Source organism: Benincasa hispida, chromosome 5, assembly GCF_027475165.1.
Source record: "Benincasa hispida cultivar pf3 chromosome 5, pf3_genome.v1.1, whole genome shotgun sequence".
Taxonomy (NCBI): Eukaryota; Viridiplantae; Streptophyta; class Magnoliopsida; order Cucurbitales; family Cucurbitaceae; genus Benincasa; species Benincasa hispida.
In genome coordinates this window covers 8563781-8635869 of record NC_143482.1, presented here as the reverse complement: position 1 = coordinate 8635869, position 72089 = coordinate 8563781, and the positions used below count along the sequence as shown (strand labels likewise).

At 37.7% G+C, this 72089-nt stretch overlaps 1 protein-coding gene and 1 non-coding gene across 9 annotated transcripts; both read left to right on the top strand.

The window, feature by feature from the left end:
• The first annotated feature begins 27996 nt into the window (after positions 1–27996).
• On the top strand, positions 27997–44548 carry LOC120077113 (putative DUF21 domain-containing protein At1g03270). 8 transcript variants are annotated; one of them, XM_039031004.2, is made up of 13 exons: positions 27997–28389; positions 28486–28562; positions 28802–28885; positions 28963–29076; positions 30307–30390; positions 30558–30629; positions 31221–31288; positions 42281–42368; positions 42588–42661; positions 42725–43097; positions 43312–43358; positions 43441–43521; positions 44136–44548. In XM_039031004.2, the coding sequence occupies exons 1-13, from the start codon at positions 28137–28139 to the stop codon at positions 44200–44202; spliced, it is 1482 nt and encodes a 493-aa protein (XP_038886932.1). In that variant the 5' UTR covers positions 27997–28136; the 3' UTR covers positions 44203–44548. The 8 variants fall into 8 exon arrangements, with proteins under 8 accessions (XP_038886932.1, XP_038886934.1, XP_038886929.1 ...); XM_039031006.2 differs by having other exon boundaries at positions 43441–43535; XM_039031001.2 differs by having other exon boundaries at positions 42725–43139.
• Positions 44549–55645: 11097 nt separating this feature from the next.
• LOC120078917 (small nucleolar RNA R71) lies at positions 55646–55752 on the top strand. Its single transcript, XR_005482191.1, has one exon. It is a non-coding gene; the product is annotated as a small nucleolar RNA R71 (small nucleolar RNA).
• Positions 55753–72089: the final 16337 nt, after the last annotated feature.

Below are 72089 nucleotides of genomic sequence, written 5' to 3'. Positions count from 1 at the left end.
TTACCAGGAACTTAAATTAGATTTATACTTGGATCTAGCTTAGGTAAAGCTTGTACCATCATCCAATGAGTGTGACACATCAACCATTCTTCTCACCTAGAGAAGTCATTCACCATTCATCTTCATTCACATCAATCTTATCTTCCATTTCCACTCATTATACACTCCTAGCACACATCATGAAACCACGAACACTCAATATATTCTAAGGATTCAAATTTTTCATAATCGAAAGAACAGAACCCTAGCACTATCTCAAACATCTTATGTTGACAAAATGTTGTCAAGATATAATATGAAAAATTCCAAAAAGGGTATGTTTCCTTTTAGACATGGAATTCATTTGTCGAAGGAATAGAGTCCTCAGACACATCAAGAAGTTGAGGAGATGAAAAGAATTCCATATGCATCTGTAGTTGGGAGTCTTATGTACGCTATGTCATGTACACATCCTGACATATGCTTTGCAGTTTGAGTCATCAGTAGGTTCCAATCTAACCCAGGACACAGTTATTGGACTACTGTAAAAAACATCCTCAAGTATCTTAAGAGAACGAGGAACTATATGCTTGTGTATGGACCTAAGGATTTGATCCTTATAGGATACACTAATTCTGATTTTCAGACTGGCGTGGATTCTAGGAAATCTACTTCAGGGTCAGTTTTCACTCTTAACAGAGGAGCTATAGTTTGGAGAAGCATTAAACAAAGTTATATAGATGACTCCACGATAGAAGCAAAATACGTAGCTACGTGTGAAACAGCTAAAGAAGTAGTGTGGCTACGCAAATTCTTAGCAAATTTGCAAGTGGTTCTAGATATGCACTTGCCCATCAAATAATAGTGTGCGATTGCCAACTCAAAGGAACCAAGGAGTCACAAACGTGAAAAACATATCGAAAGAAAGTACCATCTCATCAGGAAGATAGTACATCGAGGAGACGTGATAGTCATGAAGATAAGCTCAAAAGTGTTGGGTTTTATGTCCTAAAACTAGTGGTTTGTAAACATTAGAACTTATTCTGAGAATTAAATAAAGTTGTTGTTGAATATATTGTTTTTTAGAAATCCAATAAACCTAAGTCCCTTGACTATTATATGAGTACTTGAATTTTATGTGGAGACATACAAGTGGATCAGGTTCGAGTAAATAGTCAAAATGATCTATAGTATATGAATAAGGTTGGGTACCTTATTCTGGTAACACTATTGGATGCAGCCTACTCTGTAGTTGTTACAAAGTGTTGTAAAGTGCTACATACGAAGTGATCCTAATTCGTGCATGTTGAGACATGAGGAGTGGGAGTGTCCTATGCAAATGAGTTTTGTGCAAGATCGGACCATGAAACTTATCATTCTTACTTTATAACGTTGTTTACTATTTAAGACTGACGATTTCAAAGCGATGACCTAGGTTACTTAACCTTAATCCTGAGCTAACTATGAACTCTTGTTTGTTCGAGATTATCCTTTGATCTGAAAATGGTGAGAGTATACCAATTGCCTCTACTCAATAAGCTTACCATTTTGGGGATAAGACTGGATGAATAGCTGGGAACATAGGGTGCAAGAGGGAATTCACTCCTAACCAATTAGGGTTAGTAGAGAGGTTGTTTCCTTTAAGTGCTGATTCTAGGTGTTGAACAAGAGGTCTCACCCTCTCATTGGCCTGATAGGGATTCGATTTGCTGATTGTATCATAAATCAATTGTTCATTAGAGGATTAGTGGAACTTAAGGAACAAAAAGTAATTTTGGGGGTAAAACAGAGATTCGACCCAGCCGTTATTACGAGCAACCTGTAAAGGGTTATTACGAGCAATCATGGTTATATCGAGTGGACGTAATATATCTATAGTGAGGGGAGTTCAGCTATGGACTTTAGTGGAATCACCCATCAGTTAGCGAATAGGGATTAGATCGGTCTAATGAGTTTAGCCGATTAATCTCGGATCGTTGGAGCCCATGATCTGTAGGTCCACGAGGTCCCTCTACTAGCTCGTAAATGGGTACACTTTAGGGTAGCTTGAGAAATTAATTTGAAACATTTAAATTAAATAGAACAAGAGAATAAATATTTAAATATGATTTAAATATATAAAAATGATTATTGTGCAAAAATTAATTTAATATTTGATATTAAATTAATTATTTTTAAAATGAATTTATGAAATTAATTTAAGAAAATCAAATTTTAAATTAAAATGATTTAAAATTCATTTTTTGTTTTAAAAATAAAATGAAAATTCGTTTGCATGGGTTGCACATAATAAAAAAAGAGTTTTTTCCATTATCATCATCTTAATGCTCACACACAAACTATGATCTTCTCTACCTTGATTCTCCAAGCATGAGCTGCAAGCCATGCACTCCCTCTCTTTGCATGTTCATCTTGATATATAAAGAAGATTGGAGTTGTTGGAGAGGTGGATGGAGACAGAATTTTGAGAGAAAAATCGTGGTGAAGAAGAAGCTGTCTTCTTCAACTTGCTGTTGTGAGCTTCCGTTGTTTCTCCACATCTACAAGTTGTTCTTGAGTCCCACAACTCTGCCTAAAGCTCCAAGATCATAGTAGAGAAGGCTTTGAGGTGGTTCATGTTGACTTCAAGTGAAGACAGCAGCTGAACAGACATTTTCTTGAAGAGTTCATCAAAAGTATGTTCTGAAAACTCATTTTTATAAACAACATGCGTTAGTTTTTGCCAAAAATAGTGAATTAGAATGCTTATGGATCATTAATACTTCCGCTACATGTTGTTTAACTCTAACAAGAAGACAACCTCGTTGATCCTTTTATATTGGTAATCTCCCACTGAAGTGTTCTAAATGTTTGGGTATTTATTTACTTAGGATTAATACGACTAATTTTAAATAACCTAAGTCTATGTGATTTTTATCTAAGTACAACGTTTATATTTGGAAATTAACCTACGATATCTAAGCGTTTAAACCTCATACTGCTCATGCAAGCTCATAAAATCAGTTAACAATGCTTAATACTTCGGTCATAATCCTCAGGTAGGAGGTGTTACGTAAACCGTCAACTTAAGTACCCCCAGCCTTAGACATGTTTATGAACCGATTTGAGTTTGTAATCAAATTTTATAAGGTACAATCTATTTTAACCATTTAAAATAAGTTGTTAACCTAATTGAGTATATTGTTCATCTTTGTTATGGATTTTAAAGTCTAATTTCATTTTATAACAAACTTATAAAATAAACATGTTTTACCAAACCATAACATGCTTCAAAGGTATTCAAAATTAATATAACACTTATATCAATTTTAACAAACCCTAAACATGCATACTATATATTATAACTAAATATAACATACAATAATGCATGTAACATGTTTACCTATGGTGGGATTTTAAATCTAAAATGGCATATTATATGCACAAACATGTTTAATTAAAAAATAATACACGTCACATGCATAAAATAATAAAATAATAAAAATATGGTTAAACTTTGGCATTCTAAGTAATCAAAATTACTAAATTATTACAAAATTGTATGAAACAACTTCAATTTGAGGAAGAACCACTCGAATCGACCCAAACCGAACCCAAACGACTTGAACTGGACCACCAAGGCTTCTTAAGGGGTTGAACCGGACCGGTTTGAGGAAGAACCGGTCGGACCGGATCCTTTCAACCCGTAAACCGGACTGGCAGCGTGCGAACAATTCTGATATGGGATGAACAACATTATGACACTACACCCTAGCATTGCGGCACTGTTCATTAGCAAGCCTGTGGCGTTGCAACGCTCGATGAACAGCATCGCGACACTGCCTAGACAGAAACATCAGCTCCGTTTTGCTGCTCAACCTTAGTTACTTCAATCTTCAAATTACAACCTAATTTCAACTTTAATTACTCCAAATAAATTACAGACTCTAGAGCACACATATAAGCTCATCAATCAAGAGCCAATTACAAATTTAACAAAGGAATAAAAGAGAAATCTAATGTCAAAGTTGAATTTATACCATATTAGTCACAAATTCAAACACGCTTAGAAATTCACCCACCAAACTCAAATTAACGATAATTGAGTGCTTAAATCATGTTCTGATACTAATTGAAGGAGTTATATAACATGCAACGGAAGAATTCAGAATCAATAAACACTCTGACTACACTTAATTTGAGTTTGAAACATGCTACTCAATGGAAGTTCATAAGAGGGATTGAGCTACACTTTACCTTTGAAGAAAAACTCCATGAATTCAACAAGTAATCCAGAAATTCGAGCTTGAATCTTCAAGTAGACCACCACCAAGATCTTCTCTACTAAACTCAAGGAGGATTGTGTGGTGGACACACTCAAATTGAGATGAATTTGGATGAACTTAGGTGAGGGTTACAGGTTTTCAAGCCAACAACAATTCAGGTTTAAAATCACAGCATGGCTCCCTAAATCGCAACATTTAGCTTCTATATATAAGCCCAAAACTGCATGGATATAGTGTTTGCATAGAGGTCAGCTCCTGCTTCACCAATTTAATGAATTGAAAATAGATTTTGGTGATTGACCACTTAAATAAGATAGTGGATTTTTCCACAACTTGGGAAAAGTCCACTAAAACTCATTTAATAATTTTTTTAATCAAAATGTTAAAAAAATGATTTTCTATTTAAATAAATTATTTTATTTAAATGTTTTATTTTATAAAATTAATTCAAATTAATTAATTTAAATAAAACTAATTCTAATTTTAATTAAACCTTTTAATTAAATTATTAATTTAATATATTAATATTAAATTAATAAAACACCAATTCCACTAATGTGATTCAATTTCATATAGTTAATACTTAAATCATAATTTAAATATTAATAGATTCTCCAATTTCATTTAATTTTGATTAAATTTAACGTTTCTATTGTATCGTATACAATTAATTGAAACCCTAAATTGAATTTGAACCTTTCAAATTCATAACCCTAATTTCAAATTTCATCCAATAATACTCAATTTATTAACCCAATTTACGAGTCAGTAGAGGGACCTAATGGACCTATAGATCATGTGCTCAAACGATTTGTAAGTAATTGGTTAAACTCTTTAAACCGAATTGATTACTATTAGTTAACTATCAAGACGTACCACTATAGCTCGATAGTTGCACTCTCCTCACTGTAGATGTATTTTTGTCCATTTTTAACCATAATTGGCAAGTTGATCCTTCATAGGTCGTTCGTATTAACAGTTGGGTTAAAATTAATATTTTACCCCCGTGAATACATCTTGCTCCTTAAGCTCCCACTGATCCTCTATTGAACAACTGATTTATAATACTACTTACAAATCATGTTCCTCTCTATTAAAAGAGGGTGGGGCCCTTTGTTCAAGACCAGATATCAGCACTTAAGAGAACAACCTATCTGCTAACCCTAAGACGGGTAGGAGTGAATCCCATTTTTGCATAGTTATGTCCCCAGCTATCTATCCGGTCTTATCCTGAAAATGGGAGGCTTATTGAGTAGTGTTGTTAGACTACTCTCACCTATGTAGATCAAAGGATAATGTCGAAATAAATAGGAGTTCATAGTTATTTCAGGATTAAGATCGAGTTACCTTAGGTAATTTTAGTTTGAAATAGTCAGTTTTAATAGTAAACGGTCATTATAAAGAAAAGTGACTATTTCGAGGTCCATTCTTATGCAAACTCATTGCATAGGATGTCCCAACTCACATGTCTCTACATAAATGATTTATGGATTACATCATTTGTATCAGTATACAAAGTGGGTCGCATCCAATAGTGTTACCAGGATGAGATACCCAACTTCATCCATATACTTTATTGACCATTTAGGCTATATACTATAACTTGACCTGTTTATGTCACCATATAAAGTTAAAGTATTCATACTATAACCATGGATTTGTTTATTGGATTTTCATAATAAAATGCAATATCAACAACTTTGTTGAATAAAATACTCAATAATATTTTATTGATAAATAGAATATTTAACATGAAATTTACGAACTGCGAGTTTTAGGAAATTTCCAACACTTTCATCATCAGGGATCTCCACCCTAGAACTCCAACATAGCTCGGTAATCAAGCTAGGGTGCCCTAAGCTACTAGTGATGGAACAACGTCCACATTGACGAATCGAGGCCCTAATGACCCGTCCTGCGTTAACAAACATATCTGAAATAAAGAGTATAAAAGCTTGGCTCGGTCCTTTATGACGTCAGGCGTAGCACTGGTATTAATCTGGAACAAACAAAGGCATGCCATATTTGGCCAAAGACAAACATATCCGTTCCCCTAAATCTAACTGCAACACCTTGTGACCTAGCCCACTTAACTCTAGGTCCATATAGAGTCTCAATAACCTCCCGCTTGAGGAACTATTAGGAGCAGACTCTACTATACTCATCATTAAAGTCCGTCAACCCAAAGACTTCATTGATGGGAATGGACGAAAAGGGAACTCTAATGCTCCTAGCTAACGAAAAATTCCTATTCTCGTCAATGTTGACATAAAACTTTCTAACTATGAGTACCTCCTCGCCAAGATGGTTAACTAAGGTTTCCCATCCTTTCCGCTATATCTCAGCGGAGATATGAAGGTAAGAATTTGCCTCTAAGGCTAAAGCTTTCTTGGGGACTATGTTCCTAGAGGAAATAACATAATGATATCTATTTAGGGCCCTTTGTGAACAAAACCTAGGGTGCTTGAAAACTGGTTCAGGATCACACCCACCCCGACTAGTGTTAGCCCTATTTTTCCTACTTTCTCATCGAGTAAGGGCCATCGTGCAACAAATAAGGGCCATGCACGAGCAAGGAAGCGCTCGGTTGCACATAAAGATGGGCGCAAGGCACTAAATGTAGGGGCATTGGGTGTACAACTGATGGGCTATACGATGCCAAAGACCATGCAATGAGGCTGTGAGCTATGCGACGAGGTTGGCTTAAGAGTATAGGCGATGGCATGGTTGAGCGAGGGCATGCATATGCTATTAAGGCAAGGAGGTTGTAAGCGTTAACCTAGTTGTTGTGCGCTAGCCAAGAGCAAGCCATGCGATGATCAAGCTTTGCAAGGTTAGGAAACTAAGCAAGCTGATGCATAGCAAGGCAACGCCTTTGGCAAAAGGCATGTTGATGCATTGGTCTTGGGGCAAGGTGTTAAATAAGGACATGTAGCCAAGGTTGGGTGGTGGTGCAAGCAATGGTCTTGACGCATGCGACCATGAGAGTGTGCGTTGGCAAGTAGGTGAGTTGCAATGGAAGTGTTGAAGACAAGAACGTTGCATTGGTGGTTAAGGGGAAATGATCAGCTTAAACTAACATTTAAATGGCCAGCTGTTGTGATTAGGCTCAATGAATCCAAGTAAATATGGAGTGGCAGTCTAATAATGAAAGTTAGCATGTAGACTTTAGTATAAATAGAAGAGCTAACTTTAGAAGGATGGCTGGAGCAATCTACTCGTGCAAATGAAGTAATTTCAAAACCATCTAAACTTTGAATGAGTCTTTTTAGTGAAGGAACTCTTATCAAATAGTACCTCTGAGTGGAAGCAAGATCGTTCCAAATTCATTGTGACAAAAATACCACATTCACAAACAAACAACAAGTTATGCATCTAAGAATAAATTACGACATGCTTTGAACAAACTTAAATACAAAGGAACAAGAGACATAACTCTTGAATAACTTTTCTTCCTAGAACTCTCGCTCTCGTCAAGAATGGCAACTCACGCAGTCACAGTGATCGCCAAGTTTATCGTCCACCAAATCATGCTGTCGTCTACCACCGAACGGTCTTTAACACGAATAGGCAACAAAGAAGGACATAACCACTCGAAAACCTTGATATTCTTGGAGTGAGAATCCAGGAGGTGTGGGCTCTGTTAGATTTGGTAGAGGGGAGGAGGAAACAAAGATCGTTTACCACGGCCAAGCAAGTGGGAGAGATATGGTGTCAATCTCGTAGACGGGTGCTTGGTCGTTTAGCAAAAGGTTCACGATCGTTTAGTAAAAAGGGCCTGATTTTTTAGACAATCGTTTAGTAAAATCGCTCGGGCGCGCGATCGCTTAGAAAAGACTATACGATCGTTTGGGTAATCCATGCATGTACATGATTGTTTAGGACGACTTGAGCTATCGTGTAGGCTCTCATTTACTAGACGATGGGTAGTGTACTAAATCGTTAAGCAATTAACCAATCTCTTTGCAAAATGAAAACTATTTTCATTTTATCCTTCAGTTATAAAACTGAATGTAACCTCCCACTATCTCGTGCGATTATGGAGAAAAACAAATAATTATTTAATTTAAAAATAAATATAATCATATTATATTTATAACCTATAGTTTTAATATCACATCATATGCAACATATAAGTCATAGTTCTTATCTCCTCCACTAGATATAAATCATATTTATATCCTTTTCCTCCAATTAATGTATCTCATATATCATGTCAACCATATTATATATAATTGACTAGTTCAATCATATCATATAATCGAACTCCCTCTTGTCAATTTGAACACTTCAAACTAACCCAAAAACTAATTCTCAACTTGAATCCATTGAGTTACCAAGGGGGCCTTATGGACCTGTGACTCGAAGCTCCAACGGTACGTGAATAGCTGACTAAACTCTTTAGCCATGAGATCTACCTTTTGTTAACTGCCATACATTCGACTAAAGACCAACAGTTGCACTTTTTTCACCACAAATATATTTATGTGTCCATCGAATATAACCAATCAACAGTACGATAACTTTTCACAGATGCTCGTAAGTACAGCTGAGCCAATTTATCGTTTTGCCCTTGTAATTACATCTAACTCCTTAAGTACCATTGATCCCTCTAATAAACAATACAACATAGTTCTACTATGTTCGGACACCTTTCGAACCACGAGAAGGTGTGTGGCGACACATCGTTCAATCCCCGGAATTAGTCCCTAAGGGAGCAATCTAACTACTTACCCCTACTTCAGGGAATGAGTGAATTCCATCTTGTGTAGCTGAGTTCCCAGCTCCCAAATCAGACGAATCCTCAAAGTGGTAGGTTTGAGTTAGCAATCTGGCCATTCGCGCCCATGCAAATCAAAGGATCGCCCTCAAAGGCAGGAGTTCCCAACTCACTCATGATTGAGGTCATGCTACATATGGTCATCGTAATGAAGTGAAATCTCTGTCATGAACGGCGTTATGTAACGAGACTATAACACTTCGTGGTCCGGTCTTATACAAACTCCTTTGTATTGATGCTTGGATTTATGAAGTGGAAATATGGATGTTATGCGTTGAAGGAATTGCGTTGTGCACTCATGTTTCCCCAGCAGAATCCAAGTGTAAATTTCTCTGAGTTTCCTGGTAAGTCCAGGGTCGAACACAGGGACTTGTGAAAACAGATTGCGTTAGTAATTTTTATAAAGACTTTGCGGTAACCGGATAAATAAATACAGTGTTGGGTTTTTGTTTTCGTTGATGAAAAATAAATAAATGCGACGGAGTTTGAAAAGAGTTGGTAAACGGGAGATGCAATGAATATGCGGTGAACGGGTTGAGAAGGGTTTCGGCTAAAACTCCCTAGAATGCGTTCATGCTATGCGATCATGCAACATGCATACAACAGTAAACCACCTCTCGGTGCGAATACCACGGCTTCTAAGGCTAGAACGCATGCGATATATGCGACAAGTCTATAGGGTTTACACATAAACCTCTATTTCTATTTATGCGATGACAACAGGACATCCACACAAATATGCGACCACATAATATCATTCCCATCTCTATGATGCATGCAATGCAAGTTGACAAACAGAGCTTATCTCTAAGTCCCTATCTCTTGTTTATGCAGTTCTAATCTTGCTCTCTCGAGTCCAGATTCTAACCTAGCTCTCTCGAGACATTAGGTTCTTTCTTTAAACTCTCTCAAGTAACTCTAAAGGGTACTTGCACAACATAAAACAAGACAATCGCAAGCAAAGAACTTCCTAAGTCATGTTAGCTTAGTTCTTCTCAACCTATTCGACTAGTTTAGCTACTCATGCATATTAAGAGAGTGAACAGATGTAGAAATAGAACTTTCATTGTATAAGTATGAAGATAAAGTACAAAATAACAATGCAAGTATAGAATAAAGAGTCTGGTAGCAATCTCTTACTACCAGGCGTTTACATTGTTTCTACTCGTGCTTAAAATATAATCTCGCTCTCACGAGAGTCTGCTCGCTCTCACGAAAGTCGGCTCACTCTCCACTCTTACACCCCAAGGTTCTCTCTCGAGTTGCCCTAAGCGATCTCTGGTGCCACCACTCTTCTCTTGCTCCGCCTTAAAATGGAAAGGAAACTATGAACAAAAGCGTGAACTAAATGGTGAACTAATCAACTGGTTAACCTCTTCTCTGAAGAATGCCCTTGGTATTTATAGAGCATCCATGGTGAAAGGCGGCTTCTCTCTCCTGGTTGTACAGATGGGATAGTGTTAATTCCTGACTGATGCGCCGAATAATTATCACCGATAAAGCTGAATGTACTTTGTGATCGTTATCAGCTGTCAACTTAATTTGGATTCGACTGTTAGTCCCATCACTCTTAATTATCCTTTCACCCGAATGCACCCACCATGTTTCATTGACCAAGTTGCGGCGATCCTTCTTGGGCGAATGTTTACGACACGATCCACACAAAGCCTTGCGGTGAAGTTACGCTCGACCACTGATTTCCTATGATCATAATTCTTGCATTGCGTTAACGCATATTCTGCACAAAAATACAAAGATCAACTGTTCTAATGTGCTGAACGCATGCGACTGCAATATCACGAAATTGATGCTTAATGGACGCAAGTTAACATATTTCATCAACGCAATCCAACATTGGTTAAGAACTTAGCACTATGATAACGTGCATTTCTGCCCATTATCAAGGACACCCTCGCTCATAATGTCTCCATATGAATGATCAGAATTAGACCATCTGTAGCAAGTCACAACACTTGTAACTATTCAAAAAAGCGGGTCACATCCGTAGCGTTACCAGGATAATATTTCCCTCCTATATCCATATACTACAGACCATTTTAGTTATTACTTAAGACATGATCCACCTGTATGTCTTCACATACATGCTTAAGTTATAATGGAAACCAGAGATCTTAGTTTATTGGTTTGTAGTAAAGTAATTAAAACATCTAATGTTTCATAGACATAGTGAGGAAAATATCAAATATTATTACATCACAAGCGTTTGTTCAATACAGTGTTTACAAACTACAAGACCCAACGAGAGTTTGGGGCATCAACCCCAACATTTAAAAAGGGCTGCCAGAAGAAAAAACCAAGGGAATTGAGCTGGAGATTGAGGAATTTGTAGAGAGGTCGAGTTCTCGGGTAATTTTGGGCGAGTGTTGAAGATTTGAAGATACTGGCCAAACCATGAAGAATCTTGAGCTCAAATTTTAAGGTAAGCATCTCAAGACAAATTAAAGGAATTTTCATGAGAAAAGCTCTAGAAACTGAGTTATTTAAGATGCAAGTTGAATCTGGAATTCTTTGAACAAGCAGGTAACTGCTTGGGTTGATGAAGCTGACAGCTCAAGGGCTGACATACATGCAAGAGGTGAGGTTGTGCGTTGTGTTGTGTTATGAGCTGTATGAGCGGGCACTGAAGGCTTAGATGTGTAAGGGGCAGTCCAAGCATTGCAGTGTGGCTAAAAAGACACCTAGGACATGCAATGGGTGCATGGTATGGATTGAGGGTGTGTATGACTGTCGAATAAACAAGCTTAACACCTTATGAAAATTCTAAGTACAGGAGGCGTTGGAAGGGTTGACATCAATAGAAACAGCTTGTTAGTCTTGAGAAGATCAACCAAGACTGTGAGTGACTTGAAATGCTTATGAATGTTCTATGTATGCTTAGCAAACCATGTTTTAAATAAGAGACTAATCTTAGATTAGTTACCTTGCAATGAGTTATCAAGCAAATTCATACCAACGCATGCTAAGTAAAGATGTATTGAAGCATGGCTTAGGCAATACATGCTAGCTCCTTAGAAAGTAGTTAGTGTTACATTTCCTCATGACTATGAATGCCTGCTAGTGTAAACTATTAAGTATATTTCAGTTATGTGTTTTTAATGTTATGAGCATGCATTGGAAGAGGGATTTTTCATTAATGCTAGGTGTTATGACATCACGTTCTAGTAAGTCTTCCTATGAAAACACTTCTTATAATGTATGAACAACTAAATATTGAAGTACTAGGAGAAGGTATTTGAGCTAAGTTTTAGGTATAATCATTAATGATAGAATCCAGTATAGCTCTATGTGCACATAGGATAAGTACAAAGGTTAAGATAAAAGGGTGAGCAAAAGGGACTCTCCCTTAAACAAAGATTAGGCGTAAGGGTTGAGCAAAAGGGTTTCTCCCTTAAATGTTGAAAGGCTGAGCAAAAAGGTCTCTCATTTAAATATAAATTAGTTAAAGGTGATGGCAAAAGGCTCCACACCTTAGTCTAGATTATGATTGGGAGTTGAGCAAAAGGGTCTCTCTCTCAACTATTGATATGCTTAGATATAATATGTTAGAAGATTGTATGAAAGCCAAGTTGAAGAATGGAGCTGAACAAACGGATTCTCTCCTAATTGAGAATTAGAACAACTATGCCTTCCAGATGTCAAGGCTATGCCTTTAGAGATAATAAGTTTAAATTATACAATCATGATTTGTTTGAATAGTGTATAGTTCAGTTGTTAGTTTCCAGTTTATGCATGAGATTTATATTATGTATAACTAAGTCACTCACTGGGCTAGTAGCTCACTCAATTTTTTTTTTAATGTTTTCTTCCCCAGGTAGTGATCATTCCCCAGAAGACAACTCTGCTGCTGCACTGCCACTCAAGAACTCAAGTTAAAGAGGAACCTAGGTATTGGTCTTGTAAATACTAGTACACATGTGTTGTGTCATATAGGGACTAGTCATGCATTTTAGACTCATCAAGTGAACAAGGTACAGAAGTTGTAAATATGCACAATTTTATGAAACCCGGTAGTTGTGTGTTTGTTGAACTCTGGTTAAACTGCCCAACATAGTTATAAGTATGAATGCAATTTAGGGTTTTTAGATCAGATTAGGTCGGTTAGTAGGTAGTAAGTGCCAACAAGAAGTTAGTAACTACTGTCGTTGCATTCTCTTCTAGGTTAAAAGGGTAATCTAGGAAGGGGTGTGACAATTCGTATTCGATTCACTACTGTCCATGACATCGAAGAAGAAGCTGTAGTCTTGCCTTGAACCATTGACTTACACCTTACCATCGCTTCTTCATTATTGTGACTTCAAACGTTGGAAGTTGGACATAGAAACATCTCGTTGGAAAATATCCCGATCTATTGCTACGAATACATAACATGGTCACTAGAATGTGGAATATTTGTAGTAAAATTCTTAGAGCATTTAGTGACGGGTAGTTCCCCTTTTGTTATCACTTAGGAGAAGATGAGTGACTATAGGATGTAGTTAGCATGTCAGCTGTAGATGAACGCTCCATATTATTGATGTACATGTATATTATGTATATTATTGATGTAATTTTACTAACATGTTATTTGAATTGTCAGTGTAGAACTAACATGAATAGGTAAACATTTGCGTAACATGAATAGACAAACTCGATTAAATTCTAGAAAGGTTCATGGATAGACAACCACTTAATTAAATTTAGCGAGATTAGTGAGACATTTTCACAGAGAACGAGACATTTTCAGAGATTCATGAATAGACAAACTTGAGTAAAGTTGTGTAAGTGATAGCGAGATTAGCGAGAGCAAGATCCAGAGAGAGCGAGATATTTCCAGAGATTAGTGAATAGACAAACTTGAGTAAAATTGTGTAAGTGATAGCAGGATTAGCGAGAGTGAGATCCAGAGAGAGCGAGACATTTCCAAAGATTCGTGAATAGACAAACGTGAGTAAAGTTGTGTAAGTGATAGCGAGATTAGCGAGAGCGAGATCTAGAGAGAGCAAGACATTTCTAGAGATTCGTGAATAGAAAAACTTGAGTAAATTTGTGTAAGTGACAGCGAGATTAGCGAAAGTGAGATCTAGAGAGAGCGAGACATTTCCAAAGATTTGTGAACAGACAAACTTGAGTAAAGTTTTGTAAATGATAGCAAGATTAATGAGAGCAAGATCTAGAGAGAGCGAGACATTTCCAGAAAGATTCGTGAATGTATAAAGAGAAAAAGATATATATTTGAAATTGATAAGTCCGACTATGAACATTGAGGATTACAAGTGGCATATAAAAAATCATATTCGACCGACATTTGAATCATTTGGATTTAATTTAGATCGCTAGGACGTGAGCGGTTCACTGCAGTTTTGTCAATTATGCCCATAGTTCCCACACCTACCACATTTTATTTTTCTACAGTGTTCTCCTCTTGATGGTATTTTTTATACTCTTTGTCGTCTGACCTGTACCACTCTTTTAGGAGGTGTAATATGCTTTTCCACATATCCCGAAGTTCTTTTCCAATTAGATATGTGACCGAGTGGATTTACGAACTCTGAATAAGCAGCTATAAGGGAGTCAACGCTATAAAATGGACTGCATAGACTTCAGATGGGGATGTTTTGTTCTCATGCAGCCACAATTGCATGCGAACATGGGATACCGAGTGAGTCAAATTCCTTGCACGTACATTCGTTTGTATGGAGGTTCACAATACTGTCTAATCGATTATCCCACACATGGATTCTATGACAATCAATCGGCTCAACTCGATATCGTCTGCCCTCGTCACACTCACTTGCTAATCGATTTTTACAATAGTCCCACAGTGACGTTGTTCGAGATGCCCAATAATTTCTCCGTTCATAAAACCATGACTAGATGAGGCCTCAGACATATTCCAATAAGCACATTATGGGTAACTATCAATATTCTTTGGTCAATGAATTAAAACACTCTGCACTATTAGACGTCATGTTAACGTATCTTCATTTTGTTTAGTAAACACACACCCACCTTTCATGACCAATATCCTCCAAATATTTTGATACAACACCATTTCAAAAGGTACATAGTTGGTCCTAGTGTGATTGGAACTCTGACATGCGAAATGCCTTTGCTGCATCTTTGAACATCCCAACAATCGTACTGCCCTTAAAGTTGGAAAGAATATTATTTTCTATGAGTTATGTGCACAATCCATGAAATGTCGTAGGAAAAACTGCACGAATGGCATTGCCAATAGATATCGCTTGATCAGACAAAAACACCAAGTTAGGGGGTTATCCAATGGCACACTTCAAATTCAACATAAACCACTTCCAAGCTCGATCAATTTCATTGTCCACTAAGGCATATGCTAGTAGATATACTTGGTTGTTACCATCCATGGAAACGCCAACCAACATGGTCCATTTGTATCACAGACCGACAACTTGCAAAACCTCTAATACAAGGTCCTAATGCCATAAACATATACTTGAAATGCACATCATTTTCAAATTCGGTTTCAAACCTTGTACCTGGATTCTCCATTTTTAACCCTTCACCATATGCATGTAAAACAGTGTATGACTCTTATGGAGTACCCCTAGCGAGAGCATAAGTGGTTTCCCTTGCACGCCATGCCTTATCGTAACTTATGTTTATACCGTACTCTTTCCTCATATCCTCAACAATGTGACGAGATTTATAAACACGTCCTATGCTTGTAAACTTGTCTTCGATTAGTCTTATCTATGGTCATGATTTAAAATTCTAATAGAATATGTGTGCAACCGCATATACTTCGTGATCTTAAATATGTCATACCCTGAGATTTTCACTGCACGAAGGCTTCACTTACAATTATCCTTGATACATTTGACAGTAAACAAAGACTTAGTTGACTTTCTTACCTTATATTCAAAATTATTATTTATGAACAGAATAGACAATCTCATTTTTAAGTCACTCTTACTAAAAAAAAGTTGACAAACTTCAACATTTGTCTCAGATGAAGAGGTACCAGGCATAATCAATTCCCCTCTATGAAATGAAGATGTGGAACTCAATCCTGGTGATCTCTCATTAACAACTACTATAGGTCTACACATATCTGAAGAACCACAGTCCCTAGAAATCAATCCTGCTAATCTCTCATTATCAAGCACAAAATGACCATGCTCTTCTGAAGGACCATGATGACAGGCAGAAATGCATGTCATCTTAGGCCTTTTACTTAGAATTATGAGGACTGTTAAGCAGAATATGCGACAATTGTGCTAGGAATCCATGAGAAAAGTGAGCTTGCGTCGTTCAACATGATGAATCTCGGCTAACCCATTATTATGCGATATTATGCGTTCAATGTTCTATTTTTGTAACTAACGCAAGAAGTAGACGCAAACGTGGAAACCGGACCACCGCATAGACGACCACATGCAGAGAAACTCTCCATCGCAAAGGCAAACGCGTTTGATCAATGTATGGATGTTGCGGTAATCAGTCACATGCATCCATTGCATAGGAGTTGCACTCATCAAGTGATTGCAGTCATCGTGTAGAGTTGCGGTACTAAGCGAATGCGGTCACTGAATGATTGCGGCTATGCAATAACGCATACTAATAGGATTAACGCAAGGTTGGTGGAATGAACGCATCAACGCATCTACTTCGAGAAAATCAAAAGATGATGTTGACATTTCACCTACCACGCCGTTGGCAGCAGAGGTTCAAAAAAGACTAAATGTGCCAAATGTCAGAATCAGAGCAGTCCACTAATGTTGTCGGTAATCCAAGCTCTATATAAAGAAGCCGATGAGTAGAAATTCAAGTTATCCAAAGTTTTCGCCTGAGGTTCGCCTAGGGCGAATCCTTGTGATCCAGACAAAATGCGTGAGAAGACGCTTGAAAGTTTTTCACCTCCTTCATCCATTCCGAGTGATAACCGGAGCCTTCGACTGGAGCTAGATCTCGAGAGAGTCAGCTCCACCGCCTATCCATGGCACCACCGGCAGCCTTGACGCACATCCGCTGGAAGCAAGTCTTTGCTTCCAGCCGGTCATTTCATTTTCCTTTATTTTCTTATATTGTATTGTATACATTTTGTGATTAAGGAATTAATACATTTTGTATTCAATACATTTCTATGTTCCTTCGATTCCATCTCCATCTTCTTTACTTAGCATCTTTACTTTCATTGCAACACTTAGTGAGATTGCTTGGGTATCGCATACTTAGTCATGTGGATTAGGAATATGAAGCATGTAGCAACCCACCAAGAGGTGTGTGTTGCGTGAGTGTGTGAGTAACCTTATTTTCTTAATGTGAAGCTACGACAATGCCTGTCTATAGGCTAACACACTTCTTGTCTATGAGTAAAGTTAGCAACAACTAACTGCCCGGGAGGGTAAGTGGTTGGTTGCATTAAGCAATGTATGCATTATTCACTAGAGATAGGAATAATCTTAAGTCAATCAAGTTCATGTTGTTACCTTGTTCTATGAGCACACCATTCATCATTTAGGCATACTTGGGAGAGTAGTCCAAAACCCAAATCTAAGACTCGAGAGAGCGGATTGGAACGCATAGGCAAGAACGGGGAACTTAGAGATAAGCTCTGTTTGCTAACCTACATCACATGCACCCTAGGAATAGGTATGATATTATGTGGTTACCTTATTTGTGTGTGTGTCACTTTGTCATCGCATAAATAAGAATAGAGGCTTATGTGTAGGTTCCATAGATTTATCGCATATATCGCATGCGTTCTAGCATTAGAAGCCGTAGCATTCGCACCGAGAAGTGGTTTACTATCGTATGTGTGTTGCATGATCGCATGGCTTGCGTTGACTAAAGTTGCCCTTGCGATCACTCTTAAGTATTGCAATGAAAACATCTCTGCATTTTATCTATTTTTTTCCATTCATTTGTTTCATGTCAAGAGTTGTCGTGTCTCTACCTCTCATTCATATTCTCATTGTGTTGTCTGTTAGTTAGGAGTATGAGTAGTGTTAGTGTAGAAACCTTCCCATTCATTCTTTTATTCAAACCGTCGCATGCACATTATCGCATTCATTTTACTACAAGTACCTGAGTTCGACCTCGAATGACCCGAGAAACTTGCATTCGCATTATACTTGATGTGAGCGTAAGAAAACTTGTGACAGGACGCATGGTCATCGCATACATTCATTTAACTCATAGTCATTCCAACGCATGACCATCAACGCATACCTTAAAAACATGCATCGCATATTGCGTCCAAGGGATTTTAGTTGTCGAGTAAATGGACATCTTGGTCGCACAAGCTACAATATTCCCAAGATAAAAAGGTTGCCTGCGGAGACACAAAACTCAACAAACAATTAGCTGCCAAGTCCTCGGCAACAGTTCAAAAACTTGGTGACAGGAAATTAGATGTCAATTTACTCGAAAACTAAAATCCCTTGGACGCAATATGCGATGCATGTTCTTAAGGTATGCATTGATAGTCATGTGTCGATGGTCATGCATTGGAATGACTATGCGTTAATGAATGTATGCGATGACCATGCATCCTATCACAAGTTTTCTTGCGCTCACGTAAGTTTCTCGGGTGATCCGAGGTCGAACTCAGGGACTTGTAGCAAAATGAATGCGGTAATGTGCATGCGACGGTTTGAATAAAAGAATGGATGGGAAGGTTTCTACGTTAACACTACTCCTACTTCTAGCTAACAGACAACACAATGAGAATATGAATGAGAGGTAGAGACACGACAACTCTTGACATGAAACAAATAAATGGGAAAAAATAGATAAAATGCGGAGATGTTTTCATTGCAATACTTAAGAGTGATCGCAAGGGCAACCTTAGTCAACGTAAGCCATGCGATCATGCAACACACATACAATAGTAAACCACCTCTCGGTGCGAATGCTACGACTTCTAATGCTAGAACACATGAGATATATGCGATAAGTATATAGGACCTACACATAAGCCTCTATTCTTATTTATGCGATGACAAAGTGACACACACACAAATAAGGTGACCACATAATATCATACCTATTCCTAGGGTGCATGCGATGCAGGTTAGTAAATGGAGCTTATCTATAAGTTCCCCGTTCTTGCCTATGCATTCCAATTCGCTCTCTCGAGTCTTAGATTTGGGTTTTAGACTACTCTCCCAAGTATGCCTAAATGATGAATGATGCGCTCATAGAACAAGGTAACAACATGAACTTGGCTAACCTAAGATTATTCTTATCTCTAGTGAACAATGCATACATTGCTTAATGCGACTAACCACTTACCCTCCCGGGCAATTGGTTGTTGCTGACTTTACTCATAAACAAGCAGTGTGTTAGTCTATAGACAGTCGTTGTCGCAGCCTCACACTAAGCAAATAAGGTTACTCACACATTCACGCAATGCACACCTCTCGATGGGCTGCTACATGTTTCATATCCCTAATCCACATGACTAAGTATGCGATACCCAAGCAATCTCACTAAGTGTTGCAATGAAAGTAAAGATGCTAAGTAAAAAAGATAGAGATGGAATCGAAGAAACATAGAAATGTATTGAATACAAAATGTATTAATTCCTTAATCACAAAATGTATATAATACAATATAAGAAAAGAAAGGAAAATGAAATGACGGTTGGAAACAAAGACTTGATTCCAGCGGATGTGCATCAAGGCTGCTGGTGGTGCCATGGATGGGTGGTGGAGCTGACTCTCTTGAGATCTAGCTCCGGTCGAAGGCTCCGGTTGTCACTCAAAATGGATGAAAGAGATGAAGAACTCTCAAGCGTCTTCTCACGCATTTTGTCTAGATCACAAGGATCCGCCCTAGGCGAACCTCAGGCAAAAACCTTGGATAACTTGAATTTCTGCTCATTAGCTTCTTTATATAGAGCCTGGATTACCGACAACATTAATGGACTGCTCTGGTTCTAAAATTTGGCGCGTTTAGTTCTTTCTGAACCTCTGCTGTCAATGGCATGGTAAGTGAAATGTCAACATCATCTTTTGATTTTCTCGAAGTAGATGCATTGATGCGTTCATTCCACCAACCTTGCGTTGATCCCATTAGTATGCGTTATCGCGTAATCGCAATCATTTAGTGACCGCATTTGCTTAGTACCACAACTCTACACGATGATTGCAATCGTTTGACAAGCGCAACTTGATAACAGGCAGAAATGCACGTTATCATAATGCTAAGTTCTTAAACTATGTTGGATTGCGTTGATGAAATATGCACTTTGTGTCCATTAAGTATCGTTTTCATGATATTGCAGTCGCACGCGTTCAGCACATTAGAACAGTTGTTTTTTGTATTTTTGTGCAGAATATGTGTTAACGCAATGCAAATATTGCGATCATAGGAATTCATTGGTCGAGCGCAACTTCACCGTAAGGCTTTACGCTGATCGTGCTTGCAAAAATTCGCCCAAGAAGGATCGCCGCAACTTGGTCAGCGCAACATGGTGGGCGCATCCGTGTGAAAGGATAATTAAGAGCGATGGGACAGAAAGTTGATGATAGACGAATCCAAATTAAGTTGACAGCTGATAACGGTCACAAAGTACATTCGGCTTTATCGGTGATAATTATTCAACGCATCAGTCAACAATTAAAGCTGTCCCATCTCTACAACCAGAAGAGAGAAGCCATCTTTCACCATGGATGCTCTATAAATACCAAGGGCATTCTTCAGAGAAGGGGTTCACCATTTTTTTTACAATCTTTCGTTCCACAAGTTCACGCCTCTGTCCATAGTTTTCCTTTTCCTTTTCCTTTTAAGGCGGAGCAAGAGAAGAGTGGTGGTGCCGGAGATCGCTCAGGGCAACTTTAGAGAGAACCTTGAGGCGTAAGAGCAGAGAGCGGGCTGACTCTCGCGAGAGCAAGATTATCTTTAGAGCAAAAGTAGAAAATAGCGTAAACGCCTGGCAGCAAGAGATTGCTACCAGGTTCTTTATTCTATACTTGCATTGTTATTTTATACTTCATCTTCATATTTATACAATGGAAGTTCTATTTCTACATCTATTCACTCTCTTAATATGCATGAGTAGCTAAACTAGTCGAATGGGTTGAGAAGAACTAAGCTAACATGACCTAGGAAGTTCTTTGCTTGAGCTTGTCTTGTTTTATGTTGTGCAAAGTACCCTTTAGAGTTACTCGAGAGAGAGTCTAAAGAAAGAACCTAATGTCTCGAGAGAGCTAGGTTAGAATCTAGACTCGAGAGAGCAAGATTCGAACTGCATAAACAAGAGATAGAGACTTAGAGATAAGCTCTGTTTGTCAACCTGCATTGCATGCATCCTAGAGATAGGAATGATATTATGTGGTCGCATATTTGTGTGGATGTCATGTTGTCATCGCATAAATAGAAATAGAGGTTTATGTGTAGACCCTGTAGACTTGTCGCATATATCGTATGCATTCTAGCCTTAGAAGCCGTGGTTTCGCACCGAGAGGTGGTTTACTGTTGTATGCGTTTTACATGATCGCATAGCATGAACGCATTCTAGGGAGTGTTAGCTGAAACCCTTCTCAACCCGTTCACCGCATATTCATTGCATCTCCCGTTTACCAACTCTTTTCAAACTCCGCCGCATTTATTTATTTTTCATCAACGAAAACAAAAACCCAACACTGTATTTATCTATCCGGTTACCGCAAAGTCTTTATAAAAATTACCAACGCAATCTGTTTTCACAAGTCCCTGTGTTCGACCCTGGACTTACCAGGAAACTCAGAGGAATTTACACTTGGATTCCGCTGGGGAAACTTGAGTGCACAATGCAAATCCATCAATGCATATCATCCACATTTCCATTTCACAAATACAACCGTAAAGTTTTTGCCCTTGCGCACATCAATTTGAGCGCGATCTGTTGAAAGGAATGGTCGTCCCAATATGATGGGCGCACTTTCGTCCGCTTTATAATCCAAAATGAGGAAGTCTGCTGGCAGATGAATTTATCGATTGAAATTATGGCATTTTTCAACTCCCCTTCAGGTTAAATTTGAGATCTGTTCGCGAGCAGGAGAGTTTCCTTTGTGGCATAAGTGTGTTGGCATTCAATTGGTTGAAGACTGATAGCGACATTATGTTTATACATACCTCAAGATCGCATAGTGTTTGGCCACTGAAGGTCCCTCCAATAGAGCATGGGATCGTGAAGATTCCTGGGTCGCCCATTTTAGGTGGGATCATAGCATTTTACGCTACAGCCACTATTGCGATCTTTCCTTCCTCATTTTGTTCCTCTTTCAGTCTTTGCAGAATTACTAGTGGTTGGACTTCTTCTATCCAAGATCTAGAGGCTTAAGGGTGGACGTAACTTCAGGGTCTATTCTCTCGGGCTTCTCTAAATTATAGGTCAACGGGTTTTCGGTTGTCACCGCATTCAAGTTGGTCATAATGTGCTTTTCCCTTACTTCCGCAGTCATGTTGTCGCTTAGCAAGGAGACTGCTAAGCATTGTTTCTTCCCGTTACCCCCAACATTGTGAGGGAGCTCAATTGAGCTCGGCAACGCTTCTTTTGGTCTACTTTTCAGCTCACTCGCAATCTGGCTCATCTGTAATTCGAGATTGTGGATGGACGTGGCTTGACTTTGAAGCACGATTTCATTTTTCTCTATATATTGCTTCAATAGGCTCTCTAAAGAAGAGGATTGCGGTGGTTGTTGTGAGCTACTTGCTTGATTGCTCGGTTGACCGTTGTTGCGTAGGAAGAATCCTTGTGGCCCTTCTTTTTGCGCCACAGGTTGGAAATTTTGTTGTTGATTCTTCCAACTAAAATTGGGGTAGTTTCTCCACCCGGGGTTGTAGGTGTTTGAAAAGGGGTTATTCTTTACAAAGTATACAGATTGTGGATTTTGCGGGGAATCTTCCATCGCATGTCCATCACCGCAAGTCGCATACCTTGCGGTGTTTTGACTGATTGTGTTGATTTGCCCACCTTGCGGTGTTGGGCTGTTGATCGCCATTCCTTGGATCAAATTCATCATTGTGGTCATCTGATTTTGTAATGAAGCAATAGCACCATTGTTTACGTCAGAGTCTTTTAATCTCAATCTCTGGTCACTCTCTCTCCAATCTTCATGGTTCTTAGAGATGCGATCTAGGATATTCTTCGCCTCATCATATTTTTTGTCGAGCAGACTACCAGCGGCTGCCACATTGGTAGTGGTCTGTGAAGCGGGAATTAAACCATGATAGAAAATCTCCATTTGAAGGCAGTCTGGTAACCCATTATGCAGATAATCCTGGATCAACTTTTTAAACCTCGCCCAAGCATCGCTGAGCGATTCATCCATGTCTTGTTCAAAATTTGTAATCAGTTTCCTTCGTCTTGCGTTCTTGGTAGGTGGAAAATACTTCTTCATAAATTTCTCCACTACCTGCTCCCAAGAAGTGATCTTTCTCGGCTCGAGAGAATATGCCCATTTCCTAGCCTGATCACAGAGAGAAAATGGGAATAACGTTAGTCGAACTTCTTCAGCAGAGATGTTCGGGAACACAAAAGTATTGCAGATTTCAATAAAACTTCGGAGGTAGGCGTGCGGGTCCTCGTCACGCCTTCCTCCGAATTGACCTGCAGTCTGGATCATCTGCAGCATCACCGGTTTCATTTCGAATTTACTTCCGTCGAGGGCAGGCTTCATGATTCCCGGAGAGAAATCAAAGAGGTTTGGCGATGCATAGTCCCTAATGGGTCTATTGCGATCGTTTGCCAGCAAAATTGGATTCGCCATGGCATTATTATCATTTGGTGCTCCATTTTCAGGCTGCTTCGCCATCTCTTCTTTGTCTGATTGTGGTTGTTGTTGGCGGTCTCTCAATCTTCGTCTAAAAGTCTTCTTAATCTCCGGGTCGTAACTCGCCAGAGATTGAGAGTCTGCAAAGAAATCAAAAAAATTACCATTAGCAAACTATCTTGCCGAAGTCCCCGGCAACGCTAAAAACTTGACGGTTGTATTTGTGAAATGGAAATGTGGATGATATGCATTGATGGATTTTCATTGTGCACTCAAGTTTCCCCAACGGAATCCAAGTGTAAATTCCTCTGAGTTTCTTGGTAAGTCCAAGGTTGAACACAGAGACTTGTGAAAACAGATTGTGTTGGTAATTGCGGTAACTGGATAAATAAATACAGTGTTGGGCTTTTATTTTTGTTGATGAAAAATAAATAAATGCGACGGAGTTTGAAAAAAGTTGGTAAACAGAAGATGCAATGAATATGCGGTGAACAGGTTGAGAAGGGTTTCGGCTACACTCCCTATAATGCGTTCATGCTATGCGATCATGCAACATGCATACAACTGTAAACCACCTCTCAGTGCGAATACCACGACTTCTAAGGCTAGAACGCATGCGATATATGCGACAAGTCTACAGGGTCTACACATAAACCTCTATTTCTATTTATGCGATGACAACAGGACATCCACACAAATATGCGACCACATAATATCATTCCCATCTCTAGGATGCATGTGATGCAGGTTGACAAACAAAGCTTATCTCTAAGTCCCTATCTCTTGTTTATGCAGTTCTAATCTTGCTCTCTCGAGTCTAGATTCTAACCTAGCTCTCTCGAGACATTAGGTTCTTTCTTTAGACTCTCTCTCGAGTAACTCTAAAGGGTACTTTGCACAACATAAAACAAGACAATCGCAAGCAAAAAACTTCCTAGGTCATGTTAGCTTAGTTCTTCTCAACCCATCCGACTAGTTTAGCTACTCATGCATATTAAGAGAGTGAACAGATGTAGAAATAAAACTTCCATTTTATAAATATGAAGATGAAGTACAAAATAACAATGCAAGTATAGAATTAAGAGCCTAATAGCAATCTCTTGTTGCCAGGCGTTTAAACTATTTTCTTCTCGTGCTTTAAAGATACTCTCGCTCTCACGAGAGTCTCCCCGTTCTCTGCTCTTACGCCCCAAGGTTCTCTCTCGAGTTTCCCTGAGCGATCTCCGACACCACCACTCTTCTCTTGCTCCGCCTTAAAAGGAAAAAGGAAAACTATGGATAGAGACGTGAACTTATGGAACGAAATATTGTAAAAAAAATGGTGAACCCCTTCTCTGAAGAATGCCCTTGATATTTATAGAGCATCCATGGTGAAAGACGGCTTCTCTCTCCTGGTTGCACAGATGGGATAGCTTTAATTATTGACTGATGCGCCAAATAATTGTCACCGATAAAGCTGAATGTACTTTGTGACCGTTATCGGTTATCAACTTAATTTAAATTCGACTGTCATCAGCTTTCTGTCCCATCGCTCTTAATTACCCTTTCACCCGGATGCGCCTACCATGTTGCGCTGACCAAGTTACGACGATCCTTCTCGGGCGATTTTTGCGAGCACGATCAACGCAAAGCCTTACTGTGAGTTGCGCTCGACCAATGAATTCCTATGATCGCAATCTTTGCATTGCGTTAACGCATATTCTGCACAAAAATACAAAAATGAACTATTATAATGAGCTGAACGCATGCGACTGCAATATCATGAAAACGATGCTTAATGGACGCAAAGTACATATTTCATCAACGCAATCCAACATTGTTTAAGAATTTAGTACTATGATAACGTGCGTTTCTGCCCGTTATCACACCCCCAAATTTAAACAATGCTTGTCCTCAAGCATAAGCTAAAGATTCCTTTAGCAAGTCAACCACAAAGTTCTTTTCCTAGATTTCTCAAGAATACTTCATTCAAATCCTATATACCTGAATTTCCTTAAGTCTTATTCAAGTTTCTTCTTAAAATATTTCTAAGACCTAGGGACTCTAATCTTAACTTTCAAAAGGACTTTACTATATTCCGGAACATCGCATGATTTATTTCAAAAAGAAAATTTTCTAACAGGGTGTCAAATGATTTTATCCTTGCACAAAAATTTTCTTCATTGATATTTTTTTCTAACCTTGCGCTGGTCCAAGTGCCTTGACTTCATTTTGGCTCGCCTCCACGAGTGTCATGCGAACATCCAACTACGAGCAATGCACTCTTTCTCAGACTAAACTCATACCAATTTGGCAGTGGAATTGCGGTCATTTGTTTATGCGTTGATCCTGGTGACTTACTTTCGTTTTGGCTTGTCCCCACATATGTCATACGGACATCCAACTATGGGTAAGTGCCTTTCACAACTTAACTCTTATCAACATGGGTCTCCCATTGCGTTGACAGTGGAGTTGTTATTCTCAATATATATATATATATATATTTCTCTCATGCGATGGACGCATGCAACTGATTACCGCAACATCCATGCATTGATCGAACGCGTTCGCCTTTGCGATGGAAAGTTTCTCTGCATGCAGTCGTCTATGCGATGGTCTGGTTTCTGCGTTTGTGTCCACTTCCTGCGTTAGCTACAAAAATAGAACATTGAACGCATAATATCGCATAATAATGGGTTAGCCAAGATTCATCATGCTGAACGACGCAAGCTCACTTTTCTCATGGATTCCTAGTACAATTGCCGCATATTCTGCTTAACAGTCCTCATAATTCTAAGTAAAAGGCCTAAGATGACATGCATTTCTGCCTGTCATCAGATCACAATCCATAAATTCAATCCTACTGATCTTTCATTACCAACCACGAAAGGATCACACTCTTCTAAAGGACCATAATCCATTGAAGTAAGTCCTCATCACACTCTTCTAAAGGACCATAATCCATTGAAGTAAGTCCTCCGGATCTCTCATTACCAAGCACGGGTTCGTTACATTGAGTTTCTCTTTCCAAGTCCCATGCATGAAAGCTGTCATTGTTTATTGACAATATTGATGGTTGAGTGTTCATAGACAATGGAATATCACCCTCTTATCGATTAAGTTCATATGATACCTTGTATTGTCTGTCTACCCCTGTACGATCATAACTCATATTCACATTTCCATCATGGTTCGATTTTAGCGTTATATATAGCTGAACTCTACAAAGTTCTTCTCGGAAAAGAAAGAAGTGAACATCACCGTCGTTCCGTATGTACTGTGGAAGGGTTTCATAGTCAAGCTTATATTTAACTCTCGTAATAACATCAAACTCTGAGTAACTTACATTTGCAACCCTATAAATGTGAGCTTTAAGTTCTTTATACTTCAATGTAATAGGCACAATAATTCATGTTAGCTTGCCTTCAACATATAAATTTTGGTCTAATCCCAATCACCTCCGTATCGAATTAGTAGACACTCTTTTGTCATCCTACAAAGCAAGAGAACATTTTTTTATTAAGCAGATGAATATTGTCTAATACACTTGGATCTCTCTCATTGTCGCTCTCAATTGCTCTTGCTCTTTTGACTCTCATTGTCGCCTCTCACTGTCGCTCTCTCGCTTTCATGCTCTCGCTGTCGCTTTCTCGCTCTCGCTATCGCTCTATCTTGCTCTCTCGCTGCCGCTCTATCTCGCTCTCTTACTGCCGCTCTCTCTCTCCACCTTTCTCGTTGTCGCTCTTTCTCACACCATTTCGTTATGCTATTTACATACCTTTTTTGAGACCACGTTCCTACAAACACCAATGAAACCACGTTCAAGAAAAATCCGTTTCGTTCTGAAAACTCTGTTTGGTTCCGAAAAATTCCATTCAAATGAAGTTTAAATTTTAAAGAATTCACTGTTACATGTTTGCTGTGTGTTAACAATTTTAAGTCGTAGACAGATGATTTCGTGAAAATTTTCAAATTAATCGTACAGTGACAAACAATCACATTACGATGGAAGATAGACAGACAACGAGAATGAGATCTATGTAGTGAGAGCGAGACAATTATCAGGGGCAATTTGTGTAATCTCATACCGTGATGACGTCAGATCAATTGATAGTTTTTTTTTTTTAAAAATCAGATCATTTGATATTATAGGCTCAGATATTAGGTCATTGATCTAAATTTTCACGGAAGTTCCCAAAAGAGGTTTTAGAAAGTCCTTTTAAGAAGCGAGATTGACGAGTGAGACAAGTGGTGTATGAAAAAACAAAACGAGGAGCCACGCCAAATAAAATTGCCACAAAATCGTGCAGTGTCGACGCCCCGGCTTTACTAATAAAAATTACTCATACATACACTACCTTTCCCTTTCCGTCGGTCGCTCTTTTTCCGGCAATGCTGCTCCTTCATTCCTTAACATTACCCACAGCTACCTTCTTCTCCAGCAGCCATTACCAGGTTCCCCTGGTGGAGGCCGATGATATCCCTTTTCCCACTGCATGGTGGTTCCTTTACGCCGGCCTCTCCTGTCTCCTCGTTTTGTTCGCCGGTATTATGTCTGGCCTCACTCTCGGCCTCATGTCCCTCAACCTTGTTGAGCTCGAAATCTTGCAACGTACAGGTTCTTCCACCGAGAAAAAGCAAGCTGGTTTGCCATCTTCATCTTCTCCCCCATTATTATGCTCATATTCGTTTTTCACTCCTCAGTTTCTTCACTGTTTTCCCCCTTTTCCCCCATGCGCAGCTGCTATTATTCCTGTGCTGCAGAAACAGCACCAATTGCTTGTTACTCTCCTGCTTTGTAATGCTTGTGCCATGGAGGTATTCTTTTCTTTTCTGCACTTCTTTTCTGATTACAACTTTCTTTTTTCTTTAATTCCATCCATGCATACATTGGCGATTACAATGGCTTGGTTGTGGTTCTGCTCTTATTTGTTGAAAGCCTAGGAGTGTTCAGATTCATGACAAGAAGATAACTGTTGATGAAGTTAGGTTTAATGTATAATTAAGTATGAATGGTCATTCTTCATTTTCTGTCTTTTCTTTTAATTTTCTTGAAGGCTCTTCCTATCTACCTTGATAAAATCTTTCACCCCTTCGTCGCGGTTTTGCTATCTGTGACGTTCGTTCTTGTCTTTGGCGAGGTAAAGGATTTTCCAATTGACTATACTTTTCGTTCTACAATAAACAATATTGCGTCTAATTTTCATTTATTTAATAGATTATTCCGCAAGCAATATGCTCGAGATATGGACTTGCTGTTGGTGCAAATTTTATTTGGCTAGTGCGTATTTTGATGATCATCTGTTATCCAATTTCGTACCCGGTTGGAAAGGTAACATCTGAAGTAGGCAGAGAGCTGCTGCTAACGTTCCTTTATTTATCCTGTATATGAAATTTACTTTGGTGGATGGTTGCTAGTGGATGATACTCTACTTTGTTGTACTCTACTTTGATCATACCTTGATTCCAGAAAGGTCATAACGCAAACAAGAAAGTGTAGATTTTTCCTTTACCTGTTGTTATTTTTTCTTTAGTTCATTGTTTTCCCTCTAATTGAAAAGTCGTTCTTTATTTTTCTATACACATGAATGGTGATTGTATAAAAGTAATCATGATATCCAGAACTTGAGTAAGCCTTGAATCTGCTAGTTTGTCTCTTATTCTGCTGCATCAATTGAGCTGAGCCCATAAATTATATAGGCTTATGATTGAATTAAAATATAAAGCATCAACTTTAAGTCTATTCATATTTCTTCTTTGGCTCCTCATGTAGACTGCACTTTTTCTGTATGAAAAGTTTAACCTGGACCTTCTTCCATATTCTCAACCTTCTTCTGCAGTTATATCTCCTTAACAAAGTTTAACCTGTACAATTCTTTTTGTCAATGAAAAGCTAAATTACTTCTCGGTTAAAATTAACTTTTGGTTCAAAAACTTTCCAAGTGACATTTTACTCCCTGAACTTTGGTTTGTAATGATTTAGTCTTTGTAGTTACTTTCGATCTCATATAGCCCCTGACTTTGGTATTGAACAGTTTAATCTTTGTACTTTAAAATTAAAAATTTGTAACGATTTAGTGCCATTTGTGAAAATTAGTGTTAAGATTTAATCGTTTATTGCGTAGGTGGATCAATAAAGTAATTAGGGTCTCAATATGTTTATAAGTTACAAAGTCTAAATCATCAAATAATAAAAATTGTGATTTAATTTTGATAAAAAGATTTATGGTGGGATTAAATTGTTGTAAATTTGAAAATACAGGGACTAAATTGTTACACACCAACATTCAAGAACTAAACTGTTATAAAATTCATTGAACAAAGACTAAATTGTTGCAAACACTAATTACTTTTATGGAAGATGAGGGACTAAAAGTGCTTTCTAACCTTAATTTTTTATACTACCTACAATCGTTTTATTGTAACTGTAATTTCTGTTCCAGTTTCTATCTTAACTGTTTTGCAAAGGAGACGATTGCTATTTGAGATTGAAGATACACTGGGTTATTTCACTTTATTCCTGTGATCCCTCTTCTTGCTTACCTATATTTCTGGTTCTAAGGTCTTGGATGCAGTACTTGGTCACCATGATGCTCTGTTTAGGAGAGCTCAGTTGAAAGCCCTTGTTTCTATCCATGGACAAGAGGTAACAAGAAGTATAATATATTAGAATTTGAATTATTAATGAGATATATTCTGGTTTGGACAAAGAATGGAAACCATGCTATAACATTGTGGAAGGGTGCTAAACTGATTAAGAGGAAAGTGATAGGGATTTGTTATGAATTGTCCTTAAATTTCCTTTTCTTTTAGGCTGGGAAGGGAGGTGAACTCACACACGATGAGACGACCATCATCAGTGGGGCATTGGACTTGACAGAAAAGGTATCTACTCTAATAAGACAAGCCTTCTAATCTTTGTACATATCTTGATTTATCCATCATCTTTATTTTATCACGCACTTTGAATAAGGGAAACTCCTGCATTTTAATTTGTTACAAGATAATATATATTTTTTTCGATAGTGCATTTATAGAATCTTAATAAAGGGTTAATCTAATTTAACAAGTATACATTGTTTTTCTCTGGCAATTTGGGAATTTAAAGGATCTCTGTCCGCAGAATCTAATGGATATGACGTTATCACCCTCTGATTGTGTCCCTAGTCACTATGTATTTATTCACATGACCAAAATTTACCTTTATACTTTATATTAACCATTTTCTGTTCTGTTTTTTCATTTTTAAACTCACGTATTACCTCCCCCACCTGCCCAACAAATCAAGTCCTTTATTTGTATACACAAAAAGAATGACAATGCGGAAATTAAGGATGGAATTCTTTTTCTAATGAGACCTTGGACCATTAATCTCACTTATAGGCTTGACCCTTCAAGATTTTGAGGCAACTTTATGGTTTACTTTGTTGTGAAGAAAATTCACAGTTCAAATGACTGAACTTTCTGGAATTGCAGACTGCAGTGGCGGCTATGACACCTATAGAATCAACATTTTCTTTGGATGTGAATTCCAACTTGGACTGGTCAGTTTAGCCTCAAAATCATGATTAACTTATTTCTTGTCAAACCTTGTTTTTCCTGTGGATTTATATTAATAATGATGATGATGCAAATATCTTCTGGTAGGTTGGGTTAATCATTTTTACATCTTATTACATCTTGTACTGTTAATATTTAATATAGTCATCAGTAAATAATCTTTTTATCTAAGAAGCATGGACACTTTAGTTTGTCTAGCGTGTCTGTGTCGGATACTTGGACACTTGGACACTTGTTGTATATGTATTAGACACTTGTTACTGCAGCAAATGTGTTAGATATGCATAGAACATTTGTTGAGTAGACTAAAAAGATACATATATGATAGCAGTAGTAAATTTTGAGTGTGAAATACATAAAACTAATTTTTTAAACATATAAATGCATCAACCCATTTTCTTTGAATTTTATTCTGGCATAAAAATGATATATATTTTTTAAAAAATATATTTTAATAAAAGTGTCCTTGCCATGTCCATGTCCTAGATTTTTGAAAAATGAAAGAAAAAATGACGTGTCACTGGTATCTGTGACGTATCGTATCCGTGTCTCATATCCGTATCTGTGCTTCTTAGCTTTTTATTTTTTTTCTTTCTGAGTTGTAGTTGAAAATGAATATAGACCCATGTTCTTCTCGAGAGTTAGGAATAAAAATTTTTAGTTATTGACTTCTGGTAATAAACATACTTTCCTGGGAGCTAGGAATTAATCATATTCAATGAGATTTTCAAGTATGCTGGTTGTCGCTCTTTTTGCTTGTTTCTCTGTTTTTCCTGTACGAGGCAAAAGATATTAGTCGGACGTCAGTGGACTATGTGAAAACACATAAGACAAATTTTGCCTTTCACTTTATCTGCTTATCTTCTGGAGACAAACTTCACTAACCAAGGTGCCGTTAGAATCTTTGATAATCAATTTGGTTTCTATTTTTGGTTTTTGTTTTTGTTTTTCTAGAAACAGGTTGTTAGGTAACTAGTTATTTGTTTTTTGAGATCTCATTTTCTCACATTATTTTTTTACTCATCTCTCCAGCAAATCATTCTCTCTAAAATTTCTCTAAAGAAAAGCTCTTACTCTTTTTAAAATTTCCATTTCTCTATTCTAACATACCACTCTCACTCCTCTCTAAAAAGTTTTAATATTTTTTCAAACTTCTCTCTCTCGCATATCTATGTCTAAAATTTCTTATTTTTTACTTTCCTTTTTCTCCCTCTGATTTTCTTCTCTCTCAAACATATATTCAATTTTAATATTTTTGTGAAATTACTTTATTAGACAACATGGAATCCTTTTCGTACACTCCTTTTTCCCTTCACCATCGCTAACATAGTTTTGATCAACGGCATGTATCACAGTTTTTTTGTCTCCCCTTCCATCCTTCACAAATCACGATTGACATCCAGACCTTCACCATTGAACTTGATCATGGTTTGCGCATCACGAAGGCTTGGAAAGATGGATCTTTCACTCTTTCTTTGAGAAAGCTGCATTGATATTTGATCGATGATCCCTCAGCCAAAAGTTCTTCTAGAAAAGCCGTCTTGATGAATACGTTTTATCAGTAGAAAAGATCACCGGCCGAGTTTAGAAATAGTGAAGCTTGGCATTAATGGAGGCCTAAATAAAATTATCATCCCTGTGAGAATAGATAAGAAGAGATGGAAGTTTTTCATTTATTTTATTAATCTCTTTTATTAAAGATACCAACCAACCCTCTTCCTGCCATTAATACTGAGGTATCTTACGAGTAAGCTTTAAAAAATAACTCTCTTTTGGCACCAATGACCTCCTTCACACCTTTCCATTAAAGGTCACAGAAGAGGATCCTCTTCCTCCTCCCTCTTCTTTTGAGCTAGCAACTTTCTACCCCGACAAAGCCATTATTGTTTATAGAGAAAGCCTTCATGACTCATGATGACTGTTTTGACATTCTTTACATTATTCTAAGAGAGATTAGTTCCTTGCAACGAAACAAAGCCATCTTTGCTGTCAAAAACAAAGAACAAGGGCAAGCACTTTGCAATATCAAATGTTGGTTCCAAGTTAGAAAAATTTAAGTTAAAATTTGAACAGTAGGGTACTAAGCTGAGGCTTTTTACAAGGTGTTGAAATTAGGGTTTTTTACTCTAGGGGGAAATTTGTCTTTTTACTTGTACCCTAGGGTTTCCCTTTTTCCTATTTAAGCTGGAAGTCATAGGGTATTCTTGGTATCAGTCATATAATAAAAATCCTTCTTCCTGTGGTTTTTTCTCCCTGATTAGGGTTTTCTACGTAAACCTTGTGTGTGCTATTTTTCTTTTTCTACTCTGTATTTTCATCATGGTATCAGAGCATGGAGACGAAGCTCTGGCCATAACTGAGGAAAACCCAATAGGAGAATCCCAAACCAATGGCACATATATAGCCATTGTTATCCAAACCGCCATTGACCGATATTTCCAATCTCTCCTTCCCCACCTTCAATGTGATGACTAGCCGACCAGACTCGATCACCCGATCAGATTAGACTAGCTAGTTGCTTTCCGCCCGATTTTGTTCGATCCCATGCAGACGCAGCCGATCGAAGCTTACCCATAGTAGGCCTAGTCGAGGGCTTCCGCGCCGCACAGGTTGAAGTCGCCTTTGCCCGTCGACGCCTTCCAGGTGACACAACCGACCGCCGCCGAACCACAAGGGTTGAAGCCGAACCTACCTTTCCAGTCGACCCGTGACCTTCCGCCAAACTTCCAGCCGGGTAACGCCGTGTTTTCCACCGACCCAGGCATCTTTCCTTCCGTGCGGGTCGACCCATCAAGTTCGGCAGGTAGGTTCCAGCTGATCCCTCGAGCAGGCGTAGACAGAGACTTCCAGCCAGGTCAGTTGGGAATAAATCCAGTCAGTGGCCGTCATTTAATCAATCGGGATCCCATGGCTCAGCCGGATGCGAATAGTAGTTTGGGATAGTCATCACCGATCATTGGTGGATTTGGAGGAGGAGAATCATCGTCCCATCGTCGGGATCAGGGGAATATAATCCAAGACCAGTTTACTCAGTTGCAACTACGTATTAAGAAGCAGAATGAGATGTTCCAACAAGAGATGGCTGCCATTGGAGAAGCACTGGGATCGGCATCCAATGTCCAGTTAGATCTAAATCAGAATCAATCGATTTACCCTGAAAATTCGGTAACTTCTTTCCCTACGTACTCTTCAAATTTATTCTCTGGAGCTATAGGCAACTCTTCTAGCTTTATTGTAGGAGAAAAGTTGAATGGTGAAAATTATTTTTCTGAGAGATACCGAAACCAAGGCCAGGAGATCCCCAAGAACGAATTTGGAAAGGGGAGGATTCTTTGCTATTCTGGTAGGAAGTATGGAACCCCAAATTGGAAAACTCCTATTATATGCAGCCACGGCTTGAGATATTTGGGAGGCAGTCCAAAAACTTTACTCGAGGAGACAGAATGCTTTGCGATTATATACCTTACGTAAGCAGGTCCACGAGTGTAAGCAAGGGGCAATGGATGTTACATCTTACTTCAATAAACTGTCACTTCTTTAGCAAGAGATGAACTTGTGTCGTGAGATGATTTGGAATTGTCCTTGTGGAGGAGTTTTGCACTATCAATCTGAGGAAACCGATCGTGTATACGACTTTCTTGTCGGACTAAATTCTAAGTTTGATGCAGTCGCAGTCGTATATTGGGAACCCGTCCGATACCGTCCCTAATGGAGGTTTGTTGGTTTGTTTTGAAGTACGTCTTGAGGAAGACCGGTCTAGGGCAATGAATAATACTATTGTGACTCCAACAGATTGTGCTGCTTTCAAAACTTCAGGCCCTGATAAACAGAATAGTAAGTTGCCGCCAGTATGTGAACACACACGAAAGATCAGTGTTGGAAATTGCATGGCTGTCCACCGAATGGTAAAAAACAACAGTCAGGTCGGACACTGGTAGGTGAATCAGTAATTGGAGACACATAGTCTCAGAATCAGGAAAACAGTCAGAGCACTACTGGTATAGTAGGAGTCAGTGCAATCACCCAATCAAGTACTTTTCACTCCTTTGGCTTTGTCAGTATAATTGGTAATAAACCATGGATATTAGATTCAGGGGATACAGACCACTTGACTGGTTCCTCCGACCAGTTTCTCTCTTATCAACCAAGTGCTGGGAATGAGAGGATCAGGATTGCTGATGGGTCTTTTGCCCCAGTTGCCGGAAAAGGACGGGTGTCACCCTTTGAGGGCTTAGTTCTCCAAGATGTGTTGCATGTGCCAAAAGTTTCTTACAACCTTTTATCTATTAGTAAAATTACAAGGGATTTGAAATGTCGTGTTATCACCTAATGCTATTGCTTTTCAGGATCTGAACTCGGGGATGACGATTGGCACTGTCCGGCATAACACAGGGGGCTCTATTTTCTCACTGAAGAAGCCTCATTTAGGATATGTGATAGGACTAGTTTGCTTTCATCTCATTTTTCTGTTTCTGAAACTGACTATATGTTATGGCACTATCGCCTTGGGCACCCTAATTTTCAGTATATGAATTATTTGTTTCCCCATCTTTTTCATAATATTAATATTTCTAAGATAAATTGCGATGTGTGTGTCCAAGCCAAACAACTCCGTGTTTCTTTCAAGTCTCAACCTTATAAGCCTTCTAAACCATTCACCCTATTCCATAGCGATGTCTGGGGTTCGTCACCTATTACTACCATCACTGGAAAGCGATGGTTTGTAACCTTCATCGACGATCATACTAGGCTAACTTGGGTTTTCCTTCCAACAGACAAATCCGAAGTTACATCGGTCTTTCAACAATTCTACTATTCTATAGAAACACAGTTCAATGCCAAATCGCTATTCTCCAGAGTAATAATGGTCGGGAAAACCTTAATAATTCCTTAAGGGGCCATTTGGATTGAGGTTTTCTCAATGCCCAGGAATTAAAGATGCTTGAGAATTATATGTCTGGGAATAAAATTGTTGGGAATTAAGGATGACTATGTTTGGTTGTGCATGGTAATGTTATCAGAATTTTGTGCCAAAAAATTGTATTTGTGTTTAATTAATGAAATTAAGCATGGAAATCTTATTATAATTGTAATAGATTAGTAATTTAAAGAATAAATAATACTCAATATATCAATAAAAAATTAATTAATTATGAATCAATAATAACTTTAATTATAAAATATTTGAAGATTATAATTATAATTATAAATATTCAATATTTTAATTATAAGTATAAATATTTTACTAATTTTATAATTAAAATTAACTAATTAATGCATTTAATGAATGCCATACTAATTCTAATCTAACACTTAATCATTTTTATTATTAATTAAGCTCCACATTAATAATTTTACTTTTAGTTAAATAATATAAGAAAATATATTTAAATGGACAATATATTATATAAAAGGTGAAGACAATGAGATAAAAATAGGATATATTAATAAAGAATACTAAAAAATATTTTATAAATATGATATGTTAATAATGAACGGAATAATAAAAAATAAGCACAATAAATAATTAACTTCTTATAAATAACTCTTGATGATTATATATTCATAATGAATGATCAAATTAAAATTAATCTCCATAAATTACTTGATTATTAAAAAAACAATAAAGTAATAAATTACTATTATTGAAAATGAAGTTTAATACTAACTAAATTTAACTAATCCTAGTTTACTAATTAAATATATTTAAGATATTATTAGTTAATAAATTAATAATTTATGTAAAAAATAATTCCATTCATTTAATAAATTTTTATTATAAAAATAAGTCAAGTAAATATTTTAATATATCATTATTGATTTATTAAAATAAATATGTATTCATTTTTTGTTAAATTAATATTAATTAATTAGTTAACTATATTCGAAGTGAAATTATATGTAAAATGAAAAATAGATAGAGAGGGTAAAAGAGAAAATCTGTAGTTTTGGATGAGAATAAAAAACCCTTATATGTGGGAAGTGAGAATGCCTGGGAATAGTTTATTCCCAGGTAAATGGGTGAAAACTGGGAAACAAACATGAGAATTGGATACCTATGCCAATTCCATGCGGAAAGGCTGCCAACCAAACGACCCCTAAGAGAGTTCCTAATCTCAAAAGGAATAGTTCGTCAGAGTTTCTGTGCGTACACCCCTCAACAAAATGGAGTGGTCGAACGGAAAAACCGTCACCTAGTCGAAGTTGCTCGGTCTCTTATGTTGTCAACTTCCCTTCCTTCCTATTTATGGGGAGATGCTGTCTTGATAGCAGCCCATTGATAAATTGAATGCCGTCCCGGACTTTAAAGTTCCAAACCCCCTTAGATTCCTTCAAAGAGTCCTATCCAACTACCCGACTTCTTTCTGATGTACCCCTCCGAGTATTTGGCAGTATTGTGTTTGTCCATACTCATGGCCCTAACCGAACCAAGTTTACTCCTCGGGCTCAGAAATGTGTCTTTGTAAGGTATCCACTTCATCAGCGTGGGTACAAGTGTTATCATCCCTCTTCCAGAAAATACTTTGTCTTCATGGATGTGACATTCTTCGAAGATCATCCATTCTCCTAATGGTTCTCTTCAGGGGGAGAATACTAGTGAAGAAACCAATTGGGGTCTGAGGCGATCTGTCTTGCCTGAACCCATCCTTGACATCAGTACCAATGAATCCATTCTACCGACCAAACAAGTCCCATGGATCACATACTATAGGAGGAATCTCAGGAAGGAAATGGCGTCGCCTGTTATTTCTCCGGCTCCAATCCATGAGTCAGAACGGAGATCAGTTCTAGGTATTAATAGTCCTATCCCTGATGATGGTAATAAATATGATAAAATTGATGCCTGTGTTGAAATTGGTGAGAGCAAAAACAGGGAAGACAATGGCAGCAAGGATGTAATCGGGGCAGAAAATGATGATTGTGAGACACTTGTTCCAGCAAAGAATATTGTTGAACCTGGAAAAGAAATGTCACCTATTCCAACTGAAAACACTGTTGAAAGTGGAAAAGTGACAGAACATGAGACGTATGAGCAAGAGGGTGAGTGCAGTATGAAGTTTTGAGGAAAGTAAAGACAGAGATGCATCCCTTGACCTTCCGATTGTCCTAAGGAAAGGTACCAGATCGTGTACAAAATATCCACTACAGAGTTACTTGTCCTATAGCAACCTGTCTCCTGAGTTCAAGGCCCTCACTATGAACCTAGACACAGTGGTGATACCAAATTGTATACACACTACATTGGAAATTCCTGAATGGAAAGCCGTAGTCATGGTAGAAATGGGGGCTCTCGAGAAAAATCATACGTGGGACCAAGTCACTCTTCCAAATGGTCACAAAGCAGTTAGATGTAAATGGATGTTCACAGTAAAGTATAGGCTAGATGAAACAGTTGATAGATACAAGGCCAGATTGGTTGCCAGAGGTTTTACTTAGACCTTCGGGGTTGATTATTCCGAGACTTTTTCACAAGTAGCAAAGCTGAATACATTACGGGTTCTGCTTTCAATTGCAGTTAATAAAGATTGGCCCCTTCATCAGTTTGATGTGAAGAATGCCTTTCTCAACGGAGAGTTGGAGGAAGAAGTCTACATGAGTCCTCCCCTAGGATTTGAGAAACAGTTTAACCACCGAGTTTGTAGACTAAGGAAGTCCTTGTATTGGTTAAAATAGTCCCCAAGGGCCTAGTTTGGTAGGTTTACTACGTTTGTAAAGTCACAAGGGTATAGTCAAGGACATTCTCATTAAGAGTTCAGTATCCAGAAAGATTGCAGTTTTGATTGTTTATGTTGATGATATTGTCATTTCAGGTGATGATGCCTCAGAGATTGACTGATTAAAGGCAAAGATCGCTGAGGAATTCGAAATCAAGGAACTTGGAAAACTAAGGTACTTCCTTGGAATGGAGGTAGCTCGATCGAGAGAAGGGATTTCAGTTTTCCAATGGAAATATACTCTGGACTTGCTTAAGGAGACAAGTATGACAGGCTGCAAACGAGTTGATACTCCTATAGAAGCAAATGCAAAGTTAAGTGATATGAGTGAAGGTGTTCTAGTTAACAAAGAGAGATCAGCGACTTGTTGGAAAATTAATATATCTTTCTCATACTAGACCTGACATTTTATATGCAGTGAGTATGGTAAGTTAGTTTATGCAGTCTCCATACGAAGAACATATGAGGTCAGTGGAGTGCATCTTGAGATATCTGAAAACTTCTCCAGGGAGAGGCTTGATATTCAAGAAAACTGAAAAATGATGCATCGAGGCATACACAGATGCAAATTGGGTAGGTTTTGTGGTAGATAGAAAGTCGGGGTAACCTTGTCACATGGAGGAGTAAAAAACAAGGTGTTGTTGCTAGAAGTAGTGCCGAAGCTGAGTACAGGGCCATGAGTTTGGGATTCTGTGAAGAAATTTGACTTGAAAAGGTTCTAAGAGACCTTGACCAAGATCATACTGGTCCATAAAACTCTATTGTGATAATAAAGCCGCAATAAGCATAGCAAATAACCCAATTCAACATGATAGAACAAAGCATGTGGAGATTGATCGGCATTTCATCAAGGAGAGACTTGATAGTGACAACATTTGTGTTCCTTACATTCCTTCCATCCAACAGATTGCAGATGTCCTATCAAAGGGATTGCCCAGACAGTTGTTTGACTAGTGTGTGAGCAAGTTGGGTCTTATTGACATCTACGCCCCAACTTGAGGGGAGTGTTGAAATTAGGGTTTTTTACTTTAGGGGCAATTTTGTCTTTTTACTTGTACCCTAGGGTTTTCCTTTTTTCTATTTAAGCTGGCAGTCACTGTGTATTCTTGGTATTAGTCATATAATAAAAATCCTTCTTCCCGCGGTTTTTTCTCCCTGATTAGGGTTTTCCACGTAAATCTTGTGTGCTATTTTTCTCTCTAATCTGTATTTTCATCACAAGGAAATGAAGGTACCCTCTTTATGGGGTTGGATAAAAATCCGTAATTTACCTATTGATCAGTTGTCTTATGATACATTCAAGCTTATTGGAGATCTTTGTGGAGGATACGTAGAGACATCAAAGGAAGACTTTGGCAATAATGGATATGATAAGTTTAAAGGTCACAATGAACAAAAATGGTTTCCTTCCAGCCAACATCCATCTCCCTGCCACTTCATTGTAATCTCTGAATGTTCAAATCAATCATTTCTCCGAAGCAAACCAAAGATACTGGAGATTGATCAACATTGGCTGGAGTTTTCATTGATTGCTTCACACTTGAGAATCCTGCCGAAAAATAACTTGATTTTGGTGAACAAGGACACTGCCACAACCCTTCCATCTGAAAGTTGTACAAACAAATGAATAAAACAACCCCGTCCTATCAGTCATTTTATCATACCAAAGTGACTCCTTTTTGTGTGCTACACACCCAAGTTTTGAGTCCATCCAATCATCTGTCTTGTCATCCCAAAAAGCCACCAATTGGCTACCTTCTTTGCTCGATTTTCCGCTCAAAGAGTCTCCCTCAAAATATGACTTTTCCCATCCAGCGTCATCTGTTTTCCCTAACAACTCTTCTCACCATTCTCTTTCTGTCCATCCCACCATCCCTTTCTCCTACGCAACCTCCCATTCACCTGCAATCTTTTCCTCCTTTCATTGAATGCTTTTCTCTTCCCCCAGCCTCATCTACACCTTTGACAAGCCATTCTGCAAACCACATCCCAACTCTGCCTGATTCTCCTCATCTATCTTCCATTTATCAACCTCTTGAAGCACAATGGTATGATTTCATTCCTCCAGTGACAGATGAGCCTTTCAATTTGGGGCCTCATTTAAATGCATCAGCTCCTTGGTTCAGAGACGACGGACTCTGTATGTTGGCTATCCCTGCTAAGAAAAAGGACAATAAGGAAATGCATTAGAGAAAGCCAGAACCCAGAATGCTCGATCTCTTATGAGAAGAAAGTTACATCTTTGCTTAGAGAGGGGTCATTATTGGCTTGATCACATACAAGCTTGGTGCTCTCCCTTCATCAAAATGGTTGTTTTCTCCATCATAGTCTCAACCGAATGTGGTTTTTGTTTTGATTGTTTATAGAATCGCCTATGGTGCTTTTGAATTGGTTTTTTCTTCACTATATTTTGGGTGCATCTGATTGATGTCCTTTGGATTGTTGTTTTGTTTGGGTTTGCCCTTTTGTTTACATTCAAAGATTGGAGGGCTTCTTGCATCGTCAATCCAGATTACACCTATCTGTTTTATCTCTCCTTTTTGTTACCCTTCTCCTCCCTAGTTTTTCTTGTATCCGTATCTTTTTCAAGGGGTATCCCTTTGGTTCATCTTGCATCTCTTTATGGGGTTTCTCTATTGTTTCTCTTTGGACGTTTCATTTATCAATGAAATTGTTTCTTATCCAAAAAAAAAATATTGTTTGCAAAATTTTCCCTCTCGCATATCTAGCTCTAAAATTTCTTATTTTATTATTTTTCTTTTTCTTAATCTGATTTATTTATTTCTAACATATATTCCAAATTTTCTAATTTCTCTCTTTCTATTTATCCTTTTCTCCGACTCGTCCTTTGCCCTGTCTCATTACTCTCTCTAAAATCCCATTTTCTCTCTTAACGTTTCTTTCTCTAAAATTTCTCTTCAAAACATTTTTTTTTCACTGTACCTTTTCTTTCTGTTTCTCTAACTAGTACTCTCTAATATATATCTCATTCTTTGAACTTTTCTCTTCTGGATCCTCTTTCAATCTCTCTTCTATTCCTCTCTAAGATTTTTCTAAAGAACTTTATCTTTTCTTCTCTTAACTGTTTGTTTCCCCATCTCCACGTGTTTCTTTCCTCTTTGGAAAACCGAAAACAAAAAGTAGTTGCATTTGCATGGTTTTTGTTTTTACAGACAGAAAAACCAAAAGCTGAATACAGAAAGGTCAAATTAAACGGGCCCGAGTAATTGCCAACTGATTGTTATCCTATTTTTTGTACAGGGAAGCAATTGGAAAAATCCTTGCACGAGGTCATAGTCGTGTCCCAGTCTATTCTGAGAACCCAAAGAATATAATTGGTCTCCTATTGGTATCAGTAGGATAATTTTATTATGCCTTTTAATTTTCAACCTCCATTTGATTTGTATGTTTCTTTCGAAATGCAATGGCAAGCTCTCAAGAATAGGAAATAACATCGTTCATTTTCTTAAAAAGAAATTCCAGTTTTCTTGTGGTAGGTGTTTTCCTTTGATTGTTGAACCCTTCACTATCCTTTTCAATTAGTTTCAGTTTCTCTTCCTGGATTCAGGTGAAAAGTCTACTGACAGTAAGAGCAGAAACGGAAACTCCAGTCAGTGCTGTTTCCATACGGAGAATTCCTAGGTAATGAATGTTCTCCCCTTGTATCTAATTATAAATGATTTCACCTCTTAATATGTTATGCAGGGTTCCTTCAGATATGCCATTATATGATATCCTAAATGAATTCCAAAAGGGAAGCAGTCATATGGCCGCTGTAGTCAAGGTCAAGGAGAAGAATAAGAATTCTGTGCTTGCCAGTGATGGAGAGAAATATGAGGGAAAATTTTTTACCTCTGGGATATCACCCCTTGCCACTCCCTTGCTCACAAAACATGACAATGATTTGGAAAGTAATGATGTTGATATAGAAAAAGCTCCAAGGAATGCTGGACACAGGCAAACCATGCAGCAGAATTTGACTGCAACAAATGGAGTGTGCAATTTGTATGAAGATATTGAAGATGCGGAAATTATTGGGATTATCACTTTAGAGGATGTTTTTGAGGAACTTCTGCAAGTGAGCACAACCTCCACAATTTATAGTAGAAATATTTACGAGGCAACCAATCTTTTTACGCAAATAAAATTCATCTGTGGTTTCTCTTTTCTCTCTCTCTCTCGTTTATTATTTATTTATTTTTTTCCTCTTCTTAAAAAAAGCACGTACCTATGTTTTAACATATGTTGTAAAGACAGATGATCGGTTTCCACTGACTTGCTTCATAATGCAGGAGGAAATTGTAGATGAGACAGACGTATATGTGGATGTCCATAAAAGGTAAAAATAATTATTTCCTTATAGCTTCAGGCTTATTTAGCTGATTGTGTGCTTGAATGTAGAATGTTTCTGACATTTGTAGAATACGTGTGGCTGCGGCTGCAGCTGTGGCTGCTTCATCTGTGGCACGAGCTCCATCAGCTCGTAGGTTGCCACTTGACAGGTCAAAAGTCCACCGTAAGTTAAAATTTTTGTCCAATTCTCAAGTTGTTGAGTACTTACTTTTGTCTAGCTATTAGCAGCATTTTTAAAAACTGAAATTGATCCGACATCAAAGTATACTTTTTTCTTGGTTTGTTCTACTCAATTATATAAGTCTTTTTGGGCAATTATAACCATTTTGGCTGAGTTAAATTGTATAAGATTTTGAAAAATGAACTCCCAAGAAGAAAGAAAATAATTACGAAATAGTGTGAAATTTTTTGGCCAATTATTTCATGTTTGATTTTATGAGAAAATTACTTTTGCCGTATCAAGAATACAGGGAAATGGGAAGTGCCTCGTTATTTCATGCTTGATTTTGTTTTTTTGTTTTTTTTTTGTTTGTCATTTGCATTCTTTGATAAACAGGTATGTTTAGTAACTCCATGTTTATTTTTTCTCATTTCCATGAAAACTTTTCAAGATCACACTTATGTTTCTTCTAACAAAATAATAAGAACTAGGAGGCAAGATAGCAAAAAAATGTCACGCAACGGAGTTTTATTTGCACTACATGTTGGCTAGTAAATATGTCTCTAGTGTTAATATGTAAGTCTTATAATTTGTAACTCACAGGGAGTTCAAAGTAGGGAAGTCAAGATCCAGGAAAGCTGCGGGAGACTATAGATTCAATGATATTTAAAGGAGTCACACTGGTACTTCAACCGAGTAAAATAAAAGATGAATCAACCAAGTTTCAAAAGGAATTCTATTGCGTGCTTCACCAAGCTTAAACTCTCCAGCTTCTGTAGTATTGATCATAATTGATTTTAGCTTTAGAATAAAAAATCAACCTTTGAAAGCTTTAAATGTTTTAAACTCGCCATTACAACAAGAAAATAATTACGAGATAGTATGAAATTTTCTCATTCTTGTACACAGTGTAGAGGATAATAGTAGCTGCTGATGTAAAGAACGATAGAGCTGATATGGTAGAAATTACTGTGAATTCCAAGTAGTAAAGAATGGTGACTGAATCTTGCTTAAAATTTTACTTTTCACTTATTATTAATTTGAGAATGAAGAGGTTTCTTAAATAAAAGAGATCCTCAAGATAAAGAAAATGAAGGAAAATATAAAAACAGCAAAAATAATTACAATAAATATAAAGAATATGTTAAACGGGGAAAAGGAAATAATCAACACTCCCTCTTAAGCTATATCATTTATTGCTAGCTTGTCAATTAAATTGTTGATCTGCCACTTTTGGAGACCTTCAGTTAACACGTCAGTAATTTGTCCTGTCGTGGGAGGGTATGGAATGTAAAATTACTCTAGCATTAATTTTCTCTTTTATGAAGTATTGATTAATTTCAATATGTTTTGTCCTATCATGAAGGACTGGATTGTGGGTAATGGAGATTGTTGTCTTGTTATCACAATAAGTATCTATGGACATCGTATGAGAGAATTTTAATTCTTCCAATAGTCTTTTTATCCATATACCCTCATAAATATCATAGGCTAATGCCTTAAATTTTGCTTCTACACTACTTTTAGTCACCACACTTTTTCCCCCCTCCACATAACTTGATTTCCTCAAAAAAAAAAAAAAAAAAAAAGATTAGTAACTAGAAGTAGATCTTTTATCAATGGTGCTACCGGCCCAATCAACATCATTGTAAACATCAACATGTAGGTGACCATGTTTTTTAAAATATGTGAGGATTCTATAAACTACTTCAAAATGAGCTGATCTAGGAACATGCATGAATTGACTTACCATACTAACTGCAAAAGCAATATCTGGGTGTGTGTGAAAGAGATATATAAGTCTTCCCACAAGCCTCTAGTATTTTTCGTCTTTTATTTCCTTCTCTGTTGCAACTTGCAATTTTAAATTTTGCTCAATGGGAGCTTTTGCAGTTCTACACCCAAGTAATCTTGTCTCTTCAATTAGATCTAGAATATACTTCCTTTGGCTGACTAGTGATAACTTGTAGAAATATAAGTTATTGTAACTTTTTACTTAGAATAATCAGGAAAATTGTCACAGCCCCTTCCAGATTACTCTCTGAGCCTAGGAAAGGACATGACTGCAGCAGTTATACTGTCCAATAACTCTAGCGGAAATAACTCTGATACCAATCATGCAAACTCATACATAGCGGATGCCTCTAAGGCTCAAACATTAAGTTTACCTACAAAATATTTAGAGAGATTACATTAATAGTTTCATAAGCCCTGATACCCAAAACCTTAGTCCCTATATGAACAACTGTAACATGTGTACAATATTTACAGTAACCACCTAATAGATAGGTTATAATAACTTTGTCCTTGAGTGGCAAAGCAAATGCAGAGCTACCTCCTGAGGATTTGACTGCTACCTGGGGGAAAAGAAAACATTTGAAAATGGGGTGAACTTGCTAGCCTAGTGAGTGACTTAAGAAAGAAACTGATTCTCATGCAAAAGTTTCAGTAAAGAGATTAAATTGAAATATGAATTTCTACAATAACCTTGTACTGCAATATAAACATTTTCCCATGCATAAAGCATATAAAACTATTTTCATCATAAAACATTAAACTGTTCCTTAATTGGGAATAACCCTATTATGGTTAAATCCCAACGTCAATTGCTAGTCAAGAGAGAACTCTTTTGCTCAATCTCTGACTTTAAACTACCTACGTGCACGTGGCCATAACTAAGTACCATCATAGCTTAGGTACTTTTGCTCAGATACCTTCTCAAAATGTCCCTCAGTATCGAGCTACTCAGATACCTTCTCAAATGTCCTTCGGTATTGAGTTTCAAGTAAACTAGTCATACAATGATTTTCTCTTTAAAGTATGTAAAGCATAACACATAGAAAACATGTCTTTAAAGATGCTAATGTTTGCTTTGTGTAATTAAACACACATAAATAGTTTTTCAATAAACTTTCATACATGGTATGCGTTTAAAACATTACTCATGGTTTGCTTAGAAATTATTTATAAAACTAGCTAGCATGAGAATAATCTTTCTTTAAAACATGGTTTCTTTAAAACATTATAAATATTTAGTCACTCATAACTTTTAGAACTATTCCTCAAGTGTCGATATGCTTTTATCACTGGTGTCAATCATGTGGACACAAAAGTATATATTAACTACTAGCATAAGTCTCCCTTTTGAGACTAACCTTAAATAAGCTTTGCGTTTAGCCTTCCCTTTTGAAGACTTTCACTCAACGCACCTTGTTGTATACCTTAACATTTATGAATTTCTTTGAGATTTGGCTCATGCAAAGCTTCCAACCGCTCTTCACAAACGCAACACCACCTATGCAACCAACACTTTTATCTCTAAGTGTTCTCACAGCTGCATATGGTCGTCCACAAGACTGCTTATACATCCAAGACTCCAATGCAAGCTCTCCTCGGCCTACACAGAAGGTTCAATGCACGGAAAAACTTAGCCCTTGGTCTGTCCAAGCGTTTCCTTTGAGCTGTCAGCTTATTCAACTCAAGCAGCTACCTGCTTGTTCATGAAATTCTAGATTTATTTTTCAAAATTAATAACTCGAATTCTAGAACTCATCTCAAGAAATTTTCTTCTACATACTTGTTAATAATTGTCTCAGGAATCGTACCTCAAAATTTCAGCTTCATACTTCTTGTGGTCTGTCCTAGAGACTCAATTATTTAACGATGGCTCGGATTCACCCAAGAGCAGAGTCTCTAGTACTTTTTCTCCTTTTCCAGCCTTAATCCGATGAGGACTTCTTTCGGAAGTGTCACCTCTGAAAGTAGACTCTCAGAGCTTTCCAACGACACTAAGAACTCTAAATTTTCATGGAGGAATTGATCAAACTGATCGTTTGAAGTTTGACCTCATCTTTTTATACTGCTTTCCACCGCTTCTCATTAAAGCATAGTGTGACACTTCATTTTTCATGGAGTTAAATCCTGTGCTAAGGACATCTGGTGTTTTTAATCGGTTATTAATGTCGATCAATACACGTCCAATCGTTTAGCTCATTGCCCCATCATTTAGCCCTTCGTTTAGTGACCTCATGCTGATGCTTGTCACCCGACGATCTTGCCCAATGTATAGCACACTGATGCCCACCGTGTAGTGCTGACACCCATCGTCTAGTGCCCACGCCCATCGCGTAGCGTCATTGCTTAGTGCTGATGCCGATCATGCAATGCCAGTGCTCCATCACTTAACGCTATCTTTTAACGCAACCCTTCACATCGTCTAGCGCCGCACTTTACCGCACGATCGCCTATTGCATCATTGAGCTCCGTGCATTTGCTACACGATTGCCTACTTCATCGCGTAGCGTCGCTCATTTGCTAGACGATCACCTACCTCATAGTGTAGCACCGCTCATTTGCTAGGCGATCACGCAGCGCGTGCAACTCCAATGCCTAGCGCCCATGCTTGCGCACACTTGAGGCTGCCACATGCTTTGCTAACCTCTCAAGACTTTGGCTGTTGCATGTCTTTGATGCATTGTAAATGTGATATGATTATGTTGTATATTTGCAGTGATGAGTTATACATTGCACATGCAAGTTTTCCTAGTAAAATCCAAGTATAAATCTCACTAGGTTTCCTGGTAAGTCTAGGATGGAACACATGGACTATTGAGTTACTATGCGACAGTAAAATTGATTCCTTTGCGGTGGCCAAAACAAATAAATTGGTTGGTTTTTTGTTTAAGTAAAAATCCTATGCGACAGATTCGAGTAAAGAGTAGATGAAATCGGGAATTACAATGAGTATGCGATGAACGAGTTGAGAAGGGATTTAGCTAACACTTCCTAAGATTGCGTTCAAGTTATGCGATCATGCTACACACACATAACAACATGTCATCTCTCAATGCAAATGCCATAGTTCTTATTTCTAGGACGCATGCGATGTATACGATAATGTCGATAGGACTTATGTCTAAGCCTCTATTCTTGTCTATGCGATGATGAATGATGCATACATACACAAGATGACCGCATACTATCATATCCTATTTCTAAGGTGCATGTGATGCATAATAGCAAACAGAACTTATGTCTAAGTTTCTATCTCTTGCTTATGCGGTCCTAATCTGATTCTCTCAAGCCTAGATTCTAATCTGACTCTCTCAAACCTAGATTCTAATCTGACTCTCTCAAGTCTAGATTCTTTCTTTAGACTACCTCTCAAGTATCTCATAAGGGTGAATGACGCATACATAAGACAAGATGATCGCATAAAGTGAAGATTTTAGGTCATACTAGCTAAGTACTTCTCAACCCATTTAAAAATTTAGCTACTCATGCGAAATGTAGAGAGATTGAAATGTCTATAAATAAAGTGCAGAATACAAAACAACAATGCAAAAGTAGGGATAAGAAGCCCGGTAGCAATGTCTTACTTCCCGTGGCTTTTACATTATCTTTTCACTCCAACGCTGCCCAGAAGAATATCCTTGTTTTTGCAAGCGTTGATTCTCTCTCCTTTTATAGCGCTTCCTGGTAGTCTATCGAGATGTCCAGGAATGTCCTCTCCGTGTCTTCTTCTTTTTGCTCGCCTCCGCCTTCTAAATATAAGAATCACTACAGACTAAGGGCTTATCTACTTTGTATCTAATTTATCTTCTATATGGCGAACTTCTTTAACGATGATGGTCTTTGGTATTTATAGAGCTCAATGTGAAGAAGATTTTCTCTTTAATAATTGCAGTGATGGGAGGTCATTAAATCTTCTGCTTTGATGCGCCAATTAATGGTCACCAAAAAGTTGAGTGTACTTGCTACAGTGTGTCGTTAATGGTTTGTCAACTAAATTCGGATTCGACCGTCCTCAGCTTTCCATCCCATCATGATTCATTATGCTTTCACCTTGATGCACCATCTTAATGCGGTCACCTTCTTGAGTAACTTCTCGCGAGCGCATACGATCACATGCCTTTGCGATCACAATCTTTCAATGCGCGTGGATGCCTAATTCCTTGGATCACAATTTCCTTTGCGCCGACACATGTTTCCTGCATAAAATGAGTAAATTGGCTGCTTTTATGCGATGGGCGCATGCGATCACAATATTCTCAATTTAACGCTTTTGGACATGATTTTGTATATTTTTATCGTCGCATTCCCTCATTGCTTTACTTATTTGCGCTGTAATAACGTGCATTTCTACCCGTTATCACACCCCCAAATTTAAAACAATGCTTGTTCTCAAGCATAAACTAAAGATTTTCTTTTAGAGAGTCAGTCGCCTTTTCCTTACCTAGATTACTCGAGGTGCCTTATTCAAATCTTATGAACCAGAATCTTCTTAATTTCTATCTTGGTCTCTTCCTAAAATATTTCTAGCACTTAGGGACTGAAAGTTTAACCTTCAAAAAGGCTTTACTTGTTTCCAGGACATCGCATGATTTATTTCAAAACTTTTTCAATTGGGGTGTTTCCAAATGATTTTTATCCTTGCGAGGTTTATATATTCTTTTTGTGACCTTGCGCTGATCCAAGTGCCTAGCCTTTGTTTTGACTTGCTCCCACGGGTGTCATGCGAGCATCTAACTACGAGTGAGACACTCTTTGTCAGTCTAAAGTCATGCCCATTTGGTAGCGGAGTTGCGATCACTTGATTTATGCTTTGATCATGATTCCTACCTTCATTTTGGCTTGCTCCCGTGGTGTCATGCAGACATCCAAATACGAGTAGGATTTGATCTCAATGTTACGATTTTTATTTTCAAATGTCTAAAAGTAGCAAGGTTGAAAATAAATACCGGCACCCCCAAATTTATACGCAGCAATGTCCTCATTGCTGATAGACTAAAATGATTCATACGATGCTCTTAGGAAGTTTTGTAAAAGTCATTTTGAAAGAAAGTTGGTGGACCACTAACTTTTAGAAATGTTTCATGAATTGACCGTCTTGAAATTAAGTTGATTCTAGTACATGCGATGAGAAATAAAGGCATGCGTTTCATCATTGAAATCATAGTTGGTGCGAAAAACATTGCGGTAACTAAATAAATTAATAAAAATTTAATGATTGCACCAAACAAAAGAGGATGCGATGATAAATCAGCAATGTTAAAATGAGATGCGAGAGTGCAAAATTTGGAATAAAAAAAGTCAAAGAAAGATACAACCCCCAAATTTACTCTGTTGCCCTCATCGACTGTGATCGCATCTTTCTTTGCGGCTAGCTGATTTCTCGATTGCGATGGGCTGAACGACCTGGTCGCGTGTTTTTAGTTTATTGTGTAGCTCCACTACAATCGTTTCCTATGATCGTTGTTAAAAAATCAAGAGGGTAAAAAATATGAAAGACAAAGTTGATAATTTTAAAGAGTAGTGTTTGTAAAAAAAATTAGAGTAAGTTCATGAAATGAAGATATAAAAAGGATACTTAAAAAAATGCGTCTATGATGAGTTTGTATCGCAAATTATCGTAGGGACTGCACATTTCTTCTCCAGTCAGGAATTTTAGGTCCACGCAGGTTTTCTCGCGATGCAAGTCTCCTCCGTGATACATTTTGACTCTTTGCCCGTTGACCTTGAATGCGTTGGTCCTTTTTTCATTGGTTAATTCAACCACACCATGCGGGAATATCTCTTTGATTATAAATGGTTCGGACCAACGTGACTTTAATTTTTCGGGAAAAAGTCGTAGCCGAGAATTGTATAACAAGACCTTCTGTCCAACTTGGAGATTATTTTCGCATAGTCGTTTGTCATGTCAGCGTTTTGTGCGTTCCTTGTAGATCTTGGCATTTTCATATGCTTGGATTCTCCATTCGTCTAGCTCGAGCAACTGAAGTTTTCTTGCCTTCCCTACAGTCTTCAAATCAAAATTGAGCTTCTTCATTGCCCACAGTGCTTTGTGCTCCAATTCAAGTGATAAGTGGCATGCCTTCCCAAACACCAGCGCATATGGGGACATGCCTATAGGTGTTTTATAGGCGGTCCTGTATGCCCACAAGGCATCGTCCAGCTTCATGGCCCAATCTTTATGTGAAGGATTCTCCACCTTCTTTAGGATCAGTTTGATTTCCCTATTGGACAACTCGACTTTGCCATTTGTCTGTGGATGGTATGCAGTGGCGACCTTATGGTGGATATTATACTTGAGTAGTAATTTGTTGATGACGCCATTGACAAAGTGGGAGCCTTCATCACTTATTATAGCATGTGGGGTGCCAAAATGAGTGAAGATATTTCTCTGCAAGAATTTGGAGACTATCGTCACATTGCTTGCGACACACGATACTGCTTTAACTCATTTGGAAACATAATCGACGACCAACAGAATGTACTTGTGATCATTTGATGGTGAAAATGGTCCCATGAAGTCTATGCCCCACACATTGAATAGTTCAAATTCTAATATAATATTCATTGGCATCGCATTCTTCCATGAAATGTTTCCCGTGCGTTGACACCTATCGTATCTCATAGAATAGTCTCCGCATTCTTGAATAGAGTCAGCCAAAAATACCCACTTTGTAACACTTTTGCTACTGTACGTTAACCTCCAAAGTGTCCACCATACGGTGAGTCATGGCATTGGGATAGTTTGGTGAACAACCTTTGGTACACATAGACACAAGATCTGGTCTGACCCCCTCTTGTAAAGATTTGGCTCGTCCCAATAATAAGATCTACATTCTTACATAAGCCGCCTCTTTTGGTGGGTTGTGTAATTTTCCAGAAATTGTTCACAAACCAGATAATTGACCACATCTGCGTACCATGGTAATTCTTCAATTTTGAATAGCTGCTCATCTTGAAAGGATGCATTCATCTCCGACTGGTTGCGGTCTACTTCCGGATTTTCTAGTCTTGATAGGTGGTTCGTAACTTGGTTCTCCGTCCCTTTGAGGCTAATGATTTCCATGTTGAATTCTTGGAGGAGGAAAACCCATCGAATTAACCTCGACTTTGCATCTTTCTTGGTCATTAAATATTTGATTGTCGAGTGGTCAGTGTGAACGATCACTTTGGATCCCAACAAGTAAGCTCTAAATTTTTCTAGTGCAAAGATCATCACAAGAAGTTCTTTTTCCGTGGTAGTGTAATTCACTTGGGCAGGGTTCAGTGTTCTACTCGCATATGCGATAGGGTGTAGCATTGTATTTCTCTTTTGTGCTAGCATTGCCCCCATCGCATAACTGCTAGCATCGCACATTAGCTCAAATGGCTTTATCCATTCAGGTGCAATCAACACAGGTGTGGTTATCAATGCGTTCTTCAGTATTTTGAATGTGCTGAGGCATTGTGAATCAAAGTCAAATGTTCTACGGCCTCCAACAACGCATTCAATGGTCGAGCAATCTTCGAAAAGTCCTTCACAAAATGATGGTAAAATCTTGCTTGTCCCAGGAAACTCCTGATAGCCTTTACATTTGCTGGAGGTGGAAGCTTTTCAATGGCTTCAATCTTCGCCTTATCCACCTCTAGCCCTTCCTTGGAAACTTTGTGCCTGAGCACAATACCTTCATTCACCATGAAGTGGCACTTCTCCCAATTCAACATAAGGTTTGTCTCTTCACATCTCTTTAATATCTTCTCCAAGTTATTCAGACATACTTCATACGTTTGCCCGTAAACCGAGAAGTCGTCCATGAAAATTTCCACTGAATCCTCAAGATGCTCAGAGAAAATGGCCATCATGCACCTCTGGAACGTACTCGGCGCATTGCATAATTCGAACGACATGCGGTGAAAAGCAAACATTCTATATGGGCAGGTGAATGTGGTTTTCTCTTGGTCTTCAGGAGCGGTCATTATTTGGTTGTAGCCCACATAACCATCCAGAAAACAGAAGTAATCATTTCCTGCTAGACGATTTAGCATCTGGTCAATAAAAGGCAAGGGGAAATGGTCTTTCTTTGTCGCCACATTGAGTTTGCGGTAGTCCATGCAAATCCTCCAACCATTGATAGTTCTCATTGGTATTAACTAATTGTTTGCGTTTGGAACTACCATCATTCCTCCTTTCTTGGGCACGCATTGCACAGGGCTTACCCATGTGCTATCGGTGATTGGGTATATAATCTCTGCGTCCAACCATTTAATTATCTCCTTTTTCACAACCTCCTTCATCGCAGGGTTTAGTCTGCGTTGAGGTTCGATAGACCCTTTTTGGTTTTCTTCAAGACATATCCTGTGCATGCAATATGCAGGGCTAATTCATCTTATGTCTGCTATCGTCCACCCTATTGCTTTTATATACTTCTTCAGGATGCTAAGCAAATCATTTTCTTGTTCTTCTTGTAGCACAGAGGAAATTATCACTGGCAAAGTTTCATTTTGCCCCAAGAAAACATACTTCAGATGACTTGGCAGAGTCTTTAATTCCACGGTAGGCGGTTGTTCCAAGGATGGTTTTTGTGCTGTTCTCTCTTCATTCAAATTCATTTTTTCTTCTTTGTTCGCTGTTTCCATGATCACATTGCAAGTTTTCACAGATGCGGATGCATCTTTTCTTCCATCTTCTTTATCAGACTCTTCTTTTTCATTACAACTGGGTTCATTGTCAGAATCGGATAGGTCTTCATCTTCCGGATACTTCATGGCTTTAAGAATGTCAAACCTGAGCTTCTTCCCATTTACGTTCAACGTGATCTCTCCTTTATACACATTAATTTGAGCACGACTAGTAGATAAAAATGGTCGTCCCAATATGATGGGTAAATCTTTGTCCGCTTCGTAGTCGAGAATGATGAAGTCTGCCGGTAGAATGAATTTATCAATTAAGACCAGAACATTCTTCAACTTTCCTCTGGGTGAACAAGGGACCTGTCCGCCAGCTGGAGAGTCACCGTCGTGGGCACCAGCTGCCCCACATTCAACTGTTTGAAAATTGAAAGGGGCATTAAATTTATACTGGCCCCAAGATCGCGAAGCGTTTGACCTATATATATCCCGTCAATTGAGCAGGGTATTGTGAAACTTACGGGGTCGACATCTTCGGTGGAATTATGGTGTTTGACTTTTGCGTTAATACCATCATTGCAAACTTTCCTGTGCTCTTTTTCTTTGTCACCATGTCCTTAAAAAACATAGCATATTTTGGCATTTATTCAATCGCTTCTATGAAAGGGATGTTGTTATGTAACTATTTTAACATATCCATGAAGCGATGATACTGCACTTCATCATTTTGCTTCTTCTCAAGTCTTTGTGGGAATGGTGGTAGCTGTACCTTCACGGTTCCCTGTTCCGTAGGCTTAGAAGTGGACGCAACTTTCGGTTCCATCGTCTCATTTTCTTCTGGTTCGTCCTGTGTCAACGGGGTCTTGGATTCCATCGCAACTGGAGTAGTCCTACTTATCTCTGTCTTCTCTTCCCCTATTGTCTTTCCACTTCGTAAAGTCACGACTTGACATTGCTCATTTCCTGTGTTCTCTGGGTTGCGAGGGAGCTCAGTTGAACTCAGCAACGCCCCTTGTGGTCTATTTTTCAGCTCGCCCGCAATCTGTCCTATTTGGATTTTGAGATTGCATATTGAAGTCACCTGATTCTGGAGCACCGTCTCGTTCTTTTCTATGTACTGCTTTAATAAGCTCTCTAGGGAAAAAGATGGCGGCGCTTACGAGCTGCTAGCTTGATTTTGCGATTGACCGTTTGTTCGGGGGAAAAATTCTTGCGGCCCTTCTTTTTGCGCCATCGGTTGATATCTCTGTTGATTATTTTTCCATGCAAAATTGGGGTGCTTTCTCCACCCGAGGTTATAAGTGCTAGAGAAAGGATTTTTCTTTACGAAGTATACAGATTGCGGGTTCCTTTGACATTCTTCCATCGGATGTGCTTCTACACAAGAGGCATAACTTGTGCTTGTCTGATCAATTGCGTTGACTTGCCCTCTTTGTGTTCCCAGGCTATTGATTGCGATGCTCTATATTAGATTCATCATCGCATTCATTTGATTTTGTAGGGATGCGATGGCCCCATTGTTTACGTCACCTTCTTGAATTTTAAGTCGTTGATCACTTTCCCTCCAATCTTCGTGATTCTTTGATATGCGATCAAGAATATTTTTAGCCTCATCATACGTTTTGTCAAGCAGACCTCCAGCTGCTACCGCATTGGCAGCTGTCTATGATGCAGGGTTCAAACCGTGATAAATCTCCATCTGGAGACAGTCAGGTAAGCCATTATGTGGACAATCTCACACCAGTCTCTTAAATCTCGCCCAGGCATCGCTGAGCGATTCGTCAATTTCCTGTTCAAAATTTGTAATCAACTTCCTTCTTCTTGCGTTCTTGGTAGGGGGAAAGTATTTCATCATGAACTTCTCTACTACTTGTTCCCACGACGTTATCTCCCCTGGTTCGAGAGAATAAGCCCATTTCCTTACTTGATCGCATAGCGAAAATGGGAACAACGTTAGTCGATCTTCTTCAACTAAGATGTTTGGGAACACAAAAGTATTGTAGATTTCGATGAAGCTCCAGAGATGGGCGTGCGGATCCTCGCCACGTCTTCCACCAAACTATCCAGCTATCTGAATCATCTGTAACATAACCGGCTTCATCTCAAACCTCGATCCGTCCAGAGTGGGCCTTATGATTCCTAGGGAGAAATCATAGAGGTTGGGCGACGCATAGTCCCGGATGGATCTATTGCAGTCGTTCGCCAGGAGAATAGGGTTTTCCATGATATTGTTCGCATTTGCTACTCTGTCTTCCAGTTGTTCCGCTATGTTGGGATTTCTCTCTTGTTGTTGTCGGTGGTTGTTTTTTCGTCTTCTTCGGAACATTCTTTCAATCTCTGGGTCGTAGTTGGGCTCAGAACCGTGTCCTTCACTCATACGACACCCGCTTCTTTCTTTACGAAAGGAATGGCAATGAATAGAGGTTGAAAGCTACAAAGAAAATAAAAAAGTTACCGTTAGCGCAATATGTACTGCTGTAATCCCCGACAACGGTACCAAAAACTTGATGCTTTGTAAATGTGATGCGATTATGGTGTATATTTGTGGCGATGAGTTATGCGTTGCACATGCAAGTTTTCCTAGTAAAATCCAAGTATAAATTTCACTAGGTTTCCTGGTAAGTCAAGGGTTGAACACAGGGACTATTGAGTTACTATGTGATAGTAAAGTTGATTACTTTGCGGTGGAAAAAAAAATAAGTTGGTTGGTGTTTTGTTTAAGTAAAAATCCAATACGACGGATTCGAGTAAAGAGTTGATGAAATCGGGAATTACAATGAGTATGCGATGAACGGGTTAATAATGGATTTAGCTAACACTTCCTAAGATTGCATTCAAGTTATGCGATCATGCTACACACACACAACAACATGTCATCTCTCAATGCAAATGCCATAGTTCCTATTTTTAGGACGCATGCGATGTATACGATAATGTTGATAGGACTTATGTCTAAGCCTCTATTCTTGTCTATGCGATGATGAATGATGCACACATACACAAGGTGACCGCATACTATCATATCCTATTTCTAAGGTGCATGCGATGCATAATAGCAAACAGAACTTATGTCTAAGTTTCTATCTCTTGCTTATGCGGTTCTAATCTGACTCTCTCAAGCCTAGATTCTAATTTGACTCTCTCAGGTCTAGATTCTTTCTTTAGATTACTCTCTCAAGTATCTCTAAAGGGTGAATGACGCATACATAAGACAAGATAATCGCATAAAGTGAAGATCTTAGGTCATGCTAGCTAAGTACTTCTCAACCCATTCGAAAATTTAGCTACTCATTAAAATGTGGAGAGATTGAAATGAGAGTTCCATTTTCTATAAATAAAATGCAGAATACAAAACAACAATGGAAAGTAGCGATAAGAAGCCCGGTACCAATGTCTTGCTTCCCATGGCTTTTACACTGTCTTTTCACTTCAATGCTGCCCAGAAGAATATCTTTGCTTTTGCAAGTGTCGACCCTCTCTCCTTTTATAGCATTTCTCGGCAGTCTATCGAGCTTTTCAGGATTGTCTTCTCGACGTCTAATTCTCTTTGCTCGCCTCCGCCTTCTAAGTATAAGAATAACTATAGACTAACGGCTTATCTACTTTGTATTTGATCTATCTTCTATATGGCAAACTTCTTTAACGATGGTGGTCTTCGGTATTTATAAAGCTCAAGGTGAAGAAGTTTTTCTCTCTAATGATTGCAATGATGGGAGGCCATTAAATCTTCTGCTCTGATGCGCCGATTAATGGTCACCAAAAATTTGAATGTACTTGCTATAGTGTGTCGTTAACGGTTTGTCAACTAAATTCGGATTTGACCGTCCTCAGCTTCTCGTTCCATCATGATTTATTATGCTTTCACCTTGATGCGCCGTCTTAATGTGGCCACCTTCTTGAGAAACTTCTCATGAGTGCATACGATTGCATGCTTTGGCTATCGCAATCTTTTAATGTGCGCGGACGCCTAATTCCTTGGATCACAATTTCCTTTGCACCAATGCATTTTTCCTGCACAAAATGAGTAAATTAGTTGCTTTTATGCGATGGGCGCATGCGATTGCAATATTCTCAGTTTAACACTTTTGGACATGATTTTGTATATTTTTATCATCGCATTCCCTCATTGTTTTACTTATTTGCTCTGTAATGACGTGCATTTCTATGCGTTATTATCATTCCCACGCATAGCCTTTCTCTTGGCCATACCTTAGCTTCCTTCAATGCCCAAATAACCTCTCAAATGAGCATGGCCAATGTATGGCACGACACTTAGCCAATTTTCTAGCCTTCAATGCATGGGTTATACTTAACCAATTTTTTCAAGCTATACCCAAGAGTCAAGCTTTCAACTCAAACTTTTCTTCTAATTTTTCACCATTTTCTCTACAATTACACATTAATTCTCACATCAACCTACTCACCACATTGGTCTTAGTAGGGAACATACTCAAATAGAGAAATTATGGCTCAGGGTTCATAGAAATTTAGTAGAAAATACATTAACTTAAAAAGGAAATCATGTAAAAAGACGAGTCTCACGTTTACTACTGGCAAAACTTTTTATCATAAAAAGTTATAAATCTAAACTCTTTCAATACAGGATTTGGAATCGAATTCCTACAAAAACGTGTGAACGTTTTGCAATTAGATATTCGTTTTTCATGGAAACAAAAACAATAAAACAAAACATGCATTTGTAGGATAAACATTCAAACAAAATCATAAGCATGCTAGAAAAGAGAAAGAAGATGAGAAATCAAAACTCACATTTGTTGATTCCCGTAGCTTTCCTCTTTCACCATTATCAACAATCTTGAACTTCTCGAAGAAGAAGAACACCACCAACAAAGTTACCTTGCTATTCTCTAGGATTCTAAAGAACTTGGAAGAGTGGTGTCCAAGAAATTTTGAGGAGGAAAATGGTAGAGAATTTCTAGAGAGAAGTTAGAGGCTTGGAGGCTAGAATTTTGTGTAATAAAAATCCCTTTCCCTAAATGGGCTATAAGGATATATTTATATGGAGGAGGGTTAATCCATTCTCTAAGAATTTCCCTTTATACTCTTAGTGCTAATTAATTAAATAACATCTGTGTAATTAATTGACACATTAATTAAATGACCATATATTAAATTCTATTTAATATACATTTAATTAATTATTATAAATACCATATATTTATACTAACCTCCAATCTCCATTATATATTAATCAATTAATTATTCATTTATTAATCATTAAATAACTATATTAAATCATATTTAATATGGAGTTATTAACATATAAGTATCACATATTTATATGTATACATCTCGTTATGAATCCAATTCATACAAATGTAATTTAAATATATCTCTTTTACATGATTTGGATTATAGATCATATCTATAATTAACCATTATATATTAATCTCATTAATATAAAATTCCCTCATTTGATTTGAAATTTAAAACACTCCCCGTTCCTACTATTTAGTGAGCTAACAAGGGGACCTCCTGAACCTACAGATTTGAAGCTCGAATGATATGAGATTAATTGATTAAACTCCTTTAATCCAATTAATCAATATTCATTAGCTACCAATCACTTTATGAAAGACCGATAGCTGCACTCTTCGCATTGTAGATATATTTCTGTGTCCATGGATATAACCAATTAACAGAGCGATGACCCTTCACAAATGCTCATAACTACAACTAGATCAAAATACTGTTTTACCCTTGCAGTTATATCTAACTTCTTAAGTACCACTGATTCATCAAATGAACAAACAATTTATAGTCCAACTATAAACTAACATCTCTTGGGCTAGGAGAGGTTGAGGCCTTATTATTCAAGACCCGGAACCATCTATTAAGGGAGCAATTTATCTACTTTCCCAAGCAATGGGAAGGAGTGAATTCTATCTTGTGTAGTTGTGTTCCCAGCTCCCTAATCAGACAAATCCCCAAAATGGTAAGCTTATTGAGTCAGCTATCATGACCATTCTCACCCTTATAGATCAAAGGATTTTTGTCATAAATAAGAGTTCACAACTCACTTAGGATTAAGGTCAAGTCTCTTCTGGTCATCCTAGTGAAATATTAGTTTCTTCAAGTAATGGTGTTATAAAGAGAAACTAATTATTTCATGGTCTGGTCTATGTATAAACTTCTTTATATAGGATATCCCAACTCACATGTCTTTACATGAATAATATGGTTCATATTTTTTTGTAACACTTCCATCTCATGTAATAATTACAAAGTCGGCCGTATCCGCAGTGTTACCAGGATAAGGCACCCAACCTTTATCCATTTACTGTAGACCTTTTAGGTTATTACTTGAACATAAACCACTTGTATGTCAACCACATACCATTCAAGTGAAATCATATAATATTGGATCTTAGTTTATTGGATTGAATCAATACTGTCTAAATGTCAAATAAAATACCTCTGATTTTATTAGATAAATAATTTGTGTTAACAAAATTACAAACCACGAGATACACTAGGTTTAGGACATCAATCCCAACAATCTCCCACTTGTCCAAAACTAGTGAAATGTATCAAAATACAATAAAAGATGAGTGTAAAAGTAAAGTATCAATGTACAATATAAGGTAAAGTATCAATATACAATACAATAAACTAGGGTATACAATATATCCAATAAGATCTCCCACTTAACCTAGCTTAGGTGACTCATATCTCGTAGACCTAGACCTTCTAGGTGACCCTAAAAAGCTTTAGCCATGAGAGCCTTTGTAAATAGATAGCAATATTATGCTCTGAGGCAATCTTTATGATGATCATATCTTCTCGTTGCATAATCTCTCTAATAAGATGATACTTGCGCTCTATATGCTTTCCATGTTTGTGGCTACGAGGCTCCTTGGAGTTTGCCACAACACCACTGTTACAATAAAGTGTGATGGGCAAGGACATATTTGGAAAAACTTCCAAATCTGTGAGAAAGTTTCTAAGCTAGATGACTTCCTTAGCAGCTTCACAAGCAACTATATACTCAACCTCCATGGTGGAATCCACAATACAACCTTGCTTAATGCTGCGCCATACTATAGCTCCTCCATTCAGAGTGAACACTAATCCTGATGTGGATTTCCTTTAATCCTTAGCAATCTGAAAATCAAAATCAGTGTATCCTATAAGGATCAAATCCTTAGCACCATATACAAGCATATAGTTTCTCGTTCTTCTAAGATACTTGAGAATAACTTTAACTACTGTTCAGTGATCAAATCCTGGATTGGATTGATATTTACTAACTAGTCCCACTACATGGCAGATGTTGGGTCTACTATACAACATGGAATATATAAGTCTACCCATTGCAGATGCTTAGGGAATTTGTCTCATTGAGGTACCTTAGGACACTATTCCTTAGACAAAGATAATTCCATGCCTGAAAGATAACAAATTGTTCTTGGAATTTTGCATCGAATATCTAACAAGCACTTTGTAAATAAAGGATGTCTGAGACAAGGTTAGTGATTTGTTTTTTCGATCCCTTATAATTTGGATCCGTAGAACAAATTTTGCTTCACCAAAATCTTTCTTTTGAAATTGAGCAACTAGCCAATCTTTAATGGTAGTTAGATAACCTACATCATTTCTAATGAGTAGGATATCATCCACATTCAATACAAGAAAAGCTACTGAACTATTGATGATCTTCTTGTAAACACAAGGCTCATCAACATTTTGAACAAAGCCATAAGATTTGATTGCAGCATCAAACCTTATATTCCAAGATCACGATGCTTGTTTCAATCCAAAAATGAACCGATTAAGCTTGCACATCTTTTGCTATTGACCTTGTTCAACGAATCCCTCTGGTTGGGTCATGTAGATTGTTTCATTAAGCTTACCATTCAAAAAAGCAATCTTGACATCTATTTACCATATCTTATAGTCATAATATGTGGCAATAGATAAAAGAATCTGGATAGATTTAATCATAGCAACAGATGAGAAAATTTCTTCATAGTCCATTCCTTCAACCTAGGTATAACCCTTTGCTACTAGTCTAGCCTTAAAGGTTTGTACCTTTCCATTTACACCTAGTTTCCTCTTGTAGATCTATTTGCAACGTATGGATTTAACTCCATCAGGTTGATATATAAGTTCCCAGATAGAATTTGAGTGTATAGACTCCATTTCTTGATCCATGGCTTTGATTCATTCATCTTTGTCAACATCAAACATTGTCTTCTTATAAGACGATGAATCATCGATCTTATTATCTAATATGATGGTTTGAGTTTATGTTAAACCCAAATAGAAAATAGGTTGGGTTACAATCCTCCCACTATGTTGAGGCTCTCTCAATACTTGAGAAGGATGTGTTTGGCTAGATGAAGCAATATCAACAACTTTTGTTGAAGTGCTCGTCTCTTCAACAACTCTTGTTAAAGTTTCAGTAGTTTCTCTGAAATTTTCATTTAATACGATTTGGCTCCTTGGCTTATATTCTCTAATATGGTTTTCTTCTAGGAAAGTAGATTTGTTGATACAAATACTTTGTTTTCTTTTGGATCGAAGAACATACCACCTATCGTTTCTTTAGAATAACCTACAAATAGGCATAATCTTGAACGTGATTCCAATTTCTTTAGATTTGCCACATGCATATGTGCTGGATATCTCCAAATCCTGAGATGTCGTAAACTACTTTTATGATCTCTCCATAATTCAAAAGGTGTTTCAGTAACACTCTTTGATGGCCTAGTTTAAAGATAAGCTGCAGTCTCCACTGCATAACCCCAGAACGAGATAGGTAGAAAAGCATAACTCATCATAGAGCGAACCATGTCCAACAGGGTTCTATTTCTCCTTTCTGATACACTGTTTTGTTAAGATGTATTAGGTGTTGATAGTTGAGATGTGATTCCATGTTCTATCATATAGTTTTGGAATTCAATATCCATGTACTTTTTACCTAGATCTGATCGAAGTGCTTTAATCTTTTTACCTAATAAATTTTCAACTTCAGCCTTATACTCCTTGAACTTTCAAGTGTGTTAGACTTATGTTGCATTAAATAAACATACCTATATCTTGAATAATCATTGGTAAAAGTGAAAAAATAGCTATTACACTCATTGGACCACAGAGATATGAATGTATAAGCTCCAAGGGTTCTTTGGGTCTATAACCTTTTCCAATAAAAGGTCGTTTTTTCATTTTTCCTTTTAAACAAAATTCACATACAAGTAAAAAAATTTTCTTTTAGCTCGTTTAGAATTCTATTCTTAACCAACCTCTCAATCTTACTGAGATCAACGTGACCTAGTTTTAGATTCCAAAGATGAGCATTATCTTTAGGAGAAAATTTTATTTTCTTAGTTTTAGTGGTTGTAGTTTTGAACATTTCGATATTATGGAACATTTTAGATACTAACGACCTTAGTACATATATTTTACTTTCGTTTGTTGTAGAACAAATATCAATACTATTTTTTGAGACAAACACTTTATTCCAAATAAAAGGTACATTAAAAGAGTGTTCTAACAAGCATGAAACTGAAATCAAGTCTCTTTTAAATATGACTTTCTTGACAATTAATCGACACAATAGAATCCTTGATCATAATGCATGTGCTTTTTAATTCTATATGGAAACTATCAAACCCAATAGGATTTAGAAACATGTAGATTAGTTGAGGTATGATCTTTCTGACCTTAATTGATGCCTAGGACACTCTTTAGGTTCGATTTTGCTAGTCGTCCACCTTTGTAGAGGCTAGTTAGATCGCATCGAGTGTGTTGTTGTGCACCATGAATCAGTTGCATGTTTAAGTTACAGAAGTCGAGGATAGAAATTGCATTGAATGGCTCTAGAAATTAGATATATTAATCCTAGTTTACATTTATCCTTGGCAATTCAAATTCTTGCATGTTTTCCATTTCTTTTCAAAACCAAAACCCATTTTTTACTGCTTTTCATAGTTGAATTTAGCCTAAGAGAAGAATAATTCTTGACTTCCCTATGGTTCGACCCTATACTTGCCACTTATGCTACTTGTTAGTATAAGAAGTATTGGTGATTTACAGAAAATATTTTTGTTTCAATTTGGAGTCGAATTAACAACATCGATTTTCATCCGAACAAATGACGCCGTTGTCGAGAAGGAAAATCAATTAATCTCTTTTAGTTGGATTTGACTTGTAAACTTTAAAAATCCCCAAAATATTTTTCTTTCTTTTATGTCTACTTGTTTTCTCATGTCAGACGATTTGAACATCTACTATATGCTTCATGCGAAGCAAGAAGCTGAATGAAGAGAACAAGAGGTAAGAGAATTTAATGAGCTAAAAAATCAAGTTTCACAACTAACATCTCTTATTCAAGATTTGGTTATTAGGAAATTACAGGTTTTGCATGGTCCTGAGCGCGATTACTATTCCCTTTTGAGATGCCTAACCCAAGGTTGAAATCTATATATGTTTCTTCTGCCAATTCAGGTATGTCTTTAGAAGATTTGGTCAGGGAACTTTCTAATAGCTCCAGTGAATTGTCTAGAGCTTCACAACGTTTATACTACTGAGGTTGATTTCGTGGAGGAATTTTACCCTTTCGATAGTGATGATGATGTCTATCGCACGCCATGCCAGGAACAAATCAGTGAGGTAAAGTGTGAGCCCGTGCTTCATCTCGAAGGGTCTCAGGTAAAAGAGTTAGAAACTTTCAAGCCTCGATCTGTTCTTTCGCCTGACATTTCTTACATTTTTTTAATATTGCTCATTTTTTCCTTGCGAGTCAGTTGAGTCAAAGTCTTTATCTAGAGTTAGTTGTTGAGTCTTTTCTTTATTTCGACTCTTTAGGGTCACTTAAGTCTTTTGATTCTTCGTTTTTACTTTTTTTTTTTTTTTTTTATTTTGCCTAAAATTAAACATCACAAATTAGTCATGTCAAGCAACCGATGTTAAAAATTTGCACTTCCTGGAGGCAGCCAGGTGACAAATTTTAATTGCTTTTTAAGAGTAGAGTTTTAAACTAACTTCTTTTGTGTATAGGTTTCTTTTGTTTTTGGTTTTTGGTTTTTTTTTTTTTTTTTTTTTTTTTTTTTTTTTTTTTTTTTAAGGTTTCTCTCCTTGGTCCTAAAAAGAAAGAAGGCCAAATTGAAGAGAGCGGTAACCCAACCATTACCCTGTGCACAAGAAAGGTTTTAGGGGACGTTTTATGTTCTCTTGTACCTTTTTATTTTAGAGCTTTATTTAGGGATACATTAAGGACAATGTATCATTTTAACTTAGCCCAATTTGAAAATTTTTTCTCATCTCTCATGCATCTTTAAGTCATTGTTTTTGCAAAATTAAAGTCTTTCATGCTTAGAATTGTATTATCAGGTTTGTATTTCTATTGTCACCTCGAAAGGTCACATTTGACTTAGGAGTAACCTTACTTGTTTTAGAGCAAAACTAGACAAAGTGGATAAAAAAGAGCCTAGTGTGAATAAAAATAATATAGATATGAAAAGAAAATTAGTTGCTTGGAAAAATAAAAGAAAAAAAAAAACATAAAAAATGAGGCAAAAGCTAGCTTGCCTACAAAAAAGTAATGTGTGTGTGCATGGATAGAGGTGAAAAGAGCTACCTCAGTGTGTCTAGTTAGGGCCCTACGAGAAAAGAGTGGTTAGGTTCCTGAAGTTAAGTGTGAAAGCTAGCCTTCTAGGTAAAAGAAATACCTTTTAAAATTTGTGTGCTTGAGTTTAGACACCCTTGTCTTAGTGTTACCTTTTGTTTACAAGTTTGGTATGTTCGAGGTTGATAATCGAGCCAGAGTAGGGAGAAAACAGATTGAGGACCTTATAAAAACTTTTCGGGTCGTGCAAGCTTAACTAACAAGACTTTAGGCTCACTCATGCATGAATAGATTTAGAATCATTCTTAAAAATGTGCTTTATTGATTGATTGTAATTGAATTTCATTATTGATTGCAGATTTCATCCTTTTTTACTGTCAAGACTAGAGTAGTAACTAAGCATAATTTTGGAGCAAGCCTAATATTTTTGAATAATTTTTTGTTTGCATGTGTGTTTCTACCTTGCTCGAGACGAGCAAGAATTAAGTTGGGGGGTGTTTGATAGCTCTAAAAAAGAGCTATAATTCCTAGCTTAATTTAAGCTCGTTAGTAGATTTTACATGTTAAATATCCTATTTTGTAGGTGCCAAGCAAATCAAGAGGTGGAATTGGCCATTTGGAGCCAAACGGGGTTAATTCAAAGCAATTTGGAGGCAAATTGAGCATCTGAGCTTCAAAGGAGAACAAATGACCAAACTGCCCCTGAGATGAGCATTGCAATGCTCATCAATTACTTAACTGAACGCTAGCCCAACGTTGAAAGGAAGTAGCTACGGATACGGGCTAGCGTTGCAACGCTGTTCCTAATGTTGCAATGTTATGAGTTTTGATGGAATTCCCAGCATCTGCGCGCACGCCTCTCGCACAACCAAGCATCACAGTAGTGTTGTGCCTCTAACTCAACGCTCGAGGCCATTCGCGTAACAGCATTGCAATGCTGTCCTCAGCATTGCAATGCTCTGACTCATTTTTATATATACTCTCTTCGATTTTAGGTGAAAGGGGGATGTAAAATCTAATGGAGGCCGAGGAGTGGCTGCTAGTTTTTTCTCTTCCTTTATCTATTTTGTGCCTTTAGGTTAGATTTCTATTTTCTTTTGATTGTAAACGATGTGTTGGATCTTCCTCTTCGATTTGTTTATGGATTGCTCAAGGTAATGATTTTCTATCTAGTTTTTGGAGCTTTAATTCTTTCCTAATTTCTTGAGTTTTCTGCGTTCTTAAATAAATTGCATGCTGAATTTGTGTCTTCTTCAAATCCATTACAATTTCTAAAAGGATGATTGTGAGGTTGACTGTTCATGCACAATGGTGCATGGCTAATCGACTTTTAGTTACATCACGTTCTTACCTGAATGTCTAGCTAAAATCAACCAAGTAGCATTAGTTAATTATGCATTTGATGGCTAGTCCTGGGATGCATGAATTGCTAGTTTTGAAGATAATTTGGTTAATGGAATATGACTTTCTTGACAATTAATCGACACAATAGAATCCTTGAACATAATGTATGTGTTTTTTAGTTCTATATGGACACTATCGAACCCAATAGGATTTAGAAACATGTAGATTGGGGTATGGTCTTTTCGACCTTGATTGATGCTTAGGACGCTCCCTAGTTTCGATATTTGCTAGTCGTCTGCCTTTGTAGAGGCTAGTTAGATCGCATCGAGCGAGTTGTTATGCATACATGAATCAATTGCATGTTTAAGTTACAAAAGCCGAGGATAGAAATTGCATTGAATGGCTCTAGAAACTCGATAGACTAATCCTAGTTTACATTTATTCTTTGTGATTTAATTTCTTTCATGTTTTCCATTTCTTAAACCAAAATCCAGTTTTTACTGCTTTTCATAGTTGAATTTAGCCTATGATAAGATTAATTCCTGATTTACAAAATTAGTTTATGATTTACAAAATATTACAAAATATTCCTTGTTGGTATAAAAAGTATGTTTCGGTGATTTACAAAATATTTTTGTTTTGGTTTGGAGTCTTATTAACGATATCGATTTTCGATCCAAATACTTATGCAGTTGTAGATAATGAGACTAACTAGTCGTGGAAGTGGTTTATGACAAACTTGAAAATTGCAATTGGAGATTGTCCTGATTTGGTATTCGTTTTAGATCATCACCCTACTATAACCTTGCTGTTGATGTTGTATTCCTAAAAACATTTCACGAATTTTGTACTTTGCATCTCAAGAGGAATGTCAAGATGAATTTCAAAGATGCAGCGGTGTGTAATTTATTTGATAAAGCGGCTAGAGCCTTCTGTGAGTTTGACCTCAAAAGATATTGTGACCAAATAATGGACTACAAAGATGGTAGGCCTGGACGATATTTGGAAAAAGTTGGCATTGAATGATGGAGTCAGTGTTATCAATGTGGGAGTCGATTCGATAACATGACTAGCAATGCCGCCGAATGTTTACTGTCGAAGGAAGGAAGTTGCTGATTGTTTCTTTGCTTGAATTCATTAGGGGATTTATCCAAGATGGGTTTTATGATTGATGAAACCACTGCTCGGCTAGTACATCGACACACTCAAATTATGTGGAGAAGATAATGTCACTTGAGTGTGAAAAAGCGAGACGATACAAGGTCAATCCATATGATTGTTATCAGTTCCATGTGAAGGACAGTAGGTTGGATGGTCTTGTTGGTCTCAACACATTGGAATGTAGCTGCAAACATTTTGATTTCTAAAAATTCCATGTTTGCATGCTATTACTGCAGTTAGAGAGCGAAACATCAACCCATTCACTCTTTGTAGCCGACTTTATAGTGTTGAGTCTCTTACACATACATACTTAGAATCAATAACTTCGCTTGGCCATGTGTCTGAATGGAAGAAACCAACATACTATTTAGAGATTAAGATTCTTCCACAAAAAAGGGTTGTTAGGGTTGGCGCCGTCGGGTGTGGCATGAGGCATAACCGAAAAACTTGTAATAAACCATTAATTATCATGAATCGGAATGTAGTAACAAACATGCTAATACTCAATGAATTATTTATTTACTTAGGGGAAAAAAAATAAAATATGTGAGTTATGCGAATTATTTTTCTTTTATAATATTCTCAATCCCTCTCCAATGTTTCTCGTTTTTGTTCCTCGATGGAGTTACTTGTCCCTTGTCCTTGATGGAGGTACTCGTTCATGATCCTTGATGGTGTTTCTTATTCCCAATTCAAGAAAATTGTGCTCGTTCCCGATCCTCGATGATCTTACACATTCCCGATCCTAGATGATTGCGCTCGTTCCCGATTCTAAATTGTGACACTCGATCCCGATCATGGACTTTTTTTTGCAAATCAATAAGTTGCATCGACTCTTTTTAAATGCAAAATTTGGATATTATATTCTTAAAGGTTATTTTCCTTCTGTTTTATCTTTTTCTTCAAAATGACAAAAACATTAATATTTGATTTCAAATAGATAATATTGTGATAATTATATTACATGTGATTATATGTGTATGGTAGGATAAGAGAGATAAATTATTCAAGGGACATCACATTACATTATACAAGGGACTAAAAAAAGAATCTATCAGCCCACAACTGTCATCCATATTGGAGTCGAAAGTTTGCAATCTTCAATTGTACAAGTGAGTCTTTGGTCGAGGTCCTCGTGAATAAATACCTAAAGAAATTCAGACAGAAGATGACATACCTTTTCCTTAGATGTGTCTAGTGTTTGCTTGATACATCATCCATGGACTAGGTCGTAAACTAGGTTTCTTTTTAAAAAGCTCGCAATAATTACACAGGGATGGAAATGTGTGGGTCATTGGCGTAAGGACAAGTTGAAGATCGACCTGTGATATGTATAATGGTAGTGAGTCGTACAGTATTATCTATCCGATGTTCACGTCTATCACCACTAGTAGCCTGTGTTCGCAAAAATTGGACGTCATGTATACAAATTTGGCATCTGGCCATGCAAGTGATCCTTCAGTTTTACCTAACACCATGTCCATCAACGACTCCCCCATGTGCTCATACCTCAGCTGCTCCCACCGAACTCTTCTTAAATATAGCTTTGTACAAACTATCACTGGTGTAAAAGTTTAGGTGATCCTGTATGCATGATAAAATGTTATAAAAATAGTATTCATATACAAACACATCGTGTGATAGTTAGATTATACGTACGGTGTATGCAGATGGAAAAATGGTGAATCTATGTATACATATCTCTGATCGCGATCTGAACTTCCTGTACAGAAACTGTAGTATGGTCTCGAGTATCTGCAATCCCAAATGACATTTTTTAGTACAATAATTTAAAAAAATTAGGTATATGGAATATATATTACTCATGTTTCATTCGACCCACTCATTATCTGTGATTAGTTCAAGAAACACTTGTCGAGCACTACAAATCGTCTGGAACAAGGGCCATCTCCCTAGTACATGCAACTTAGCATTGTCAACAACAAGTAAATCCATAAAAGACTTGAACACATCCTCTGGTGTTGGATGTTTCAGATCGTACAACATTCTGTCTACCTGTGGACGTGATTTGGATTCTTTTCTCGTCAATTGCAGCTTTTTGACATCTGCGAGAGGGGTATATGGTTTATTTTCTCTCTCTCTCTGTGCACCTGTGTCCTTTATTGTTAGTTCATTTTATTATCAGCTTTGTCTTCGTAGAAGTGCTCGGAAGCATCTCCACCTTCGGGTCGATGATGGAGATAGGAGTTAGCTCTATGGAAGTTGTGGTGATGTTAGGTCAATGGTGGTTTCAGGGTCGATAGCAGTGGTAACGATGGGGTCGATGGCGGTTGTAATGGTAGTGGTGTCGGGCTCGATGACGGTAGTGGTGTCGAGCTCGATGGTGGTAGTGGTAGTGGTGGTGTTGAGGTCATTGGTGGGGGTAGGGATAATGGCGGTGGTGGTTGTGTTGAGGTCAATAGCGAGGTAGGGGTAGTGGTGGTAGTGGTGTTAGGGTCGGGGGTATGGGTAGTAGTGGTGGTGATGTCGAGGTTAATGGCAGGGTATGGGTAGTGGTGGTAGTGGTGTCGGGGTCCATGATGGGGCTAGGGGTAGTGATAGTGGTGGTGGTGTCGGGGTTAATGGTGAGGGTATGGGTAGTGGTGGTGGTGGTGTTGGGGTCTATGGTGGAGGTAGGGGTAGTGGTAGTGGTGGTGGTGATAGTGAAGGATCGATCCTACACAAAATTTGTGTTAATCAGTTAATTGAAATAATTGAACAACATAACCCAGTAGGTTAATCAGTTGATGAAAAATATTGTATACATACCTGACAGAATGATCGTAGAAGATGAACAAGGGTTTGTAAATGCAATTCCACATCGCGTATGTCGGACTTCATCTCCTCCGAGGTAGTCTCGATTCTAGCAACTCGTTCTTCTAGTGATAGGTTGGGGTCTACCTCATAATGCTCAATAGATTGTATCATTATTCTTCTCATTAATGAACTGGGGTCTAACTCATGATCCTCGACATCGATCGAATGAGGTTCTTCTGTCTCTAACACATCCAGATTATGTGTATCTTGCTCAATAGTATCACCATCCAAATGATTCTGATCCTCATCATCCATATGATCAGGATTGGGAAGGCTTGAATCTGACTCGAGCGACATTCTTTCCTCTTCTGAAAGCTCCACATACATAACCCTGTCCTCCACTCATGTATCTCTATATCGTATCTCATCATCGGATATGTGAAGAATTATGGTGATAATTGTCTGCATTATGCACTAACTTATTGAGCAAAGTAATACAATATAATAATAAAATAGATAGTTATTAGAAGAGTTGTTGGTTACTCCTAATAGAAGAATTGAATACATCTTTCTGTTCGGCAATGAGTATGAACACGCCCAATGTAGGAGTTGGGCACAACACTATCGCTGAGCTGAATTGCAACTGTCCCAGCTATTGTGGATATTGTCTCGTATGCCCACACCTAATAGAGAATTTTACTTATTATTATAAGTCAACACAATGTTATAGATCATGTATGTAACATAAGCTTTTTAGTTACCTGGAACGTGTGAGGAAAGACATGAATATTATACTTGAACATATAATTCTTATTCAACAGTGCCTTATGCTTGTATGCACTAGCCTTGTCCCTCAAGGCTCTCTGAAGGCCACCAATGGTCCTCTCCCATAAAATCGTCCTCCAACCCCGACTGTTGAAGTATTTCTAGTTTTGCACCCTATCGAGCAAGGACTTTTAATGCCACCCTTCTTATTTTCCTTTCCTGAAAAACCCATCTCAAACATATATACAAGGCTGACCTTCCCCGCATCTAGGTTGTTTACAAACTGTATCGCCGTATAGAGCTTTTCAAAGTAGTCAGATGGATCTCCTTGCTTGTAGATTGCAGAAGTACTTTATCCACAATTACTCTGCCACTTCATCATTCTCCTAAACTTACACAAGTGATCACCACAATCCTGTAACCAATAGAAATTCATCCTTCGAAAAATTAACAACGTGTCCATTCAATTTAAAACTCATGGACTCATCACCCCTATTCTCATCCACCTCCCTCAATAGAATATGGTGGACTAGCAGGTTGTT

Bases quoted from the DNA above. Each gene is read 5' to 3' on its own strand.
- LOC120077113 (XM_039031000.2), top strand. From the start codon at position 28,137: ATGCTGCTCCTTCATTCCTTAACATTACCCACAGCTACCTTCTTCTCC. The intron at 29,077-30,306 runs GTAACATCTGAA...TCTGGTTCTAAG, and splicing joins TTTCGTACCCGGTTGGAAAG to GTCTTGGATGCAGTACTTGG. The intron at 30,391-30,557 runs GTAACAAGAAGT...CTTTTCTTTTAG, and splicing joins TTTCTATCCATGGACAAGAG to GCTGGGAAGGGAGGTGAACT.